The sequence below is a fragment of the Streptopelia decaocto genome, assembly GCF_964273445.1.
Source record: "Streptopelia decaocto genome assembly, chromosome: 1".
NCBI classification, from domain to species: domain Eukaryota; kingdom Metazoa; phylum Chordata; class Aves; order Columbiformes; family Columbidae; genus Streptopelia; species Streptopelia decaocto.
This window is the reverse complement of record NC_138663.1, coordinates 104004492-104076580: the sequence shown is the minus strand read 5'-3', so window position 1 is coordinate 104076580 and position 72089 is coordinate 104004492. Positions and strand designations below refer to the sequence as shown.

Here is a 72089-nt window from a genome sequence, read left to right as displayed (position 1 = left end):
CTTGTAGAAATAATAAAGCACTAAAGAGTAAGTATTCATAACTTTTGGCCCAATAACTGATGTATGTAAGACTCCATTTGAAAGCTTGATTTTGCAAGGCATTAAAAAAAGAAGACAAAATAAGATGTTGTATAACTTCTAGTACAGAGATTGGCTTTTGTAAGTCTGTAAAAGACACTTCAGTTGGTCATTTCTTAAGGAAAAAAAAAAAAAGTAAAAGAGCCATAGCAGATGTCATTCAAAAGACTGGTGAACATTGAGGCTTCAGAATTCTCCAAACTGTTTTCTTAGGATCTTGTAATCTCTGTGCTGAATTTCCCACATGCAATACACCCCTTTTCTCTGTATTTTACTGTAGAATAATCAGTAGAGAAAAAAAAAAGTGCATCTCTATTTCCACGTTTTTGTTATTTTTCATGAACAGTAGAAATCAGGTTGACTCTTCCAGCTTCTGTTTATAAATTTTACACAAAGAAAGCAAGCTATGCCTGACTAGAGGTGAGTGCTGATTTCCAATGCAATCAGCAAATATCACTGGACACCTCATACCAATCAAGAAGCTAGCTCACATCTTGCCTCTGCTGGGCCACTTAAACATATTAACGCCCCAAATCCTTCCTCCCCAGTCCCAGGAAATCAAGCATGAGATGGCAGTGTGGAGTTTAGTATGTGCAACTTTAGGGTGTTGCCTGGTATAGATTTAAAACAAGAAGCAGAAATACACACCAAGGCAAGGCATAAAACAGAACCAAACAGAATTTAAAAAATGAAGGGAAAATATTTTTTTGTCCATTTCATTTGTTACTTACCAAAAAGAACAAACTCTTTGGTGAAACGAAAAGTATCCCTTACTCCAGTATCAAAAATTCCATGGCATATATTAAATGTGACATGGAGTAGTTGTGATTTACAGGTAGGGCAGTGGCAGAAAGAATATGAATCAAAGCATATAGCAGAGTTGTTCATATGAAACACAACTTCATACACCCTCCAGTGAATTATTTCACTTGCCTGCTGTCTCCTATCCACCTTCACTGTCATGTCCCCACGTGGGCTTCTGTTTGTCCCTTTAAACACAGTAATTTCAGACATCTTGTCACTTGTTGACGCAGCCATTCTGTGCTTGGCTCTATTGTGAGACATGTTGTTCACAGTAAGGTTGTGGGAACAACCTTGGGGGAAGACATTCATGCCTGGGAGCTGGAGCATGGTCACTCTGAGAGGGGGCAGCTCAGGGACACATCCCACCCTCACATGAGTCCACAGGTGGATGGGATGTTGATCAGGACCATGCCTATGTGTTCAGAACATGCCTCTATAGTGGTGCATCTTCAGCAGCATAGTTAGTGCCATTAACATCAAACTATGCAGGCTCTTCTGCCTGGTGGCCTGGCTGCCTAGATGAAAAGTTAATGCTGTGTCTGTTTCCTTCTGCACTGTGTGTCCACATTTCCCACTAACAAAGAAAGGTAAAGCTTATTTTTGAACAGTTTCAGCTTGTATCAATCACAGTTAACTGTGCCTCTGTGATTAATTCAGACACATGCATGTAATTATTGTCTTGGCAGGTCCAATTCACTGCACAGTAACTTATGGCCTGAGTTTCACAAAGCCCAAGCCATACGTTGAAGTCAGCAAGCACTGCAATCGCTCACCATTTGCAGAGTGAGGCAGTTAATGCTGCCTGGCTTCCAAACACCTTTACCATTGCTGAGAACACTTCCTCTGTCATCTGCCTTCACATATTGTTCATAACAAGTGTTAGGAAGATGAGCACATTGAATAAATTAGTAATCAGATACATATGTAAAAAGCATAGTATCATTTTCAGTGATACAATAATAAATCGGTGTTACACTTTTCTGGCCATTGCATGAATGGTTACTGCTCCTATTTAGGGCCTTGCATTGACCATTACATCTGTAGCACTAACAAATAATATAAAGTCCCAGTGTAAGAGAAAGGCTCATCATGAGTTCTCTGAGTGGTTTACAGGCTGTAGAGGTGGTTTGGTACTCAGGTGCCTGCACAGCTCAGCCTCAGAACCAGCCCACATGCACTCTTCTAGTGTCGGTGTCACCTTGAAGTTGCGACATGTTTTTCCAGGTACATCAGTAGTGACTTTCCAGCGTTTCCTTTGATTTCCCAGTTAGAAGGTCTGTGTCCAGCTCCCTTTATCCAGCTTCTGGGTCATGTTAGACTTTGCTCCCCAGAGCCATGGACCTAAGGAGCCACTGCCCATCGGTGTCTTGCACTTCATTCTTCAGGCTGACCTGTTTGTTCACACTTTTTTGCCGAAGCATTTTTCCATAGAATTTGCTTCTCATCTGAAAGATCAACAAACCTGTCAAAGACCCTGGTTTTCCAGGCACAGGCCGCTCTTTGACTGGAATGCCTGTCTTTTCTCCTGCCTTGATGTATAACTTGCATTTCACTACATCCAAATGCACTTTTCTCAAGGTGGAATTTACTGAATGATGAACATGCTCTATTTCTCCAATTCTTAGTCTTTGTTGACCTCCCCACTTGTCATGCCTATAATTTACCAGCAGTGACTGCATATCTGCTTGCAGATCACTGATGAGGATGCTGAGTACCTGGGACACATCCATGAGGAAAATATATCCTCATCCTGCGACCTCCCTGCTGACAGAAGCTTTAAGTCTGTCCATGAGCTAATCATATTTCTCTCCGGCTTGTGCTTTTTTCTCTTCTATAATTTTACATGTTTAATCAGACTATTGTGAGTTACTAAAGCAAATGCCTTTACAAAGTGTAAGTCTATTATATCAGTGCAGTTATCTTTAGTCATTAAATCTGTCCCCTTATTGAGGAATGAAATCATATTTGTTTGACAAAATTTTTGTTATCCAGAAAATTGTGCTGAGCAACACTAATTATATTTCTATAAATTAATTATTTTAAAACAAATCCTTACTTTAGCTTTTCTGGTATTTTAACTGCAATTTATGTCAGGTTGGGCTATGAAAAAATGCTCTACAGATGGAGAAAGTAGGAGGCTGTCCTCTCCTGTGCTTTGTTAAGCACCTAGTTCTGCACAGTGCTGCCCATGGTGGTCCCAATCCATTTATTAACTGAAGAATTTTTGAAAACGAGCTTAGTAATAATATAAAAAATACTTCACCCAAAGTAGGCAAAGATAGACAAAAGAATAACTTTTTCACCTTTCTTCAGAGGAATTACAGAGCACTGAACAGATAAAATATTGGATATATTATATTTGAAAGTTGAAAAAAATTCCATAACTGAATTATTAATGAATAGTATTTATTTCTATTTGCTTATTTTGTTAGTTAGTTGTATTATTATAGAACAGTTTCCTGGAAGAAACCCAGGTCTTTTCTCCCAAGTAGCAAGTGATAGGACAAGAGGACATGGCCTCAAATTGCATCAGAGGAGGTTTAGATTGGTTATTAGGCAAAAATTCTTCATGGAAAGGGTTGTGAGGCATTGGAACAAACTGCTCAGGGAAGTGGTGGAGTTACCATCCCTGGAGCTGTTTGAAAGGTGTTTAGACGAGGTGCTTAGGGACATGGTTTAGTGCTAGAGTTAAGTTATGATTGGACTCTATGGGATCCTCAGGGTCTCTCCCAGCCAAAACGATTCTATGATATCCACAAAAATCCTTTTTTTTTTTTCCCTCCTTTTTTTTTGGATGGAGCCATCTCTTTTCTTCTGGTCAATAGTAGTGACTTTCACAATAAACATAAAAAGAAGAGGATGTGGAGAGTTACATATCAATGAGCTTAAGAAATTATTTGAATCAAATAATGAAGTATTTAGAAAGTACCTGAAAGATAGAGTTAAGGACCAGTGAGGATTTGTAAGGAACACATTGTATAAAAACAAACTGATTTTCCTCTGCAGCAGAAAAGCACATGTGGAAGTAATCTGTAGAACTTCACTTTGGGAACTCCTTTGATTTGATCTAACATGATATTCTTATAAACCAGTCTGGATGAAATCACTAGATGATGTATACAAAACAGGTTTTGTATCTATATTTAGAATGAGTTCATTGGCAAAATATAAAGAGGCAGCAAGGGCTCTTCCAGAGGTCTTTCTGCTCTGATTCTGTTCAGCGATTATATCAGTGATCCTACTCATACATTTGCAGATGATACAAAGCTGGGTTGGAAAACAAGTGTGGTATTCAAAGTTATCTTGGTAGGTTAGAGAAAGGACATGAAAAAATTCAACAAAGACAACTGGAAAGGAATGCTGTAAGAGATTAATGTTCAACTGCATAGGCACAGTATATTTAACAAGTAGTCACATTGCTCTTTCTTGAGAAGGATCTGTGCGACCATAATGGATCATTAGTAGAACACGACAATGTTGTATTCTTTTGAAGAAGGCAGACCTCATACCATAATATATAAAGAGGTGTGGAGTTGGTGAAACACTTAATGTGTCGGTAAAGTCTGAGCAGGAATACCTAGTCCAATTTCAAGAACTGTGGTTCAGTGAAGATGGAGGCCAACTGGGGAGTGTCAAAAGCAGAGCAATGTGAGTGCATCCATAATCTTGAACCCTTTCAACTTCTTAAATGGGCTGTGGGCAGATAGCTCCTTGGCCTACAACAAGTCAGCAGGTATGCCCTGCAGCCCTCCAGGAGAATGCTAGCTGACCAGGGCCAAATTGGGCCAGCGACTACGGAGTCTCCTACTCCAATAACAACAATAACAACAAGCAGGTATATATACTATTACAGTTTACTACAAACTTACCATTACTGAAGCAAGTTTACCAACAATGTAATAGCAGATATGCTTATGGCAGATTACTTATAATAGATATATGATACTGGTGTCAAATGAATTAGACAGATTTCAGAAGGGGCCAAACCATCCCGGAGGTAGGAGGACAAACCAAATTGGCCCCAAAAATGAGCCCAAAGGATGACTGATAAGACAATGGAGAGAGTCTCACTTCAAAGGTGATCCACATTGCAGAACCTGGAGTCAGTCAGCTGGGCCCTCAATGAGAGTCCAAGATCTTGTAGAAAGTTCATGTGGAGAATTCAGTCTTTTAAAGAAAGAAAAGTATGTGTAGTACACATTGTTCTCAGAGAGAGGGGCTCCATTTTGGATAAAAATTAAGCCCTTTTCATATCATAGAGACATAAGAGAGTGTGGACACTTCCACTTCAAGCAGCCAATAAATGCTGTAAATTTTGACTTTTCACATGAAACAGACAATAGATGATGATGATGTTTTCTGTTTTTTTCAGAGCATTTTTTAATTTTTCCAGACTTTTTTCCCCTTTTTGGATGACAAGTTGCTATTACAGTCCCTTGTTTTTGCACTTATCGGTGGTATCTCAGGATGTCCCTTGTTTCTAGGTACCACAGCTATGCTTCAAAGAGGCCAACTGCACTTTTCAAGGATGTTTCTGGTTCCCAGGCTCACAGCTTTTAGGCCGGCAGGATTTTTTTCTGTCAATATATTTCAGCAGCCATTTTCTTCCGTTCAAAAATTTCCGCCCTCTAACCAGGTTGACTTTGTGACTGCTCACATCACTTGGTCTAATACCTACCGCCCAGAAATACTCCCTGAGGTTGTTTGAATTATAAAAATAAACAAAACCTATGATTTTATAACCCTCATCCTGGTCTGAAATGCCTGGCAACACCATATGAGAGTTTTTTCTGTGCACATTGGTCAGACTCTTTGAAATAAATATCTTCAGTAATAGTTTTGGGACATAATTCTTAATGTTGTCTTTCCCCTCAGAAGAATCTCTGAATTTCGTTAAATTGTTCTGAAATCAGTAAGACTCTGAGTCTCACTGGTATAGAGAGCACACACATACTCACTTTGTGAAGAGGACTTAGATCATCTCTAGAGTCAACTGTTGTGGACAACTTGGGCCAAGGAGAATAAGACTTCGTATTGAAACATTTACTATGCATTCTGGATGCCGACAATAGGCCTTTGAGCCATATCTGAGTATACTGATTTCTTTGATATTTTCTTTTTCTGAGTGAATTGTCCTGTGTTGCACTGATTCAGTAGTTCAAAAGACAGCTCTTTTCATTGATTTGGAGTCTATCCTAGGAGAAGAGAGAGACCTCTAGCTTTTTGTAGGACAAAATGTTGTTTCAGGGAAACACATACAGTGAGGCTGCCCTTGTTGTTATGGACTCTGTCCTTCAGGATCCAGGTGAGAAAAGGCTAGTTCCCCATGAAGTGTCTGCTTTCAGAAAGCTCAGAGAGGGTGATCTAAGAGAGAGGGGGAATCCATTCCATTAATATGCCAAGCAGCTTTCAAATAATGATGGGACATGGAGATGCTATTTTGAGGAACACCTATATAGGTCTGTTCCTTGACCACCCCTCTTGTAAGAGAGAAGATTTTTAATCTGAATGAGGTAGTTGTTCTGCTGTCTCCCTTGTATGACACTTGGGTCTTGTCTTCTTCTGTTGCCCAGGAAAAGTACTTGGCTCTAGTTTTGCCCTTGTCCCACAGAGAAACAAACAGACCCTGAGAGGTGGATGGCACTTGCTCTTCTCAAGATAGCCTGAGCTTTGCATCTCTACTCCCTGGGATGGTTTAGAAGATCTGATCCAGGCCTCCAGGATCCCACAAGAGAGAGGCACCTCAGGAACACAATGGAGAAAAGTCACAGGACTTGCTGGGAGGGTTTGACCAATTCAGCAAGAGTCCCAGCTAATCCTGTCTCTTGTCTCTGATTTGGGCTGGTAAAAGAGGTTTAGCAAAGTGATACGAAAACAGTGTATGTGTGAAAGGACACTTCCTGAGCCAGAGATAATACCAAGACTCCTTAGCAGCCTTGGATGGGCTTTCTCCCCAATAACTTATTTAATCATTTTCTGAATCAATCTGAACTTCAGGCAACCACATGATTGTGTGATGATTAATCTATGGATTAATAATTCACTTTACAACCCCCACCACCATCTCCTTTAAAGTTTATAATGTGCTACTTGAGAATTAATTGGTTGACCTTTACATATTTTGTTGTGAGAAATAGGGAATGCGAGTTCCTACTCCTACATGCTATTCATGACTGTGTACACATGAATGTACAGAGGCTCCTCTCTGAGCCTTTTCTTTCAAACATGAAAACATTTTGAGCTCTTTAACCTTTCCTCATATAAAAGTTATTCCGTATCTTTGACTGCTCCTGCCTTTCTGCCTTTTCTACTTCTGTCCTCTTGGAGGAAGAAAGAATCAGTACAGCACATAACATTCACAATAAGGTCATGCTTTACATATGTACAGTGGCAGAGGATTATTATTATGTTTGTTCTCTGTTCCGTTCTTCAGTATTCTTAATGTTTTATTTACCTTTTTGATGGATCTTGAGCATGACGTTGAGATTTTAATGGAATTATCAACAGTAACTTGAAGATTCTTTTTTTCCCGTGTGCTGATAGCTAATTTAGAGGCCATCAGAGTTATGCATGCTTCAGAATGGTTTTATCCGTGTGCAGTTCTTTCTATTTATCAGCATCTCATCTGCCATTTTTTTGCCCAGTCACTTGGTATTGTCAGCCATCTGCAACTCTTCACAGTTGAATTCCATTTTATTGCCTTAAATAATAGAGTATCATCAGAAAATTTCATTACCTCATTTTTCCAGATGACAAATGAACATGTGGGCTAATGAATTCCAGCACTGATCTTTTCAAAGAGTCACATAGCACAAAGGCTGTCTGTTAACTTAGTGATTTAAGGACATGCAATGAGAAAAAAGAAATTTCTTAATAGATGAGCAGGAGATGGTCTCTCTGCCTTTCCTTGTGATATTTTTTTTTTTGCCATTAGTTGTTCTCTGGGGACTCAGATAGGAAAACATCTACAGAGGATATCACTGAATGTTTCTAAAGATTCTACCTTTTAATTCTTTGACTGTTGCATTGATGTTACTTATGCATAACAATCTTCTTTGTTTCAGGGTAAGACCTTGTTTACCACTCAATGGGTGCTGCTGCTCCTTCATGCCAGATAGTACTTATGTTTCTCATCATCTCAGAGATACATTTTTCATTTTCATCCGATACTTTCCACCTGCAATATCACAGAATAATAAGTCTCTAAGTCTTGCCTTCCATAGTATTTTCAAACAAGTGTTGAAAAATCTGTTCTATTTTCACGTTGTGTCTTTTGTTTGCTCTATCAGCTCCATAGCACAGATGAAAATTTCTCCATCCCCATCTCTGCCCTTTCTCCCGAATACAGTAAATGGCTGCATAACCAAGAACTTTTCAGAAAGGACCTGTTGATGGCCTCTTAAACAGCTAAATAACAGTCAGCAGCTTTTCCCCTTTCTTGAAGCCTGTTACATTGTATACAGCAGCTTTGTAATTAATCAGGGGGACTGGTATACTGTTAACCATATCTCAGTTTTAGTGTCTGCTTTGAGACATATACACATATGCAGTTCCTTTCTCTTCATCAGCATTTTAGGCCAGGCTTCAGTAATTACATTTTTTCCCAGGCAAGTTGCATGGTAGTATACAGTCCCAGTTGCAGCATCAAGAAGTGACAGGCTTCATTAGGCCTCTGAGACCCTTCCAGCACAGTGGGAGTACCTAGCCACAAGACCATTAATTTCTCAGTCTCCTTGGGGCAGCTGGAGGAAGATGATATTAATGGTTTTATTCCTCCTCTCTCTTCTTCCTGGTCTGTGGTATTTACAGATCAGGAGTGACTGTACATTTATGAAGATGCTTGCCTGTAGGAACTTCACCCACCCCATTAGATGGTTCAGGAAAAAGAGGTCACATTGGAGCCAGGAATCAGGGTACCAGAAACCACACAGTTCTGTACCCTGTCCCTGTATCACTGCTGTCCAGCTATTGCTGGTGCCTGGGCACACACAGGGGCGACCAGGATGCAACAGTGGGTTGCTTCCTTGTGTCAGGTGCACTTGTTTCCCCCCACCACCCACAGCCAAACCAGCAGCAGTTTGGTCCAGGCTCTAGAGGAGGGAAAGGTCTGAGCCACAGCCAGGCTAAGAACTCCTTCCAGGAGACCCACAGGGAAGCAGAATGACACACTGAACGCCAGTGACTTGGGGGCGCATGTAGTCTTGTGCAGACTTTTCCTACTATATGCAATTTGACTATGAGTCAACCACTTCGTTCTATAAATACAACAGCCTGGATGAGCCCACTTTGAGCTGTCCCTGCTAAATAAGTGAGCTGTATGGCAATGGCTTTACTACTCACAGGTTAGTGGATGAGCCCAACTCAAGTTCAATATTGATCGTTTAACTTAAGTAGAGGCACACTAAATGTAATGGATTGTTTAGAGATATAAGGTTGTATGATTTTTAGTGTACTCTTTGATTCATGTTACTTGGTAGACTAGATTTGCTAAAATTTTAAACTGTAAGGTCCTACTTGTATTTACCAAAAGTAACTGCAGACTACACTAAACCCCTGCAAGAGGAAGTCTAGGAAAAATGGGACTGACTGGGAAAACAACAATCCAAGGCTAACACAGAGACATCACGGACATCTGGAAAGCAGGCCCTATTTTTGCACTCCACTGAGAAGAAAGGATTTATCCAGACAAAATGGCACCTTCAAGGTTATGGACCAAAACCAATGTCTACAACTGAACAGAACAGAGGCCCAGGTGGAGACAGGGAAAAGGGGACCTCTGCGCAGGTACCCACCTTGAGCCAACCCTTCCGCTATTCTACTTCATATTTTTTTTTATTTTCTGAGAATCTTGTCTCCTGAAAGTCTGCTCTGCATATGGTCATAAGGCCTTGCCTGAAAGCTTGCCTTTGGAGCTCTAAGTACAGACTCTGGAGCAAACGGTTATCAGGGAAAGAGTAATCCTGACAGTTTGCACTGCGATGGATACAGCCTCACTTGAAAGTTTGTCTCAGGAGCTCCAAGACACAGCCCCTGGAGTGAACAGTTATCAGGGAGGGAAGACGCCTGAAAGTTTGCTTTGTGAATGTGTACAGGCACCTGGAAAGAAGGTAAGCAGCATTTGGCTTGGCATATTTCCCCCATGCAGTAAGTGACAGAGTGAACCTGCCATTGAACTCTTTTAAGTCATGCTTCTCTTTAAGAAATCTAAACATTGTTCTGCAGCAAGCAGAACCCTAAATTTCTCCCCTGCGACATCCCTTCTGGGGATAAAAAGGGAATGGCAGCCACTGGAGACAATGAGGATCACTGGGTGATCTCCAAGGTCTTCCTGCTACTGATGGAGCTCTGCCACGGACACTGTTCTGTGTTGAGCCTGTGCTGCTTCTAACTCTCTCTGTGAAACTTTGAGAATTCACTTTATCTGTCAATCGCCCTTATTTAGTCACCAAAATCTTCATATTGATCATGTGCATCGCTCAGGGAAGATGGAATAGGCATCTCTTTCCACAGAGCAGATGTACTTGGGCTCATGTCAGAAGCAAGGTATTAAACTGAGTGACAGCTGGGATGGAAAAGAAAGAGGAAGGCAGCTAAGTTAATGTTTGGTGTTTCCTCAGGATAAAAAAATCTGCTGAAGACACTCATAGTGGATGGATCTCTCTTCCTTGACAAACCAGAGCCAACATGAGGCTGCCAAAGGGATTTAGGGAGTGGACTGGTATTCCTCATGTTTGGTGTGGTGAGATAAGCCCTGTCTCTCAGTACACAGACATCTGCCTCTTTTCCAGTAGAGGAGTGGAATGGTGTTGTAAAGTGGAGTGGGATGAAGTGTGGATCAAACACAAACCCTTCGCTGAGTGAAGCTATCCAAGGAGTAAATCACAATGAGAGATTTACTGCTGGATACAGAAAGGAACAGTTCAGAAAGGGGTCTGGCAAAATTGCTGTATTTAGCCACCCAAGGCAGCACCGGCATTCACTTTATATCTGTCATAATTTAATTGGTTCAGACATCATCTATAAACAGCTGGAGTAATCAGCCAACCAAAGTGCTACATAGCAGCTTTATATATCTTTAATGTACACAAGACAACTGAGTATTATGCATATTTACAGTAAACTATGTACAACTATTGTATAAGTTGGATACAGATCACCAGATACTTAATACACATACACAATATTATTTCCTTGAAACCCTGACTGAAGAAGAAGAGAAGAAGAACAAATTCCCAGGGCAGCAAGAAGGAACAGCAGGTACATGCTGATGGTGCCTGTGGTCATGGCAGTCTGACACATTCTGCTCCATTTGAGGATTCGACTCTGGGAGCTCTGCCCATGTTTCCCAGGTGCAGCATTCATGCCCCTCCCTGGTAATGGAGATGTCAGAACAATTCAAGTCCCTTCTCAGCCAGCTCAGTGCAGTGGGAACTGCAGGGAAGAAGCCCTTTTCATTTACTGCCCATTCACCTCTCCTTCTGTCACAGCTCTCTAAGCATCTCGTTTCCTAAGTCGTTTGACCTGGTGAACCAGAGTAATGGAATTTTTGTGAAAGGTTCACTTAGCTCTGAGAACACTGCTTGCTGCACATCACTGTGTGAGGTAGTAAAATTTATTACTAGACTTTCAAACAATCAGGGCATGAACTACAGGTCACCAAGACACAGGAGTATTTTTTCATTAGCTGCAAAAGCCTTTGGATTCAATTGTCACAATCCTTTGAAGGGGGAGCAGCACGAATGGGGTGTACACAGCTACAGAAGCTGATGTCACACATTGCAACCTGGGTGTTTTTTTCTGGGAACAAGAGAGAGGTAATATTAGATGTTTGATAGGCTGTCCAAAAGGATATAATCCAAAATATATTATAAAAAGTAAACTAAAGAACATTTTTTATTCTTGCTTCTGGCTTCTACTGAAGCGGGGGAAGTTACACCTCTGGAGTTAAGAAAGCACTAGAGACCATTTTACATTATCTGTTCTATCTGGCCCAGCTAAAAAAACAATGATTTATTTAGGTCCACTTCACCCCCTCTTATTCCACAAACACAAGCATCCACTAGGGGGACAAATGCAATATATATATATTTTTGTCTTGGTAACATGTCACAAGAGTGGGAAGTTGAATCTACTTTTCCATCTGTTGCAGATCACTTTGATTGACAGGAAGATCTGACAGACAAAACTATAGCACAACAGATTTTTCTCTCACTTCTTCCTAGCACCTCCAGAGTTATTAATATGGCAAGTAATCAAGATAACAAGCAATAAACAACCCAAATATTTATCTTACAGTTCTACAAAGGATTCTAGCTCACTGCTGTTTTTCATGTCCTAGTTTCCTGCATATTATACTGGATAATACCCTAATTTCCTGGTGATAATAATAATAATTCACCATTAAAGTGCAGACTAAAAATTATATTTAAATAAGATTTCTACTATCTACAACACTAAAATAATCCTTCAGGAATGCAGAGAGGGTTGCATAATTACTGAAAAATCCAAAAGATTAACAAGTTTCAAAAGGCAATTTAGAAGTAGTAATAGAATTTGTGCCTAGAGAGATTCAAGAAAAGATTCTACAAAGACAGGAAGGACAGATGTAGAATATCTAATAAGCATTTTACTCAGGGCCCATGAGTCATAAGATACCCTGAAAGACTGGGGCATTTTGGAAGGTGGTACCAGAGCAGGTGTCATGATGAAATTTATTTCTCATCTTGGGCTCTCACAAAGTGTCTTAGAAGCATGCCTTCAAAGCATTAATTAATTAATGTAACGGGAATTTCAGGCTTTGTGATCTACTTCGAGAGATATAATAAGGCATCTCCTAACAAGGTTTAAAGAAGATTAGTTTATCATGGGAATCGAAATTTCCATGGCATAAGCAATAAATCATGATTTTATGCATGGTGCTATAAATCTTAAATACAAGCACGTCCCCACTGGAAAATGTCCTTGAATCCCTCAGCACGACTGGTGTTTAGTGTTTTCTGTACAAAAACTGCCATACAAGCAGGTTAGTAGAAGGAAACGTGGAGCGTGATTTTGCAATGCTCTCATACAGTAGAGCATTCGCCTACTCTGTCTCCATGGTTAAGTGTGATGTTGCTGATCCCAGGGTGAGCAGAGCAGGTACCTTGGACAAAGGGCTTGCACAGGGCTGGTGTCATGATGTCCACACTTGACTGCTGCTGCTTTTGCAGCTCCCCATGCATCAGCTGTAGGAAGACTAGAGGCATTGTAAGACAAAACAAATTACCACGGCTATATGAAAGTGTTCTAAAAATCCCAGCTTTCTGCAAAATACAATATTGGCATGAGATACCAGAAAAGGCTAGGGACACAGAGCTGTAAGAAGCTGGTGTCAGCTGATAGACCTGTATCCCATCAAGTGTGAATGCTGTTCACCTTTCCTTTAATCATTATCAGAGAGATGTATTTGCCAAAGCATTGTTGAAAAGAACTTTGGATCTACGATCCAAGTCTTCAGCCTTGATGACATCAACACCAAAGATTAAATTGGACTTCAGTGATACAAATGAGAGCTGCCACAGGGTGCCTCAAGATGGTCTGTTACCAATATTTGTGTCTAGAATATATGCTTTAAGTTGAGAACTTACTGTTAACAAACACTCATCACAGGAATGACTCATAATATAGGTACATGGCTCAAATAACTGTTAAAACTGCAGTCTGAGAACCGTTTGTTTGTTCGTTTGTTTTCACTTTTCTACATCCACACCACCATGACCAGCTTCCACTTCGGCCTTTTACCTTTTGGGGAGAAGTGTCCTGACAAGACCCTGTACAGCCAACTTAGAAAGTAAAAGGATTTGAGAGTGTCAAACACCAACAGACTTGCTGATGTGGAGTACTGGATCTCTGCCCTTCAAACACTGTCAGAGAAAAACAAGAGCAACGATCGGTAGACAAGGACCATTCAGGGACATCAGGGGAAGGCCCCCACTCACACGCCTCTCTTCAGTATTTAAGATAGAGTCATGTTTCTTCACTTTGAAAGGTGTTGAAGGCTATATTCAATCCAAAACAACACCCAAGTCCCTGTGTCTGTGTATAAGAAGAGTCTAATGGGTTCTTACGGTCCTTGAAGCTGACAGACCATCCATCCCCAAAACGAGTTAGGGGTGGTGCTGTGCTCTGCCATGCGTCCAGCTCATAATCATTGCAGCACCCAGGGAGAAGAAGAACTGTGTTTGTCATTGGGACTATGGTTTAAATTGATTGACAAGACTGGTAAGTGCTTAATCAAAAAGAATACTTTACAAAGGGGTTGTCAAGGTTTTCTACAACTTATCATTTAGAAGAATGAAAATTAACATTAGCTTTTTAATTTTTTCTTCATGTTGGTATAAAGCCAAACCCTTCCCTGATATCTGTGGAGATGCAGCTCTTGTGATAATGGCAGTTTTGAAAGCACAGAACCAGTATTTTTCTGGTATTTTTATTTTATTTATACTGCACCAATTTTAATCACAAAATTCACTTCAGTGAGAAGCAAAATCTAAAACAAAAGAATCATGTTTTTTTGTTTAGCCATGTGCCTTTTCCTTTTTTTGGAGATTTTGTTTAGAACCACCTTAACGACCTCCATATGCTGCCAACAGCTATGTCCAGATGAGAAACTGATCCTGCACACACAGAAGTCAGCATAACAATTATGCCCATTCAAATAATGTAATGAAAAAGATTAATTAAATGTTTAGCAGGAGTGAAATTGGTTTGACTCCCTCTTTTCACTGAACAGGGTTCAGCCAAGCTAGGTAAGGCACAACTCTAGCTCACTGCAGTGCCCATGATGGAGGTCATGGCAGGGGCTGGGATGTTCTCAGAAGTGTCTTGATATTTTGACTCTGAAAAGGAGAGTAGGGTAACCCTGTTTTTCTCACTAAAGGAAATGCTGGCCTGTGTGACCTGTCACTTCTGCAAACTTCAGACTTTGTCTTGGATTTCTCCATCCCTCCCCCCCTTTTTTTTTTTTTTTTTTTTCCAGCTGTCTCCCTGCCCATTTCCCCAGGCATAGCAACTTGATCTGCTTTTCCAGGGAACTACAGACTTGTCAGTCTAACCTCAGTGCTGGGCAAGGTCATGGAGCAGATGATTTTGAGTAACATCACATGGCACTTACAAGAGAACCATATGATCAGGCCCCATCAACATGTGTTTATGAAAGGCAGGTCCTGTTTGACCAACCTGATCTCCTTCTATGACAAGGTGACCCACCTAGTTGATGAGGGAAAGGCTGTGGATATTGTGTACTTAGACTTAAGTAAGGCCTTTGATACCATGTTCCACAGCATTCTCCTGGAGAAACTGGCAGCTCATGACTTGGATGGGTGTACTCTGTGATGGATAAAGAACTGGCTGGAGGGCTGGGCCCAGAGAGTTGTGATGAATGGAGTCAAATCCAGTTGGCGGCCAGTCACGAGTGGTGTTCCCCAGGGCTCAGTATTGGGGCCAGTTCTGTTTAATCTCTTTATCAATGATCTGGATGAGGGGATTGAGTGCACACTTAGTAAGTTTGCAGATGACAACAAATTGGTGGGAGTGTTGATCTGCTGAAGAGTAGGAAGGCCATACAGAGGGATCTGGACCAGCTGTATCGTTGAGCTGAGGCCACTTGTATGAAGTTTAACAAGGCCAAGTCCCGGTTCCTGCACTTGGGTCACAACAACCCCAGGCAGCGCTACAGGCTTGGGAAAGAGTGGCTGGAAAACTGCCTGGCAGAGAGGGATCTGGGGGTGTTGATTGACAGCAGGCTGCCCAGGTGGCTAAAAAGGCCAACAGCATCCTGGCTTGTATCAGGAATACCGTGGCCAGCAGGACTAGAGAAGTGATTGTGCCACTGTATTCAGTGCTGGTGAGGCCGCACCTTGAATCCTGTGTTCAGTTTTGGGCCTCTCACTACAGGAAAGACATTGAGGTGCTGGACAGAGTTCAGAGAAGGGCGATGAAGCTGGTGAGGCATCTGGAGCACAAGTCTGATGAGGAGCAGCTGATGGAACTGGGGCTGTTTAGCCTGGAGAAAAGGAGGCTGAGGGGAGACCTGATCGCTCTCTACAACTACCTGAAAGGAGGTTGTAGCATGAAGGGTGTTGTTTTGTTCTCCCAAGTAGCAAGTGATAGGACAAGAGGAAATGGCTTCAAGTTGTGCCAGGGGAGGTTTAGATTGGATATTAGGAAAAATTTATTCATGGAAAGGGTCACCAGGCATTGGAACAGGCTGCCCAGGGAAATGGTGGAGTCACCATCCTTGGAGGCATTTAAAAGGCCTTTAGATGAGGTTCTTGGGGACATGGTTTAGTGCTAGAGTTAGGTTAGGTTATAGTTGTACTCAATGATCCTGAGGGTCTGGTCTATTCTATTCTATTCTATTCTATTCTATTCTATTCTATTCTATTCTATTCTATTCTATTCTATTCTATTCTATTCTATTCTATTCTATTCTATTCTATTCCTAAAAACCACCCACCTTGCATTGCTTGAGAAGACTCTACTCATCCTTCTCCACAGTTTTTTTTAAGCCTTGTTTTCACATGGCATCTAGAAGACATCTGCTTACATGTCAGTGCTGCCAGAAAGAGATGACTGGGCCTGTTTTACAGGGACTTTCTGTCACCTCTGTGCTTGCACACCCCATGTGCTTTGATCCTCTGATCTTTCTTCCCAATCATTGATTGGTGGCTCTCCGGTTTTTATGCTCATGATCCATACCTGCTTATATGCATAGACATACAAGCAGCAAGGTCCTGCTACAGAAAGCAAAGAGAAGATAACACAACTAATAAGGGCAGAGTATAGGGTCTACAACAGTAGTGAGAGCTGTTTCATCTCCTGTTGTTTGCAGTAAAGAAATCTTGCTGTGTGAGCAGCAGTGGCACAGGTTTATGCAGGTGGACATATGATTTTATAGACCTGCTCTTGTGCTCACTCACACAGACCTGAAAAAGACTTAGGTGCTTTGGAAGGGTTCAGGATACTCTTTAAGACTGATCTACCTCTATAGCCTTGGACTCAGAGGCTTGTTAACCAGCTACTTTAAATGAGATTTTATTGAATGAATAGAAAGCTTTTCCTTTCGATAGGGAACATTTTATCTCCAACATTGGAAATGTTTCAGCTCAAACTTCTCAGCTGCTGACACAGCACTGTTTCTGTTGTAGCAATGTTTCTGTTGGTCCTTCCTGCGTAAATTAGTGTTCCTGGAAAAGTTTTGTGTGTCAGGCAGACTTTGGAGAACATCATTGCAGAAAGTTATCTTGGGCTGACAAGACAGCAGGACGAGCATATTTTTCTGTCAGCAAACATTTGCTTGTTACCCCCAACACCATACGCTATATTTCTTTTTTAAGTGCAAGATAATTTGCTGCTTTATTTTGAATTTTATAGTACTTTCTAAGATCTGTTTGCTTTTGTATGACTGCATAGTGACCTCTTATCAGATCTGTTCCCTTCTTACATGAAATCTGCAGTCCCAAGTTTACTGGAGTCTCTCACGTAGTTAAAAAAAATCAGAAACAGTTACTACTAACAAATTCAAACTGATAATAATGAAAATAATAATCTATCTATCTCAAATGCCAATATTCTCTGCTCCAGAAGGGCTAGCAGGCAATTAAGTTTATACAATACTTTGCAGGACTGTGCCTTTCATTAAAAGGGGGTGGGGAAAGCATAAGGATCAGTTCTAAAACATTTAATTAGACGGAATTGATTAAGTGGCCTGAAGGACTCTAGAGTAACTCCCAGTGAAAATATCCTTAGCCACATTTGACCAGATCTGAATGAGAGTGCAGCTAATCCTCCTAATACCAATATAATACGGGAAAAGAACCTTCATTAGCTCAATTGCCTGATAAGGGTCTCCTTTAAACCTGTGTTAGAAAATTTAATAAAGCCCAATAATCTGAGGAGTTACTAGGCAAAGATTTGAAGTATTTTCTTAATGAATATCTTAATAAACCCCTATTTTTGTGATAGGAAATGTCGCAGAAGCATATTTTCCCAGAAGAGAGTCTGCAAGATCTCCCATGCAAATGGAAATACGTGTGAAGTGGTAATAAATGTTAACATCCAACACTGTGCAACAGAAATTAAGATAAGCACAGAAAAGTGGGCAGAGACAGAAGTTCTACTCTGTAACATTTCTACTAGCTGCAAGTAATTTAAGGCAGCAGACACAATTTCTGTGATGTATTTTATGACAAAGCTGTTAAAGAATTGCTAATGCATGCTACCATACAAAGGTACAAAACTTTCCTAGGTTTATTAATAGCTGCTTTAGTATCTTTTTAGAGTATACAATCTGGCATTAATATCAAATTCCCCATTTAAATTTTAAAGCTATTCAGATAATTTCTCATACTCCAGATTTTTTTTTTTTTTAATTTCAGTAGGCATTCAGATTTAATTAAAAATTCCAGTCTTAAAAGCTATATAAACATACTCAATTATTTCTTTATTCTTTCATGTGCATAATTCATGAGATTGCTGATGTGCCAGTACAATTCGTACTAGCCTTGTTTGCCTGAGCAGAGAGAAACCAGAATGCAGACGTAGAATTCTCAGTCTCCAGGCACTTCAACACGTGCAGCGCTATAAGAAGTCTTGCAACACTTTCTCCATGCTTCAGGTTTTCCAAGGAGTACCAGAGACTTTCCAATTTGTGCACAATGTGCTACACTGAAAACAACAAAAAAATTGAATGGGAGAGTATTGGACTCCATACCTTTTCACGTCAAATTCACAGTGAAAGGTCTGAGTTTTGTGTGAAAATATCTACTCAAATGCAGTATTCTGCTTATTTCATGGTGTTTATTATTGTAATACACTGATCACTTGCACAAAAATGCAGTATCAGAAACGGTGTTATGTAATAATATATAGCAGAACTGTAACCAACAGGATGAAAAAAGAAATTCAAGCTTTAAATTGTGGATAGAACAAATGTGTTAAGAGAATTCCCTCAATAAACAGTCTTTTGTCAGTTACCTGTTTAAGCTTTAAATAACATTATTAATAGTAAGTCAAACATGAAGCAAATTGTGAGGAGCAATATAAATCTGAATTAAACAATACCAAGCAGAAGAAACCGAGGTATGAAAGACTCAAAAAAACCCCATCTGTTAGTTTGACTTTCTGCCCTCTGCAGCACTCTTACTCATGGTGTTGTTTGTAATGGGGATGGAAAATATTTTTAAAGCTTGGTGGAATGGATTGATGACCTCAAGTGCAATAACGCTCAACAAGAACACTGTCTCCTTCAAGCTGCAATTGGTTCTTGGAGAGACAAAACTGCTATGTCACAGATGTTCGAAGTAATGTGGATGTTAAAGCAAAGGCCACTCACAGTTTCTTTCTAGTGAGCCAGATGCAAACCTCACTGATGCCAATGTAGCACAGGAGAGCTTCCATAACATGCCCTTGTATTTTTCCTTTAATTAATCAAACTAATGCAGCTGAGTTTCACAGCCAATAATTGTTAGGCACATTCAATTATTCTAACACAATTGCTCTTTTGTTTTTATAGGAGACACCGACCGCAGCTTTTCATGGCTGTTTATTGCTGTGGCCTCCTCTGTCCCCTGCTCCATCTACAGCCCCTTCATGCTGCATCTGCATCTCTGTTGCTGCTGGTGGGAGAAATGGGACTACCAAAAATTTATAAAAACCTCTGTCAAGTCCTTAGGGTCTGTACATCTGCTGTCAGTCCAGTGTTGATCACGAGAGCAAAATGAATCTGGGGTGAGGATACTCACCAGGAAACGAGAAATCCTGTTTTTTTGTATGTAGTGGTTTTTGTTTTGTTTTGTTTTGTGTTTTTTTGCTTGTTTGTTTGTTTTTGTTTTGTGTGTTGGTTTGGTTGTTTGTTTTTTTTTTTTTTGGTCTAATGCTTGAAAATTGACAAAAAAGCAAGTGAATAAAAACGCTTATGAAATGAGATTTTTTTTCTAACTGGAAAGCAACAAAAGCCTTCTTATTTTGTCTATCATGCTTTATTAGCGTTAGCTTTGTGTATTTCAGCATTTAACTTTTGACAGACTGCTCAGTTTGAGTCTATATTTCTATAGAGGCGATTTATGAGCATTTTTAAAAGCATGGTATATAAAATGAGAAAATATATCCAACGGCAAAGAAAAAACATCAAATTAGAATGCATTCTTTCACTTTTTGACTTTTTTTTTTTTTTCCTCCTATATTTCCTTCTAAATGTTATTTCAAGGGAGTGGTAACATTTAACATTTATGCAGATTTTCATTTGATGAGGGAATTAGTTTTCAGTGCTTTTCATACCAGACTACACAGCCTCTGGAAAAGAAAAAGAACTGCATGTTTCAAGTAAAATAAACTGCCTTGCCTTTGTACACAGCATTCGAAGGCATTTGCATTCTATACAGATGGCTGAACGCATACATACATTACTTTACAAAGCAATAAATAATATTCATAGAAGATACTAAATTTACATACATTATATGAAATATGTACAGCCTTGTAGTTCATAACAAAGCTTTTTGCACACATGCACTTGGAAACTGATATGAAGCAGATTGTGTCTTCAGCTGTCTTCAGAGTGCACTGCTGGTAAAGCCAGTCTATGACATGTAACTAACTGCTTTTCTCTGTCATAATTTTTATAAAAAACAAATACTGTGTGGTCTTGTTAAGATATTTTTAAAGTGCACGTCATAGTAATGGATCGCCAAGCTTCCTGAATCAAGTCCTGACTGTTCTAGACTGCCAGCAACTGGGCCTGAGTGTACATTCAGAACAATCAGAAATGTACAATGATTTTTCTTCCAGGAGCAACCAACAGAACTGGAAATGCCCATCTGGAGTTCAGTGCTCACCTGCCATTCATAGGGCTCTGCTTCTTGGAAGCGAATGAGTTCCTCTTGAAGACTCGTAACCACTGAGTGAGGGAAGTGTTTTTAAAGTTTTTTTCAACGTAGACTCAATCTCTCAGATTGTAGAGCACAGCTTACCTATTCCCTGAAATGCAACACAACACTTACAGTAAGAAGTGCACCTATCTTGCCCAAAGACCACCACTTCTGGACATCAATCAGAGTAATCTCAAGGGATGACTGTGGTTATTGGGACTGTATTCACACCAAGTTCCCTCTGTCATGCCAGTAGGGAGATATACAGCCCAGGGAGTCAGCCAAGGCCTGAACCACCATCTGAAGAGGTCTCCTATGTGCCTCATTAAGATGACTTGGGAATAAAAGTCCCTTTCTCCTTGTTAAACCACCTTAACAGCCTGCCCAATGTGGCATCAGATGGTGGTGACAGGGCTGTAGGCAGCAGTTAATAAGAAAAGGAGAATGGGGCATCGTGTGTGACCTTCTGCTGGCCAGCATGGAGGCATGGCAGGACAATGAGGGGCCCTGGGATGAGACTTAGGAGAGGTGTGGTGGGACTTGGATGGACAGACATCAGCCATTTAAAAGTTAGGCATCTCACCTACACTTGTCATCTAGAATTGGTTTGAGTGCTGAGAGAAGGGGTACTGTGTTTTGTGCGAAGGGAGGTGTCCTAAACAGGAGGTATGATGTGCACTGGATGTGCCTGTTTGTCTCCATGGACAGTGGAGAAAAGATGGCAACTCGCTGAGGCTGGGTGCCTGGTTTTTGAGGGCAACAGGTAGGAGAGAGGCACGTAACCCCTGGGGACTGTGGTTAACTTTGTTGCTGACTTCTGGGGACAGTAGGCTGTCCACTTCTACATGCTTTGGCTTGGTATTAGGTGAGTCATAAAACACAGATGGAAACATCACTATTTTTTTGAAAAATGCGTTGAACTCTTTGGATGAGAAGACTTGTTCGAGAGGCAGGTGTTACAATCATTCTCTACCTCATGGTGCAGAGATTAGTGTCAAGCCCAGCTCCCACTAAAAAATAACTGCAGGGGCATAGGGAGATGGTGGTGTGAACAGCTGTAATACACTGTCTGACTCCAGAGCTGGAAGTGCTGACACAAATGCAACGTCCATCTACTACAAAGCAACATACTGAATGGACCTGAGGGACTGACTTGCCTTGAAAACACACTTACAAAGAGATGTTCAGCATAAGTCAGGCTTTTTACCATTCAGTATAATTAATTTTCATTAAGATAGATTAAATCTTTTATTTCAAAAGAATTCTATGTTCAATTCTCTTTAATTCATATCCACTTATGGTAAAATAATCAAACTAATCACAGAAATAATTTCAAGTAGCTATTTCGATAAACAGGCAATGAGGCACTTTCAAAATGAGTTTTGGATGTGATTTTAATATAAAATTAGATATAGCCTTCTTTGATAATCTTTGCATTAAGCAGAGTGCTATTCAGTCTCTGTCCTTAAAAGATTTTACAATTGCAGTGATCAATTATTATGAAGTGCAAGGTAGTCACATAAATACCCATCCATTCACCTAGCAATTATAGATTTTCCCATGGGGGATTCTTTCCAAAGGGGACTTTTTCATCCCTTTTGTGGCATGACCTGCATGGACACCTTATCTGGGTGAGGACTCATGGGTTAAGTGTGGATCCACATCCGGCTCCACCAGTTTCAAGGTGTTGAGCCCTGCAAGGTGGCCTTTGCAGTTAAACTTTGAGCTTCTGAGGGAAACTGTTACAGAGGACAAATAAGTTACAGGAGATCTGTAACATGGACCCAAGTTAACTGCACATGGGGTACCTGGAGTGTGATTTGGAGATGAGTAGCACCTCTCCATCCAGCTGAAGTCAGGATGAGTAGGGACAAAACCCTGCTGGGTCTTTTGGGAAGAGAGAGGCTGAGGACAAGGTGATCTTCTCAGAAGAGGTGTGTGGGCAGGCAGCTGGCGCGGGGCTGCTGGCTTTGGGGGAGCAGCCTGGCCGCGGCCTGCACGTGTGAGTTGGATAACCCACGGGCACAAGACATCATGTGCAAGGGAGGGCTGCAGCAAGAACAGCTCGTCCACCTCACCATCCACCACAGAGACCCAGTTGCAGGCTGGCTGGACTCTCTTGTGAGGGGTGTCTGTAGCTACCCAAGATGGAATTCATTTTATAGCCCAATGACAACTTTTCTGTCCCTAAAATTTCAACTTACAGAAGATCCAAATCAACTATCTCTTTACATGCACCTTTTTTTCAGGTTTAAAATTTAGTATATCATGTGTAAAGATGGTGTCATAAAAATAAAACAAAAAAAAATGGAGTAAGAATAGCACAAATATTTAAGTAAAGGCAGAGAAAACTTTCAGTTTTAAATAATGCCATCTAAATATTTCCTCACCTCCTTGTACTGCTGCTCTATTCCTCTTGGAAAGGGCAATATAATAAATCTCTAATGATTTATTGTGAATGATACAGGTCTATCACCTGCCGTGATTTCCCAGGACAGAGAGGATGAACTACCCTGTTATCATCATGGTGCCTAGCACTAATGATGAGCCATGCAGTTAACATTCAGGGGATTGCTTGCCGCTCAGATAAGCAGCACTGAGCTTCCCTTTAAAGAAGGCTGAAAGACAGGTTTTTTCCCAACTGAATACACACAGATGGTTTTCTGCGGTAAAAGAAATTGTATTTTGTCAGAATAATGAGGAAGCAGGTATATTATTTCCGCCAAACCATGCATAAAACTGTAATCTTTCAGTTTTTTAACATTCATTCCATATAAATCAAGCTAAATGGGAGAATCGGGATTACATGTATCAATAGCAAATTTCCTGGTGTTTTTTGTTAGGTAAACAGAAGCTCTTCGACTTTTTTTTTTTTTTTTTTTGTTAAAACAAAGAAAAATTCATTATCTTATATTTTTTTTTTCCCAATAAAATAAATGTTTGTGTTCAACAAATATTTCCATAAATAAATATTTGTGTTCAACAATACAACCCTTCCTGTCCACCAGGAGGCTTTTTTTTCTTGGTTACAACTATTGTTGCCATGCAGCAGAATCATGCATCTTTGTTTTTTCATACTTGAACACTTCCTACAAGGCAATATTTGGAAACACTGCAACACAAATGTTCCTTGTAGGCAGTGCTGAGGAACTTCTAATCCTTTACCTCGTGTCAGTATTAGGAAATTTCTATGCTTTTTGATACTTTGTAGTAATTTTCCAAACTTATAAGAAATCATTTTAGAGCCAAACTGCGCTGAATAATTCTAAACTAAAGCAAGAACAGCTGAAAGCTGTGGTTTACTCAGCATCATCTCCCAGCACATTCAATGGGAGCAAAGGGAAATCAGGAATCTCAGGAAATTCAAATACATAATGAAGAACACTGTTTCATCTTATTTAGATTCTCCTGAGAAACCATGGACATAATTCAATATGTCCCTATTAAATATTAGTTTTATATTTCACACCGATTCATATAATGGCAGCTACATATTTTTAATAACCCTCTGACCTGTAGTACTTCTGACCAGGGGTGAGAGCATGGCTGCACTGTGTTAAATAGCAATACTCCCCTGGTGTGAAACATACAGCATCCTGACCCAGAGACCATTTTTCCCCCACCCACACCCTGCAGCTGGTTGAACATGACACAACTGCCACGTGTCAGATGGAAGGACAGAGAGACCAAACCCAAAAGGCTATTTGGCTCCAGGAGAATTTCACATGTTTCCAGTTTTGGGGGTGTCTGGATCACAACCAGAGAATTCCTCAGCCTCCCAGGAGCCAGGGATGCAGCGTGCAGCTCTGTAGCTGCCTGCCCAAGCAGAGGTTTTATCTTGGGCACTTTGAAAATATGTCAAACACACAAAATGCTTCAGACTATACTCCAGGTTGAAAGAATCAGTGTGGCAGGTGTGCCAGCAAACACGGAGACAGATCTAGATAAGGGATTAGGCTGTTGCAGCAGTGTGAAGTACATGGTGTTTTTGAAACCAAGGTAATGAGACAAGGAGTGGGAACAAAAAAACAAAACAAAACAAAAACCCAACAAACCGAAACCAACAAAAACAACAAAAACAATTACAGCTACAAGTATTTCAATTATGTGCTGGGAAATTTCAGAAAACTTTCTCGAATAGTCCTTTCATGACGTCAACTGCTGTATTGACATTTTTCATTATTTTAATACAAGGATGAAATAGAAATCATTCCAACCTCAGATTTGCAATTTCTATAGTATTAAAAAATTACTGTAGTTTTGTGAAATACATGCCAAAATACTTTTTTTGCAAGGAACCATTTTCAATGGATTTTTTTTTTTTTTTTTCACAGAACCACCTAATTTTCTTAGAGATATTAGATGGGGGAACAGGAGTCTAAATAAAATGAAGAGCGTTACTGAAAATTTACATCTCATCTGAAAAGGCTTGGGTTAAATTGCTAAAAATTAAAATAAGTTGTAAGTATCTTAGATTCTGATGCAGGGATTACATTTTGCATGGAACTCTCCTAAATTTTTGCCTGTCACCTCTGAAGAGAAAACAATACTAAGCAAATTAAGCAATGGTGAAGCTGTGACACATGTGGACACCTGCAGCTGCAGTTCTGGAAAGCACTTTCCAGATCAGAGCCAAAACCATCTTTTTTTTCCTCCAAGGAGTCACTAGCTCTGTAGGAAGAAAAGGGTAACATCAATAGCAGTTACTTAATTCCATGGTGCTGAATTTTCATAACTTTCTCGTGTTCAAAACAACATGTTTATCAGCGAGGTGGGGTGTGTATTCAGCTTAACCCTGAGGAAGCTATAGCGATGCTCTTTTCCCCATAGTTGTGATCTTCTCACATCACAGCTGTGCTCTCTATTTCAGAAACAAAAATTCAGAAACTGTTGGAGCCTCTTGTTCGTTACCAAACAGGAGGACACATCATGTAGCACAGATGGTGTGGCTGCTGTTGAAGTATGTAATTCCTGCTTGCCTTTGATTAAATTCTTTCAAGGCTGAAGAAAATATTCAGTAAAAATTACTCAGGCCAGATAAAATTTTCTCCTTTTGGAATGAGAAAGTAGCTCAAAACTCGACAAAACTTTACGAAATGGCTGCAGACTGGGCTTCTGGTACTGTGTGTAGCTTCATGTTAAAGCTCAGGGGAAGGGCCATCCTGCTGAAACTTTCGGGAAATGAGGACCTCACATAGCCCAGTAAATTTAAATTTACATCATAGCTACCCAGTCAGCTAAGCAAGGGAATTGCCTCAGCTGTAAAATAACCCCATCACATCAGTGTTTAGGCTGATTGGGGTATGGGGGCACTCATGCCTGCAGGAGGGGGTGACACAGGTGGTGGTGCCCACAGATGGTGGGTGGATAGGGCAAGACAGCCCTTATCATCCCATCAGCATGGTGGTGTGGTCACAAGCTGAGCTCATGTACCTGTGTGTTGAACCTCATACAGAGATACCTCTCCCAAAGGCAAAATCAGAGTTTTCAGAGCTCTGCCTTTGGCATCACAGCCCTTTTGTGGACCCTGGAGACAATAGCTCCCACCAGCATCCCTGGACAGCTGCAGATGCAGGGCTGAGTTTTTCTACACTGCACGCAAGACTTCATCTATGTTCACAGAGCAAGTGCAACACAAAGTTTTACTAGTTTTCATTTTTCTTTTGCTGTGGTAAGGAAAAGAATTATCATCAGAGAGGCTGAGGGCCTTTAAAAACTCAATATTCTGCTACATTGATTGCTTTATGGCCTCATTTTGCAGCAGCTTCCTTTATCAGGTGTGCAGCTTCATTGCCTGTCCTATAGCCCACACACTTCAAGAGTTTTTATCTGTGGGACACTGTGCTCCTGTTCCTGAATAGCTGATACCTGGCACAGGAACTGCTCTGGAGTGAACATTACAGAAGACCTGCTTCTCCAGTCTGTTGTCCCATTTTAGCACTCTGTCTCCACAGATTTCTGTGAAGATAGAAGGGAAAAAACTGTGGGTTGTAAATCTAGGGTGTTTTACAAAGCACTACTGCATAAAAATAGCTGTGCTTAATTTTCTGTTAATTACCTGCCCTTAACCAAAACCATCTAAAGTTTTGTGCTGCACTGTAGGTGTTAAACTTTTGCTGTATCACACCTTGAAGACAGGAAGGGCAAACCAGTAAGGAAAATGCTCTGCTGTCTCCTCTACAACATGGCAAAAGCTCACACATTTGAAAACTGTAAACATATTCCAACTCACATTTATTCATGTTACTGCTTTCACATTGATGTGGCACAAGATACTGCTCATTTCAGATGGGGCTACTGACTTAGCCCAGTAAACTCTTGATATCTTTTATACCATGAATTAATACTGTACTCAGAACAATAATAAATACTTTTAAAGTCCGTAAATGACCTACACTGAACTCTTTTGTAAAAGTATTTACCTTATTTAAATGTATTTATTTTTGTGTCAAAATATATTACACCACAAACTGCTGGATGCAACTGTTCTGACAAATTTTGTGCACCCAGTATGGAATTTGTCACTGCTGTAATTCTGCCCAAGTTCAGATTTGAGCAGAAAGTGACAAAAAATCTGCAGAGCCAAACTAGATTTGATCTTAAGATGCTCACTTTGCTCTCAATAAAAGCAGCAGGTTTTGAAGCAACACAGTGCTTCCCGGGGAGTTCCTGTGCGCTGGTGCTCAATGATTTGCTGCTTTGGCAATGTCTCGGTCCAGGATGAGATGTTGGATGTTTCAGCTTCAGCCCAGGATGAAATGTTGGATGCTTTAAGCTCCTCTGAGTTCTCTGAGCACATCAGACTTCCTTGCACACATGTGTGCGTGTGTGTGTGTGTGCTACTCACCATCCCCATGGAGCAAAACCAAGCAGCCACACTAGGTATGTGATGTGGTTGTCCCTGACTGTGCCCTTTAGACGTAGCCTTCGTGGCAGACATGGTTGCCATTGATAAGGCTGAAGGTGGCCAGGGAATGGTTGGTGCTCTTGAGGGAGGTCATTCGTGTGGTGCTCCTGGCCATGCTCTGGGACCGGATGAGGAGGCGAGCTCTGCAGCAGAACAGCTGGTTGTTGAACTGTTTCCGAAAGCTCTTGCTGAGCAAGTAGAGAGCAAATGGGTTGACACACGAGTTAGTGAATGCCAGGATCCGAGCGCAGATGCTGGCAATGAAATGCAGCACTGAGGTGTCCACCTCTGAATAGTGGTAGGATCGGTATAAATAGATGATGTGAGTGGGGAGCCAGCAGAAGGCAAAGAGGCACACAAAGACCAGTACTGTCCTGGCCAGACGCTTACGTGATTCAATCTGTAAGAAGAAAGAGAAATGTAGATTAGCAGCTATTCCTAGTTCACATCAGTAGCTGTTTTTCCCAGTACTGCAGCTTTGGGGCAAGTGCATGGCAGTTGTACAGACAGAGCAGGGCAACCTGACCCAGAGGTTTACATAAACAGGGTCAAGAACCCTCCTTGTCTTTCCTCAGCCCCCTTCCCCTAAAAACAAGTAATTCTGAAAATTTATTACACAAGGAAGTAGTCGTTCCTTTCCTGTTTAGGTATAAAGCTCCAATGGTTTGTCACTTTGTAAAATCCAAGCTCAGGCAAAAAAAGTGCAGACACCTACATTAGTTATCCCCATATAATACACACGTTCTTATGTAATTTATATATATTAACTTATTACTCTTCCTGTTGTTATTATTATTAATTATGGGGTAGGGGCCTGGCATATTTCACAGAACCTAGAGGCAGGACTTTCTGCCTTGGGGCCATATGGTATATGTACACAAAAGTGCTGCCAACAGCTCATGGCCCTTAGAGACCAACTGCACTCAGAGGCCAAAAGAGCTGAAGAAACCAAGAGAGGAAAATCTGTACTTGGAGAAAGATGGAGGCAGAGGCAAGCTGGACCCTTCAGCTGAAAGAACTGGGGACACGAGGAGAAGGCAGATGTAGGTGGTGAACAGATGGATGACCACCTCTCAGCATAATTTGAGCTTTGTCAGGGAAAGGTGCTTTTACAGTGTCAGCTAGCACACAGCATAACCTTCATGCAGACTAGCCACACTTTTGTTTTACTTAAGTATACAGGCTTGGAGTCCACCCAAAAGTATTGCTCAACTGAGGGGAGCTGAGGTAAACTGTACCTTGTCTTTTGTCCACCAGCACTGCACACTAAGATAACAATGACACTGAAAAACACATCTTTCTTCCTAATGAAGACAAGAGTCCTGACAAAGGTTACCCGAAAGGAGAGGACAGACAGAGTTGCCCAGAAAGATGTGCTGAAATACACTGCTCCCTGGAAGAGGTTGCGCAGATAGATGTTTGTAGGCACAGAAAGTGTAACCACTAAATTTTCAGGGTTTCATAATATTCTCTTCTCTGGTAATCCCTGCACATTTTCGCAGTCACCCCTAGCGAATTTGTTGCAGTTTGCTCCCTGTATTTGAGGAAGACCTGAATGGCCTGAAACTGCCCTTAGCCCCAGCCCTCTGCCCTGTTCCTGCCCTGGTGCAGCTGTGGTGCCCCTCCTGGGACACTTCCCCATCCTCACTCCCCTTCCAAGCTGCACAGGCACATCAGAAACTCAACAGCTCACACAGGCTGATCTTTCCTCAGGGCAGCTGCAAGCAGAAAGTAGGCAGGAGAGACCTCACAAGACCGTTTTGACTTTATTTTGTGCCCCGTTAATGGCACCGACCAAAAATCAGCCATTGAGCTTGGGAAGGATTGACATGTACCAGATGATAATGTCTCCAGAGAGCAGGCTAAAAATTAAATCTTTTGAGGAAGGGTTCTCCTTGGCTAAACCATATATTCTTTTTAAATGTATCCTTAATTCGATATAGGGCTGTTGAGACCACATCTGCACTATGAAGAAAGGAAGCAACGCAATAAAGAAATCGATACCAGTTATCTCAGATGGAGACCTATAGCTCCTGAATGCACTGCAGGACGGGAATGATGGACCGAGGGTGCTAGACTGCAGCCTGGCCTTTTGCTTTCTTTAGAGTTCTCTCCCCAAAACCAAAGGGGGAAATGGCTTCTTTTACTACTTGTTTTATTGTTACTAATCTAAACAGTCACCAAATCAGCAGAAAAATGGCCTGCAGGGGAGAAAGATTTACACACATTCAGAAGTGGAAAAGGATAAGGATTTCATGGATCACACATCATTTAAGAGGCAGACAACACAGCTTTCCAGGCCTGCTGTTTCACTTTAGCAGCTGAATTGCACACACACACACACACAATCATGAGATGATTGCATTAGGTCAGCCCAAGGTGGAGATGTCAGTTGGGTGCAATTATGTGGACCTTTGTTCAGCTGAAGAATGGTTTGTGTCAGTTTAGCTTAGGTTGAAGCACAGCTCAGTTGAAAGAAAGAGGTAAGGTAAATAAAGTAAATAAGTCAAGGTAAATAAGTTTTTTTAAGAAATTAGTTACTTTGCTGTTACTTTCTTACTTGGACAACCTAAGTCTCAGATGTACTCAAATTTGAGCACTCACCTGAAACACCCAGTTGTTCATGCAGGATTTGGATTTCCCCCCTGAAGAGGACTCTTTCTTTCTTTTCTGCAAAGATCACACCAACCACAAGGCACACAGCTTCAGTGCGTCTGTGAGGACCCCACACTGTCTTGCTCCTTCCTCCCTCTTGGGCACTCTGCACCTGCTACTGTCCTCCTCTGGTCTCCAGTCCTCAGGTCTCTCTCTAAACTGTACTGGTTTCTCAACATGGCACAGCACCAGTAGGTGAAAGCTGGAGTCGTGGTGAGCACAGGAGGCATTGCCACTCTCCAGGCGTAGCTGTGTACCTCCCTGACTGAGTAGTTCTCCTGGCCCTGAGGTTCCCTTGCAGAAGGAACTTCCTCCACCTCCAGTCTTCTGCTGCTGGGTCCCATTTAGAATCATAGAATCATTTTGGCTGGAATCAGGATCATTGAGTCCAACCATCAACCCAGCACTGTCACTATAACATATCTCTAAGAACATAATCTACATGTCTTTTAAACACCTCCAGGGATGATGACTCAATCTCTTTCCTGGGCAGCCTGTTCCAACACCTGACAACCCTATCTATGAAGAAATGTTTCCTAATATCCAATCTGAACCTCCTCTAGCACAACTTGAGACCATTTCCTCTTGTCCAATCGCTTGTTACCTGAGGGAAGAGACCAACCCCTCCCAGAGAGGGATAAGGTCTCCCCTTGACCTCCTTTTCTTTGTTTTTTCAGTCCAGAGGAGTGAATTACAGAGCCAGAATTTCTGACTGTGTGAAGAGGGACTGCTTCATGGAGCAAGATTTCATCCAAGGTCCTCTCTCTGACAAAGTAACTTTGATGAATTTTGCTTTCCTACTGTGTGAGCCCTCAGCTTCAGTCTCCAAACACCATCCCCAGCTCTGCCTGTTTCCCTGAATACCAGTCAATACCTTCTCAGGCTTTGGCATGGGTCTCCTGCTGTGTTTGCCATGGTAAACACCCTGCCAAACCCTTTGAACTTAGAAACTGGATAAGATGCTTTGCCCGTTAAGAGCTGTGACATGGTTTGTGCCAACCATTCTTTTAGTCCACCTGATCTATTAACATTAGCACAACAGATGCAGTCTGTCCCAGTGCAAATTTCCCTGTATGCACATTCTTTACTCCCAGATTCATGGGGAATGTAGATTTTTGAAGAAAGTTAAATCTCTACCTGTTTTCTCACATGCACATTTCCTTCCACAGGGATGTTGTATGCACTCCGGATCAAATTCTTAGCAATGAAATAATAATATACTGAAATGACAGATAGAGGAATGATATAAAAGATCAAAAATGATGCCATTGAGTGAATTTTAGGATGCAGCCCATCAGAATGTGGGTAAGGAGCACAGCTGACAAAGGTTCTGTTAGTCCCTTTTTCATGGAAAGGGTGCAGATCTGAAAACACTGCTTCAGGTATAGCAAGCAACATGGATACAATCCATATTATAGCAGCTCTCACACAAATCTTCATCAGTGCATGGGATGCTTGGATCTCCATTGGCCTTACTATAGCTTTATACCTAAAAAAAAAAAAAAAGAAAAGAAAAAATTATTTATTGACCTCAAATCTCAGGCATTACATTCTTCCTTGTCCCTTCCATTTATAAAAAAAACAAAGAAACAAAAAAAATCCTTCTTTATTCAAGAACCTGAATTTTTTTCTGGTGTTTTAAATTTCAATGTTTTCAACAGATTTCTCATTTTAAGCCAGAGACACCTGTCATGGGTCAATTCAGTTTCATGTGTATCGATTCTGAGTTCGTTAAATTTGTAATCAACCCAACAACGCACGGTGCTGCTTAACATTAATATGTATGTGTACAAATAACATTGAAAGGAAATGCAATCATAAACTTCTCTTCAAAAACATACAGCAGTTTACACCTATTCAAAGAACAGTGTTGAAAGAAACTGGACAGAGGTTTTGCCACACATTTTATTTTGAGCTGTGAGTACGCTGGCATCCTGCAAACTGAATACTATATTTTCTTAAGCTGCAAAGAGTATGTTGCCCATTTTAGTTGCTGTTTGGTGGTGTAGCTGGCAATTAAGAGTTGTTCATAACTTAATGGACCCAGGCTAAGTAGCCAGAGCTGCTAAGTGACCTTCCTGAAGAAAAAAAATATTCTTACTTACTATGCTAGATATGTAGATGACGTTTTTGTTTTTTAATTTGCAATTTCATTTTTCACTATTTCAGGCTTTCAGAAAATCAGACTTTAGAATCCAAGAAAATGAAAGAAGCAAACTTATTCGAACCTGATGTGTGTCATGAAAGGACCTGAAAACAGAAGAGCTTCTTGTTTGCTGGAGCCCTGCTCTGGCAGGAATATACACTCCAACTAAATCATGATTCACCTATATATTAAAGGAACATGGCAGAAGGAAAAAAAATATAATTAGAAAGAAATATCTACAGGTTTCACAAGTTATTATTTAGGGTCATTATTATAACAATTTTGATCTGTTGGTTGTTTTTTCCAGGATCTCCCTCACACTGCCTACAGTCCATTTGGTACCTGTCAGCTCTCTGGGAATTGATGGGTGCCTCAATCCTAGGCTGTCCCAGCCCACTTTTGGCATGGCAGGGTACGTCCCCCATTCCCATGGGGCTGCTCCAGAGTCCCTTTCTAATCTCCTACCAGGATCCTTCAGCCAGACAAATTGGGCACTGGGGTGGGAGCAGAGGTAACAAGAATACTGAACTGCCAGAAACCAGGGGGTGTGAAGCGGGGTCCATCTGCCTGGCAGCCCAAACCAGGGACACTTCGTGTACCTGATTGATTCCCTACATACTGTAGACCACAGCATTCTAAAGCTCAGCATTTCAGAGAATACTTTGTCAGTCCTGCACTGTTTTAACCAGGTAATTGCCTTATTTGCAGGATAATCACATATTAGACTTCTAGTTGTAAGCAATACCCTGTTCACCATACCTACCCTTTCCTTCCATGCATATACATATCTATATACACAGATGTATACACATGTGTATGTGTGTGTATATCTGTGTGTGTCTTTCATATACATACACATTCATGTGCATATATTTTATACATATGCATGTATATACAGGTATACATAAGTACATACATACTTACATTTGCCTTTATTTGTATTTATCTGGACACCTCATTCATGTATTTATGTATCTCATAATTTGCAGGTGTTTCTTTTTACAATCCCACAGGTGTTTTGTGTGGCTGATCTTTCCTTTAATGAACTGCAAACCCCTTGCCCATTAGTCTTCTGTTTAACCAGTTATACTCCAAGCTCTCCAACTCCCTTTTATTCCAGCTATACAGCTACAGCAGCCAGGCACAGGATTTTTCTGGCTTGCCTAACACCTCCTTAACTTGCACTCTGAAGCTGGGGATTAAGTGGTGTCACACTGCAATGCACAGTCTTCCAGTGCAAGATCATCATCTCAGGTGAAGAAAATCATAGTATGTAAACAATGATGGTGTTATGACTACTGCAGTAATAAAAGGGAAGAGCTCAGCAGATTACTGAAACAATGTAGCTGAAATAGCTCAATGTATAGTCTGATTCACCAGTTATAGATTATTGACAGAGATACTAGCTAACTGAGCATCTTCAGTAAGCCCTAATGAAGATAAATGCATAAATGCAAAAGGAAATTAATTGCATATCACTTAGTTAATTCAAATGTATTTCTGCAGGGGTTTATTGTATGCTTATCAATATGATATGTTAGCATAATATTTTCTGATATAATATAGCAAGCTAAGAGAATATTTTCCAATATTCATTTCCAGTAATATGAATTATTTGAAGAATACAGAGAGAGATTCTGTTTTGTTTTTATTAACAGAGTAGGGAGAGTCAGAAAATGAATCCATTTCAAGTTATTAGTACATTTTAATTAGATATGGCATTTCTAAACAATATAATTTTGAAACAACATAATTAGAAATTGCTAGGAATGTTGGCATTGATTGATAGGCATTTAGTTTATTTTTAAAGCCTCCTACAGCAGACATAAAAGAAGATCTGAGACTTGTTTTGCTTGTAAGAGGCTCAGTGTAGACTCAAAACATAAGGCCGAAAGCACCAAAAGAGATAACAGAAAAAAAAACCCACAACCCAAAGCGAGAAAATAGGTTTTGAAAATATAAATTCTCATGCTCTGCATGCAAGATCAGTTGCAATCAGCTTCACAGCAGCTAACCCAGTCTTGAACATTTCCGGTTTTCTAAGGTAGGCCACCCCTTGGGATATGAGTGACATTCAGTCCATGTCATTTGCTTCTCCAGTAAACATCTTTAAACTCTTTCAACATCTGTTTATGTTATAGCACCTCATTTTGTATCCTGTGAAAAGCACAGTCTGAGGGTAAATAGCTGAGGTGGGAAAAGCCACCTGAAAGCCAGCTGAAGCTGGATGAATTGAATCCAATTCTCCATGTCTACATTAGGCCATGGAGGTGCCGTGCACCTCATCTACTACAGCCTCCCAAGCACAGGACACCTGCCTAGGCAGCTGCTGTGGTCAGTGGAGAGAAACAGGCAACACTGGGGATGATTTCTGCAGGCCAGAAATAGGTGCCTGAGAGGAGTGAGGAGGTAAGTCCTCTGGAGCTGCTCCTCTGTCTGTTTTCTGTAGACAGACCCTGGGCAATGAGGCGACTTGTTTCATAGCTAATTTTAGATGGCTAAACTTAGGCATGAGCCTGAGGTACATAACTTTCCCATACTTAATATCCAGCACTTGAAAAATCTGTTCCACTTTGAAGAGGACATTGATGAATAATGCCTATATAGCTCAGTGGAGGCCTGGACCTACCTAGGTGGCCAGCTGAGTGAGCCCTCATGCAAAAGTCTTACAACACTGTTATTTCCCACTCATGCAGTACCATGGGCTTTGAGAGTATATGTCACATCACACCCACAGCATGTCTGCAGTAGATCCAGACATGGCCCTAGACCTCTGCTTGCTCTCACATTCAGTCTTTCTAATTATTGTTTTATGTTGCGCTTTTTTTTTCCAGCTAAATTCCTTTCCCAACCTGCTTTTAAAGAAATTTTTGAAAAATATTCAAACCCAGAGGTATGATTCATGCCCTACAACAAAAGCCAAAACTTAAAAAGAAAACTCTGCTTTTTGAAGATTCTGTTGAATGAAAAATGATACAGTTGAGAACTACCTTCAGCTCTAGTTGCTCTCCAGTTGTCAAACGGCAGAGATGAAAATGACTGGGTTGCTGATCTGATAGGAAACATGAAAGAGACGCTGACCTTTACTATTGCTCAGTCTTTGAACTTAGTTTGTTCCCACTGTGCTTGGAAAGCACCAACCTGCCTTGTGCATAGCAGTTGCCAATGACCTTCTGGCCAGGATGGATTCCACTGATCTCTGTGTCCCACAGTCTCATTCAAAGAAGCACACAGAAAGAAATTACACATGGAGCAGTATCTTAAATGCAATTAATGCAATTAATATAATCATAGTTCATGAGTCACTGTGAAGATTCACCCCACAGGACAATTCTCCCCTCCACCAGCCACGGTGACTCCAGTGCTGTCCTTCTTCTCCAGGCCAGTCTCCAGGCCTCCAAGAGGAGTCTGGTGAGAGGGTGGCTTCAACCCAGAATGACAGAATTCAATAACATAGAATGTGTGATCGCTTCTTAACCTAATCCCCAAAATTAATTTGGGATTGGTAGGAGCCCACAGAATGCACATGTCTTCATTGAATTCTGTAATATGTCTAACAAATGTCTCTTAAGGTCTCCATTGTGCTCGTGCAATAATTGTTTCTCACAACTGAAACTACTGAAATGACCATAAACTGCTAAAATGTGACACGCACATGGTAAATGCTGTGGAAAATGCTTTTCCCACTGTGTTTAATATGCCAGGGAAACTGGAAAATTGTGTCATTATCCTTGTGTTAAGAACAAACTAACGACATCACCACCTAATGTACTCTGAAACTTTGACTATACAAACACTAGTTAATATTGTACACATAGCCCCAAAGCCACAACTTCGACTATAAACACAGAAGTAGCTTTATCATGAAAAAGACAGTTACAGATATACTCTCCAAAGACACAGATCAAAATAAAGCCCCAAATAGATGTCAGAGTTTCCTACATGCAGCTTCTCTCCTGGTGCGAAGTATTTTAGCTTTGTGCTCCCCAGCTGAGCCACGAAAATACACACCAGCTGAAGTATAAACAGGCTTTGCATTCAAAGCCATATTGCCTATACGTTCCTAAGCATAGAGGTATGAAGGGTTGCAATTTTATTGTCATAGTGGGGGAGAAAGGACCTTACCCCTAAGACAGTAGCTTCAGTGCATCTCTCATGTGTTTTCCTGTCACCTTCATCCACTTACTTATGCCTGCTACAACAGTCACAAAAATTAAATTTAAACAACTAAAGAGGTCTTTTCCAGCCCAGTTGATTCTGTGATTCTGTGGTTCTGTAAAGCATGTGAGGAAAATAAAATGTTTCCCTTGGATTTTAAATTAATTTATCTGCATATGTCTCACTGTCTGTTTGTTTTGTTTGGTTTGGTTGGTTGTGGTGGTTGTTGTTGTTGTTTTAGGGAGGTAACTTTACACAGTGTGGAGAAGTTGATGTTGTAAACAGTCTGAGCTTGCTTTCCTTTTTTATGTTTGCTTTGTGTTAATGCCTTTCCCCCATCCCTCATATCAGCAGTTAAAGCTAGTATACATTGCCAATACAACAGCCATCATTGTATATATTGTAGGTTTGGGCTGCAAAAAAAGAGACAGGCTTTTTTAAGCTTGGAGATACCACCTTCTGCAGTATCTTTACAAGAGGTACGACAATAGATCTTAATTTCAGCCAAAATCATTAGTGTCCTCTGTAAGAGTAGCACCTTGTGGCCAGTAGCTGAGGGTCTTATAGTACAATGTACCAGTGTGTGGCTGCAGGTGCTGCCAGTGGCAATGGGACAGAAACATCCCTCCCCCACGGCAGTGAAGGTGACTGATCACAAAGGTAGGTGCCTGCCCGAGATGATCCTAGTGACTGAATATGACATCAAGAATTGTACATCAGCTATGTTCCAGCCACTACATCCCTCTCGTCTATTGAATCTGACTTAAAAAGAGGCATTAAGTTGCTTTCATAACCCTTTCTTCCTTACTTTTTCAGCAGTAGGTGTGTAGAAAGAGAAAAAGGCTGAAGGAGGCTCTGCCACAGAGTGCTGCCCTGTTTTGTCACAGTCCTTCCAAGCATGCCTATCTTTCTGCAGCTGAATCTCATGCTTGCAAGAAATATAAGAGGAGACAATAATCCTCCCCATCCTTCCTACAGGGAAATGGGACACTGCCCCTCCAAAATGAATTTACAGAAGTACTTAAGTTTCAAGGAAAGTTTCCTCCAAATAGTATCACCCATTAATATGTCGTACACTGTTTACATAAAAAGATCCCGGGCCTCAATCCTGAATTTGTATAACAGTTTAAAAAAACATGTACTAAAACCTGTTCAAACAAAATTTCAGAAGGCTTGTCTGCCCCTTCTTCATTACAAGCTCCACTGTTTAGATTGCATCAGGCTGGTGGAAAGATTTATCATATTACCTCTTTCTGCTTTTTTATCTGAAGTTAGAAATCCATTTACAAACTTTCAAATCTGTTTAAACTGAGCTCTATTTTGAGATGTTGAGCTAATGTGAACCTGAAATTTCAATAAAAATCAGGGATTAGTTGGAATGGACTGATGTTTTACAAAAATAGTAATGTAAATTGCTGTGAAGTGAAGAAAGTGACTTCTTTCCGGCTCTAGAAAATGAACTCCTGAAATTGCCACCCCTTCCTATTGTCATGGTGAAAGAACTGCTTCTCAGTCACCACGTCCCCATATTTCTTCTGTTCCCACCTGCAACCGAAGATGGAGAAAAGGTGTGCAATTTACAGCTCCTCTGATCCCCATTTGTCTGTTCCAGTTTGTAAGCTTGATGTGTGCACATTGATCTGGACTTGGCCCATGAACAGTCTGAACAAAAAAATCTTCTCATTAAGATTTTGTAATTATGTTCTACTGGTATCACATTATTGTTTTGCTCCCATAACATGAAGGATGTGCTCAATTACCATGCAAAAAAGCCTCAAGCAACAGAGAAAAAGTTGATGTGACACAAAGACTGCATAAATGAAGTATGTGGAGACTTGTTGAGTGTGAAGCCCCACTTGGAAAGCAAAGAAAAATTCTTACTAAATATCTGAGGAAATACAATGCCTCAAACTTTCTTTGTTGTTTCCACTACACATGTTATGAATATTTATAGCTCTCAAGACAAAAAATTCAATAAATCCCAAAAATTGCTAGACTGTCTAACACATCAAGACACTCCAACAATCTATTCTGGGTCTATCTGCTTTCTGCATACTTAGTTAAGATTATCATTATTATGCATGATTCTTGGATGAACATCTGTTATTAAAATCTTTACTTTAATAAATTGCATATGGGCATAAAGACTTCTCTAATGGCCTAGTTTTAAACACATTGTCAGGTACTGCCTACTTTCTTTTTTCAATTAATTAACATTTAAATGGAAAGAAAAAGCATGCATTGATGGAAGTGACACAGTTCTCATTTTTTGAAATGTGTGTTCAAATTTCAGTCTGTATACCTGCATACTACTACATCATCTTGTAACCTGGATGAACAGGAATTTCAGCCCAGGAGTGACTAAGGTCAAAACTGAGACAAAATGTTTTAGAGGTGGTTGAACTGCACTACACATTGGGGAAGGAGAGCTTAAACAGTAACCATTTGATAGTGACTATGCTGCTCCAAATCATGACCAGCCAGAGTATAAACTATTTCAGAAATTAACTATGCGTATGGAAAACAATGGATGTAGAGGCTACTGCAGGAAATACTGTGCTTCCCATGGGCAATGCTTTCCTTACAAAAAAGACCCACTTTGCACCCAGGGTATTTACTTCCTGTAGAGGAACTTCAGCCAAGTCTCTGAATGAAATAAGAAAGATGGGGACAGATTCTTTAGTAGGGCCTATTGTGATAGGACAAGGGGCAATGGTTTTAAAGTAAAAAAGGGAAGATTCAGGCCAGACATGAGGAAGAAATTTTTTACAATGAGGGTGCTGAAACACTGGCCCAGGCTGCCCAGAGAGGTGGTAGATGCCCCATCCCTGGAGACATTCCAGGCCAGGCTGGACAGCATTCTATGATTTCAATGAGGCCAGCCTCACAGCTTGTCACAGTCCTTGCAATTGGATGTGACACCTGCTCTCTGCAGGAGGGGTGGGACCCGTTCATTTAAAAATATCCTTCGACTTCAAAGCCAATGAGTTCCCCCCCCAGCCAATGTCCCAGTTCCTCAGCACCAACTAACCTCTGTGCGTGTTTCTACATCCTTAGTGCCCAGACCAGACAGAAGCAGATGCCCCTGCTCACACTCATATCTTGGTGGAGTAGCTTGCTGGTGCCAGGTTTGCAATGCAATGTACATCCAGAGCTGAGTTGGGAGGGATGGTGTTGGCACCTGCACTACCAGGCATGGGAAAGAGCAAGCCCTGGTGATGCTTTCCATCCAAGGCTTTGCTGTCTCGGCTCAGATCCCCAGGATTGTCAACTGGCATGGGACTGTGGGCTCGGTGTGCCTGCAGATTGAATTCTTACCATGCCAACTAAAGCTGGGGCATCAGACATGGACCCTTCATCTCACTAGAGAATCAGCCTTATTTCTCCTGAAAGCACAACCTTCAGTGCATAAAACCAGCATTGATGGGTAACCCAAATCCATGGTGTAATTGTTCGATATGTCACAGAACCTGCTATGGAAATTTATTGGAGTTTCTAAAAATGGCAGTTTCTCAACCCAAAAAGTGTTGCCTGTGATATGCAAGGAATCAACATTGTACCACGTTCTGACAGGGAAAGAAAAGTTCATCACTGACCTAAAAATTAGCAGTTCCTTAAGCAATAGCAGCTGTGGTGTGTTTATCTTAGTTTCGTGGAAAGCGAATTAAAAGATTTTTTTATATATATAAATATATATATGTGGAACTTTAGAGAAAGGTTTTCTAAACACAGCTATCAGATAACTGACTGGGAACAGAAATCTAAAGGGGACAATGCTAACAAAACATTAGGAGCTGACCCCTGGCCTTCTCCTTTGTCTCCCCACCTTGACCTGAAACAACTATGCAGGGCAAAAAGCTGCCCTGAATAAAAGAAAATGAGGAGTCATGCTGAAATCTCAAAGAAGTAATTACAGAAAAAAAAAAAAATCAATGTACAACAGATGGGAAAAAAAGCAAAAGTAAATGGCAGCAAATATCGGAGTCTAAAAATGTCGGTGACTGATAAGGAAAGGTGGAGGAGCCAAGAAAATATCAAAGGTCACTGTGTAACAGACAAACATGAATTTTTAAACACATCAGGAACAAAAAAAATCAGTATGCCAGGCATACACGTAAATGGTGGAGACATGAACAATGATGAGACAAGGCAAAAAGCAATGACTAGGTATTTGCCTTTAAGACCAAATATGGAGGAAGTATCCATACCATGTGTGCAGTTCTATAGACGTAGGAGAAAACTCATCAGCCGTATTAGAGAAGATGTGAGCTAACATCTGCTAACACAAAACACTTTCACAGCAGCAGACCTGAGTAATTTACACGTAAGAATGTTAAAGGAACCAGCTGGGGAACAATGGTGTTTTTTTAGATATCTCGAAAAACTGGAGAAACTCTTAAGTGGCTCCAAAGTTGTGAAGTTCAGAAAGGTGGAAGCTGTGACTGAGAAAACTGCAATTACTTGGCTTGCCCAGGGCCAGCTGTAGATAGAACAATTGAGAGGTTTATCCTACTCACAGATGATAATTAGTATAAGTCTGTCTTGTTTAATGCACGGCAGATTTAGGGGTTTTTTATGTGTGTTTTTTTGTTTGTTTGTTTGGGTTTTTTTGGTTTTTTTGTTTGTTTGAGCTTGTGTTTTGTTGGGTTTTTTTTTTTCACAACAGTGTAGGTGAAGTAAAAAGGGTGTGGGTCATGCTGGTGTGCAAGGGAGGTACAACCTGCATGGGCACATTGGCGTGGGTGACCATGCATGTAGATGTGTGTGTGACAGGGCACACACGGTCCTTCCTCTCCTAGCCATGCTCATGCAATCCCAGCTTCTCTCCCATGGGACAGGGGTTAAAATTAGCAGTCCTGACTGAGCAGGTGGGGACCTCAAGCCCTATGGCCTCCCCAGCAGGTTCTCAAACATGCTGGTAAAAAGGTAGCAGTGTGTGAAGCCATTTCCAGCCTAGGTTCTGGGAACCTGCTCTAGCTGCAAAGCTATTTATTGTGTATATCAGCTGCCTTGAGCAGGCTATAAAACCTTTGCTGGGAAAGTTTGCAGATGACACAGGGGCCGACCAGACTGTAAAAATGTTGTAGAGTCATTGAGATAAACGACCACAGTCTAACAGAAGCCATTTTAACTCAACCAGGTGTAAAATAGTTTATCTAGCACTCAAGTGAGCAGATTATGCCAAAATATTGTGGATCTTTCAAGGAAAGGGGAGACAAAGAAAAGGCATTGGAGCATCTCTTTGGCATCTGACAAAATGAAATATCCTGTGCCATTCTCAACATGCCATGGTTTTAGTGTAATCAGTACCTGAGCTAGATTGTATAAAACTAAATCAGTTATATGATGCTTAAGTCCCTTTTGTGGCTTCAAAAAACGTGAGAGACCATCACCTCCATATGAACTTGCATCTGCATGTTGAGGCTGAATGATGTAATGTTATCCCTGACTGCTCTATCATAGAATCACAGCGTGGTTTGGTTTGGACAGAATCTTTAAAGATCACCTAGTCCAACCTCCCTGCTGCGGACAGGGACATCTTTCACTAGATCAGGCTGCTCAGAGCCCTGTCCAGCCTTGCCATGAACATTCCAAGGATGGAGCATCCACAGCATCTCTGGGCAACCTCTTCCAGTGTCTCACTACCCTCATCATAAAAGGTTTAGGTCCAGCCTAAACCTACCTTCTTTCAGCTTAAAACTGTTGTGCTTTGTCGTGTCGTTACAGGCCTTCATAAAAAGTCTCTTTCTTAAAAGCACACTTTATATACTGAAAGTCTGCAATAAGGTCTCCCTGCAGCCTTCTCTTCTCCAGGCTGAAATACTTCAATTCTCTCAGACTTTCAGTTGTGCTCTTAGTTAGATAATTATGCAGTGGTTAGAGGTCAGAAAATTTTCAATTTTAAATATGACATAATTTCTAAGCAGTGAGGATAACAGGATGCCAGAGACACATCAGGGGAACAGAGTAATATGTGCACCCTTGGTCTGAATACTCAGAAAATTGCCTAGTGTCACTGAAAAGATCTGTTTTAATCCAAATTATGAGATATTCATCAATCTTTGTAGACAAATGTGGGCAAGAAATGCTGCTGGAATGGATGGCTAGTGCAGTTGTGCTAGTCCAGCATCTGCATCTTTGTTTCTCCCAGGTAATTCAACCATCCATGTCTAAATCTCATGTTTCAGGGCTCTCTGCAGGTGTGAAGAAACATTTTTTCCTCTCAGGCTGTTGTGGTAGTTTTCTCTCCCACCTTCCCATGATGCTGCAGAGACCGGCCGTCTCTGCTGGAAGGTAGACAAGGGCAGGATGGCCAGAGCTCTGACAACATCTCTCTCCTTGATGTTTCACAGTCTTCTGCACTCTGGTTAAACTAGTCGCTAGCCTGGCATCAGGAGGGGAGTTTCCTGCAAGGAACTCCAGCTTTCTGCCTTTCCCTACAGTTTAGCAATTGGCTTGCCACCTTTTGGTGCCTCAGCAACATGAGATGCCCAGGCACCCTCCTTAGTTTCTACCCGAGGGTACAGGGTGGTCTTCTGGATGCTGAAATCCTCTGCTCCACCTGAGGTCATATGCAGTAAGTGTGTGTGTGTGGGGAACACACAAATCAAAGAGCCTCTAGCAAGTAGGATCTCAGACAGGGTCTCACAGCCCCTGGTGTCTTACCTGGTATGGGGTGAGGTGTGCACGTGGGTGCAGAACTGGTGAGAAACAAGGCAAGGGGACTTGGCAGGGCTAGCACTGGAGTATTTTTTCAAAATAAAAGGAAAACAGGTTATTGCAAGGGCTATCTGTGAGCAAAGCAACTACTGGATGTTTCACTATGTATACAAGGCAGACTAGGTCTGCTTCTGCTTTTTCAGCTCAAGTCCCATCTACTCTTTTTGGCTAGGCTGTTGTCTGTATCTGGGCACCAAGTACTAACACCTGAGGTGATGTGACCACTGTAGGCTTGCTGCAGCGATGCTGGTGTCCCAACTCACCGCATTCAGTCTGACACACAGCTGGCAAATTCTTCGTGGCCAGTCGTTCTCCTTATTAACGGCGCATACACCTCCTTGTACCATGAGACCATGACAACTGATTGGGGTTTTTAGGTTTTACTGAAATGTAAACAATAGGTAATCCGACTTCTCTTCCTTTTGATTGCTTAAATATTGACAGTTTCCAGCACATTAGCACTAACTCTAACCTCGGATTTGCGCAGCACTCCCACTGATATAGATGGGAGCTCTAATGTTCCTGGTTATAGAAACGCATCTATTGTGTTTTGGCCATCTGCTCTGGCTAATCAAGATACTCAGAAAGTTTGCGCTGTTTGATCTGTTTCTCTTGGTGCAGACGGATGCAGAGCTGAGGAAATGGGAGCAAAAACCAAGGGTGTTAAGAGTGTTGACACTGTATTGACATGGTGGCCAGCAACGCAGGATCCGAGACTGTACATCAACTTAGATACGTGTATCTCTCGCTGCACCTACCCCGTGCCGTCAGCACAGGAACAGCAGGAGCACAGACACCCTGCCAGCGTCAAGGGTCAAGGAGGGGCCGCCCGGTGCTTCAGCAGGAAGGATGGCTTTGAGATGGGGTCAGAAACCCCTCTGTTTTTCCTCCCTGGACTGATGTTCTGGCTGAGATGGCATTGGCAGATCCAAAATGTACTTGTGGGAGTACCATTCTGCTGACTTGCATCATTTAGATTAGGGAATGTTATGCTAGTTCAGAGTGGCTTTCTCTGCCATGCTCGCAAAAACCTTCCTGGGGCTGCACAATGAATTACAGGACAAGTAAATTACCCCAAAATAGTGCATTAGTGGGCTAAAAGGATTTAATGAATGAAGACATTATACTACCCAGAATAAATTCGTAACTGTGGACCTGCCACTTTACAACTGATGGTATTAAAAAAAAAAGGTATCACTCTGTAAATCATCTCAGTGGAAACCTAGTTTGACTCTCCATAGCTTTATTTTAGGGTTAATCATCTAGTGAAGACATAATCCAGTGACTGTAAAATAAAAGAACTGATATGCAAATATTGCTCCTCCTTTGGTATTTTGCATAATGATATCAGAGGCCAGAGACATCCAAATCACAGAAAAGATGAGTCTACTAAAAAATGATTTTTGCATATTTAAAAATTTGCATATCTAAAAATTCTAGATATGTTTCTTTCCACTACTGTTCCTTTGGGAGAGAGAGTTGTCTGAAGTTTTTTTATTTCTTAGATAAATAAACTTTCATATGAGTTCAGAGGAACACTGAAAGTTGGAGGTTTGACCTGCTCCAAGGTACCAAATGCAGCTGGAAGCTCTGCAGCATCCCTGCATCCAGTCACTGAGCTCAATGTTTCCAATGCTCTCATTTCAGGTCTCAGATCTCCCACACAACTGCAGTTCCTGCTGTCTGCAGCTGGTCTTACCAAGGTAAGCCACCTAACCTCACCTGTAATGTCACCCCATGTGTCTCACTATGCCATCACTCCCACCACAGGCCAGCAGGCAGCTCTGGCTGGCAGCAATTGCTGCAGTTTTCCAGCACTAAAATCCAGATAATCCAAGGTGCTTAAAGTAAAGATGCTGCCTGCAAACTCAAACCACGCTTTACACTTGTTCTGCTGTGTGCTTGTAAAAACAGCATTGTTTCAGGAAGGTTTCACTTCATGAGCACCAGGACATTTCGATTTTTTCCTCTCTCAGCAAAACAGCAGGGAAGTATGATCAGTGCTTGACAGTTTGGGTAATTCAGATGCAAATGTATAAACTTTGTCACTCATGGGAGAAACAGTCAATTAAATAAAGACATCTCCCATGACAAGGGCAATTAAGTGGGTTGCTTTTTGTCTTACTGTGCAAAGATGTTGCTTAATTTCCTGGCATTTGCTGAGCCAGCCTTGGCTTTTCTGACTGGGCTGGCGGCCCAGGTGTGACCACTCTCACAGGCGCCTCTATACGCCGTCCCCTTGCACTGAGGCGGAGGGCAAGCAGACAAACTCTCTTTTTGTGGGGACAAAAGGGGTAGTTGAAGATGTCTGCTGCCTCAGTAGAGCAGTGGGGCAGACAGATGTCTTTCCCCTGCCAACCTCATTTACAGCCCTTCTAAAACACACAAACATGCATGCACACGCATTGGCTGCATGTTTTCTTGCTCTTGTATACTCAGCCCTGGCACCTTATCACTCATGGAGGGTGGCTGTAAGCACACCATAGGCCTTAACCCTCTCCTGGCTGCTCTGCAAATTTGCCAGGCTTGCGGGGAAAAAAGGTCTCGCTGACAGCTCCCACTGCTCCTGCGAACACAGCAAGATAGATCATAGAATCATAGAACAGTTTGGGTTGGAAAGGACCTGCAAAGGCCATCTAGTCCAACCCCCTGCAGTGGGCAGGGACATTCTTCAACTAGATCAGGTTGCTCAGAGCCCCGTCGAGCCTGGCCTGGAATGTCTCCAGGGATGGGGCATCTACCACCTCTCTGGGCAACCTGGGCCAGTGTTTCACCACCCTCCTTGTAAAAATTTTAATCCTTGTGTCTAGCCTAAATCTCCCCTGCTTTAGTTTAAAACCATTACCCCTTGTCCTATCACAACAGGCCCTGCTAAAAAGTCTGTCCCCATCTTTCTTATAGGCCCCTTTTAAGTATTAACAGCTCCCTGCAGCCAGTGGGGTAGTCCTACAGAAAATCCATTTCAAATATTGTTAATGCTTTTTAGCCCTTTCTCACACTCTCTCTCAAATAATTTAACTTTATCCTGATGATTCCTCAAGATTGTACACAAAGGGACCTTTTGGTGATACCTTGCCTAACCAAACTTATGTCTGCGTCCCTATAGATGTAAAGCACTTTGCGGGCTGGGAGGCTCCCACTGCAGGAAAAGCTGAGATCAGCAGTTTGTCCCAAAGTTTCTACTTGAGAAAAGTTTACATATGAGCAGTCAGTCCTCTGGATGTCCACCATTTTCTTGTGGTGGGTCAAATCACCAAGCAGCTTTGGGTGTTCTGTGGTGGAGTTTTGTGCCTAGTTGAGCATTCCATTCACCAGCAGGTGATAGATCCAGTATTATTAACCCTGCCTAACACCTGGGAAAGTCGAAATTGGAGGTATAAAAATGTACCCTAGTAAGGTACACTCTTAAACTCATGATGTGGGCTGTGCAAAAATCTATTAAAACTGTGACATTCCTTTTCAGAAGCTGATCCAAAGCAACTGAGATGATTTGTACAATTATTGTAACATGTAGCATATGTATCTCACTGCTCTCTCATGTATTATATCTACCTATCACACCTACCCACTGCATTTCACCTTGTGTTTTGATGGTCACCTCTTTAGAAATGAACCTGTAGCATCACATTGTAAATGCTTTTCTTTACACAGCAGATTTCTGATCCCAGAGATGCCAGGTACCTCTAAGCATCACCAAAATATCTTCAGTAATGCTGTCAGTCATTCACACTTGCTTTTGTTAATGCAAGAAAACTGGAACTGAGGTTTTTGTAGTATAGTTTTTTGTAGAAGATGAATTGTAGACAAAAGATCTGTGGTGCCCTGACAAGTCTCCCTTTCCCTGAAGACAGGGGCATACGATGTTGTTCACAGCACATGGTTTATGGTTTTCCTCTCCCATGGTCCATGGCTTTGATTCACAAGACAGGTACATTTACATTCCTCATGTGAGCATCTCAGGCAAGGTTCATGCTGCTGAACATTAGCCATTCACAAATATCGGTGTCTAATCCATGCTAAACAGCAAAGCTTCCTCTATAGCCCAGGAGGGAGATAGGTATCCTGACAAGATTTATGCTGTCTCCTCCAGAGGCATCTCTTTCCATGGACTAGGGGACCCCTTGCTGACTGTCCTGGAATGGCTCCTCACCTCAGAGAGCAAAAGCCAAGTGAGATGAGCCATGCCCGAGCAGTCTTACCTGCTAGATTCCTGAGTCCTTGTGTTACCCTGCTCTCACCACCATGCCCCTGTCTTCTGCAGGTGTTTCCCTGCAGGGTTGAGCTGCTGCTCATCCTTCATGCAATACCACATTTGACCTCAGAAATTCTTGTCTGTGAAACCACCCCTGGTGCTAGGCTCAGTATCTTCTGTCTTGTCCAGTCACTTCAGGCAAAAAACACTATTGATGCACTGCTCAGTAAAAGCATTTGTAATGTTTGCTTTATGTGGCACATGATTAGTTAGCATCAAATCTCTCTAACAGGATCTCTTTATGATGCATTTTTCTTTTCCTGGTACTCCTTAAAACAATTTACATTATAGCTTTGGAAAGATGAATTTCCTGGACAAATACTTATTATTTTCCTAACATTTTCCTCAGATCAGGCAGGAATGGTCCAGTCATCACATGAAACTCAGGAATGAAAGTATAGGTGGTCCTCTACTAGAGGATTTGTACACTTTCCTGTTTTTCCAAGTCCTTTAGAGCAAATTGCTTGAATAATTTTGTCTGCATGTAGGCCTATTTGTCATCTGCTATTGGGGTAGACAGGGCTATTTTTATACATACACCAACATGGAGGAGTTAATAAACATTAACCATTCTGTCTCTGAAACACTATTGGAGTCACCTGCTTTCATTGAGACAAGAGAGTGTATATGTATATGAACTACCTTGAAAACTGAATAAAAACAGTCTGATGTTTTAAAGTAGGAGGTTAGGAGAGACACAGTGGCATGCAAGAGACTACCTAAAGCAAACCTGGTTTCACTTCTTTGAGACCAAGATATAAAATCCCCAGGTCTTTTCTGAGCAAAGCAAAACTGAAATAATTTTTCTCATTGGAGATCTTGGTACTTATGATATTTTACAGCTTTAGGGTGGTGACAATGTATTCCTTAATCTCTTTCTGAAGCATCCAAATTAGAAACAAAATGTCCTGGCTTCTCTGATGTACATAGGGATTTCTATAAAAGCCAATCTTATAAATACTTAAAACTTTTCTGGAAAGGTAGGCTTCACCCTTCCAAATGACATTAAAATTAAAATGCCTTTTGAATTTAGATCTGAATGCTCTGAAACAGGTTTCCAAAGCCTTCCAGGAATCTAAAATAGAGCTGGCTTATTAGAAGCATATAATTTGTTGAAGTCAAACTTATTTTCATGTATTCTAAAATATCATAGATTTACTTTTTTTTTTTTTTTTTTACCTAACATTATTGGAAGACAAAGTTTCTGAACCAACAGCAGAGATTAGTTTTGATTGGATAAAGGGCAAATGGTTTAATCAAGGGAAATATACTGGCTATACCAAACTGAGATGCCTGGCTTCAAACATCCTAATTTGAATATTTGGAACATATTTAATGAATTATTGCCTCACATGTAATTAGCCTTTAGGAAGCAAGCCACTAGAAATAATTTACTCTAGCTGCACTTTAAAGTGCTGCTCCGGTGCCTTCAAACTTCATGAAATATGGGTCAATTGTCTTTTGCCAAATATGAGCATGCTATCTTTTAACAGTCTCATTAATAGTATTTTTTATCTCTGATCTTTAGCGTGATCTGCTCTTGTTTTTCTTTTAATTAAACTAGACTGTTAGCTAAACTGCACATACATTTAGTTTAGCCTAGAAAAAGTATCCTGTGTTCAGTCTGCATCCTCCTCGTGTGCTCATAACCACTAGAAATTAACTGAAGTTGTTATTTTTCCCTCATTAGGTTAAAAACATACTTGTTACCTAAAAATATGCATTCATGATCATGCATTTTTATGGAGTTGTAATTATGCAGACTTCTTTTCGAGGCTACAGCAGTCAGCTTACCTGTCAGCTGAGAGAGCAGTGAGAGTAAAGACTGATACCCCTACAGAAGTGAGCTGTATGAAGGGGATAAGTTTGCATCCAGTTCTGCCGAACAGCCACTCGTCAGCAAGGTACCTGCTGGCATCCACGGGCACGCAAGTCACTAGAAGCAGCAGGTCTCCCAGAGCCAAACTGGAGATGAACAAATTAGGGACATTTCTCATGGATTTCACAGTACAGAAGATCTTAATCAAAGTGATGTTGCCAATAAGGCCTATCAAAATGATGATCCCGTAGATGGTGGGGATGGCATAGAGGAACGCTGGGTAGAACCACTCGTCACCAAGGAGGGAGAAGTTTGCACTTTGGTTGACAGAGAAGTTGTAGAGAATGAAGTTATCTGTTTCTAGGTCTAGCAGAAAGCACTCTCCAGATGCCATTGTCCTATTTTGCTCTTCTCAGAAGACAACTTTCTGCTTTGAAAACCCTCAAATAAGATTTCTTGCTTTAATTTTGCTGCTACTTTCTGGCTTTAAACAGTCAGAAGAGTTTAAAAGTCATATCACTTTATGACACATCTTGACAATAAACAAACCAAAAAGCAACTGCAGCTTGTTTAACAGTACTGTTTCCATAAGGTGAAAGGAGAACATATTTTAGCATAGTTTGAATACTAAAACTTGCCTTTTCCTCATTGACTTGTCTTGCTGTTAGGCATTCCTGAGGTCTGGAAGGCCATTTATCAAATTCAACGATGAGTAAGTGGGAAGCATTTTCAAAATCGAGGCTTGTTAAATTCCCAGCTTCAGGTTTGCTGAGCAGAACCAAGTCCAAAACAAAGATATTACAAAAAGCAAGAACTTTTGGTAGTTGCTGTCAGGCTGCATTGCCGATCTCTCCCGGCTTTCAGCACCTGCACTCGTCAGCTGGATTTAAAGTGAGGAAAAACCAGGATTCCGCTGACGGCTTAGATCCTATAGGCAGGCTCTTCTGGACGTCAATTCTTCCCCTGCTTCCCATGATGAGAGCAGCCTCGCTGAAATGACGGCGGTAATTCCGGCGGAGCCGCCAGCGAACGCCGGCGAATGCCAGCCACCTGCTGGCCGCTCTCATCACTGCCGGGGTGGAAGCAGGGAAAACCTACCAAAATCAACGTTAACTCTTTAGATTTTAAATAAATAGATAATAATTAAAAAAAAATCTGCTTATTTATAGATCGTGAGATCAGGTTCACCACCTCGCAAAAAAAAAAGAAAAAGAAAAAAAGTAGTTTATTTCACACTGCAAATAATGTGAGTAGAAAAGCAATCACACCTTCTTAAATAAGGGCACACATACTTTGTTTGCACTCCAGCATTCAGTTGTCCCAATGAAAGAGAATAATGATGTGACGCTCAATTCATCTCCCAGGGAAAATGAACTGGATAAAGCCAATTAAGATAAAATCAACATTATAGTTAGGGTAGGCAAATGAGTATTAACGCTATGCACCTGCAGTTAATCAGGGAAGCCTGAACTCTGTTAATTTTTTTGTAATGCTTTAATTTGAAGATAACAATAACAGGGGACAAAGTTTACCATTCTATTTCTATTTATGAGTTACACATCATACTAGCATCTACAGGTAATGCATGTCTAGATACAACAGAGAGAATCTTGCTTGACTTATAACAGTCTGAAAATAGTCTTTCTTAGACCGTAATTACGATATAACTACTACTGATGCCTTACTTTTTATAATAGATTTGCTACATATGATTATATATAAGGACTTTCTGGATTGTGGATAAATATAGTTAATTTGGAAACCAACCTGCAGAATTAAATGCAGCTGTAATTTTTATTTCCCATTGCAACTGCTCATTTTTGCAGGAAAAAGAATGTTTTACTGGCTGTTAGAATTACTTGAAAGTAAGGAGGGAGGCAAATCAAACCAGACATTAAAGTGTGATCGCTTGTCTCTAGATAGAGGAAATATTTCAGGACATGATCTGGAAAATCCCCAGGCACTTATCTATTGTGTACCAGGGTGGGAGTCTGAGCGGGAGACTTCAGTAACTGTTTTTCTGCCTCATTCTTGTGACCTGGGTTAGTGTTTTCAGCTGCTTTGCTGCTGTTCACTCTAAGTCAACAAAGGACTTATGTGTACCCTTAACTTTAAGTAGGGCTCCTTACCTTTTTTTTCTTTCTTTTTTTTTCAAGCCAAACACATGAGAGAGTGTTGTGCTGAGAGCTCGAGGGAACAGAGGAAAAGCCAAATTTTCTGGTATGCTTTTCAGACAAAAGCCTACTTTTAAGAATAGACCTGTGTTTGCCACTGTTAAAAGCAGAGGAAGCAGAGAGCTCCTGCGCACACCCTGGTCGGGACTCGCAGACGAAAGCACTTTGGTGGGTCAGGGCCAACTCTGGGCAAGGCTGCCAGGTTGGGTAGGGGCCAGCTGGAGGCAGCACCATGTTCAGCACAGCGGGACACGCCAAAGGCATGGAGAGGCACCGTGGAGCTACTGCAGCAGCCCAGCTGCACCTCGTGGTGAGACACCTCTCCCAGAACTTCCCCCAGGATGTTTGGGAGTCCAGTCATAGGGGCTGCATGACAAAGGGACACACACTTCCCCTTCTTTGCTTTCCAGGCTTTGCAGTAAAGCAGAAAGGACATTGCTGGAAGTTAAAGGAAGAATTGGGAGCAGCCACTCAGTATAATCCTGATGGACCCCTGTGCCCAGCAGCCTGGTCCGCAGGCCAGAGTGAACCACTCTGAGCAGGGTGGACCTGAGACCTCCCATAGTCCCTTCCCATTCAAATGACTTAGTGACTCTATAATATGTAAACCCACCAGTCAGAGGCATAACAGCTCTAGCTCTCATCATCTCATCATTCTTCCAGATGGACAACAAAATGGTGTGTTTGCCAAAACCCTTCTAATAGAACCACTAAATCATTATTTGTTGTGGTATAAACTGTTCTACACTGAAATCTCTCATACTGTTACATAGCAAACTATGTGAGGTGAGCAAAGAGAGGCAAGGGAAGTAATGATGGAACCACTTATGTTCCAGCTGACGGTGGTATTGATCACTCTTCTCATCTTTTGAGGGGAAAGATCATCCAGTCCAATCCCCCTGCCAGAGCAGGAACACCTAGATGAGGTTACACAGGAAGGCATCCAGGCAGGTCTTGAATGCCTCCAGAGTAGGTCACCATGTCCCAGGTGTCTCCATCAGTGACAGAAGGGGTTCTCATGACCTCGGGAATGATTCACTTCACCTTCATCTTTGCAATACTCATATTTTGTTCCAGGAAGCACTTCAAGTCTACAGCTATGGCTTTCTAATTTTTGGTTTTGACAAAACCAGGCTTCAGGTTTTAGGACAACCTCTTTTGGCCACAGTCAAGGAGAAACTGAAAAGGCAAATGAAAGAAGGGAAAACCAAACCAAACCAAAAAAAAGGAAAAAAAAACCAACCAGACAAACAAAAAAAACCCCACAAAACCAAACAGAACCTGTGAAGCTGGAAATTTAGTTTAGATTTTAAAAACATCCATTTTTTTATGTCAGACATAGTAGACTGTTTCAGGGCACATGACTACTATCAACATGAAGGACACAGGTTTTGTTCACAATTGCCAAACCTGCAGATGTTCCCCTGAAATAACTTAGAAATGTTGAGGATGTTTCCCAGAGATGTTTTTGTCTCATCATAAATTACATATAAGAAGTTTTGTTTATTATAAATGGTGCACCTTTTTCATCATGTCACTTATCTTCCTGGATCAGGCAAAAAGTCTGGGTATTTGTATGAGCATAGACACCTCTGCTGTAATGTTCATTTCAAGCTCTCAAACCTCTCTGCAAAGGAAGGTAAGCATCAATACCCATATTTTACCAGTGGAGTAACTTTCATGCACACACACACACACACACACACACACACACAAAGAAGTGACTGGCACAGTTGCTCAACAGGCTGTTGGCAGAGTTGTGAATAGAATAATGCAGGTCTCCTGAGCCTGGTCCTGCATTATAATGATTTTGTGTTGGACAGTCAGAGATTCCACAAATACTTTCAATAGATGCTTTTTTTTCAGCCCTCAACCTTTATCCAACCTCTAAATGACAGCTGCAAAGGGACAATCTTCTTACTCCCTCATTGTGCTCAATGAAGGAGATTTGTAAAAGAGCTTGATGGGTAAAATTTTCAAAAGCAGTTAAACCTATTTGAAAGGTAATGAAATTTAGGCTTCTACATTGCTCATGAGCTCACCACCCAGAAATGGAGCCAGACTACTGAACAAATGCAATCTGCATTGAGGAAAGTACATGAAGACCTGTTTTTCAAAGGCGCTTGGAGAGCTGCAGCTGCCAGGGTGACAGCTACGGGCAGATTTTCAAAGAGCCCAGACACCCAGTGTACTGAGAGCTTTTGAAAGACACTGATCATTTATTCTTCATGCCTAAATGGACTTCTTTTAAAAAATCTAGTGTAACAGGGGTTTTCTGAGCCCCTGTGAAGTCCCACAAGAGATGATCTGGTGATGGGAGCCATAGGATGCTGCTGTGGCCACCTGCAGACCCTGAGGCTGGCCAAGGCTGGCACAGCCATTGCCTCAGAGGGTGGGAACATGCCAGATGCCCCAAGGTGGGCAGCCCATGCGCTGCCCTCCACAGCAAGCACCTCTGGCACCCAGGGGACAGAGGGGCAACGGAGATCATACCCTGGAGAACATGGCTCTTTGCCAAAAGTATCACATTTGTTATCTTGCCACAATATGACTTTTCTTTGTAGTGGCCTCTCACACATCTCCTCGGGGAGGAGATGGATGAACTCGCATCCACAGTCAAGTGTCAGGAAAGAAGTCCCCATGCTCAGGGCTCTGCTGTTTCCTAATAACTGGAATAACAGGGCTAGGAGCCAGTGAACCAGGGATTACTCGCTGCTGAGCCTGTGGAGTGCAACATTCACTGATTTACCAAATATTCTCCTTCTGCAAACTGTTCATATCCCAGAGGGAACAAAATAGTGGAAAGCATCCTGCCTATGACCTCTTCAAGCAAATTTTTCAATTTTATTGCTGTCACCCCTACATAATCACATCATTCTCTGTGTCTTAGTTCACTGCTCTGTTTCAGTCACCAAAATTAACAATAACTATTCACAAAAGAGTAATTTTCTAACTCAGTCCATTCCAGGGACCTGATTTACAGCAGAACTTTACAGACAGTTAATTACATTATTTTTTTTTTTTTTTTCCAAACAGTGATCTGGGCTCATACCTGCATGACTGGAGGTCAGAGAGGCTGCGGAGGGAACTGAATATAATTCATAGTCTAAAAGTCCCCTGAGTGGATGCTATGTCTTGGTTTCTTTGATGTGTAAAAATGGAAATGAAGCATTGTTAAGTTTTGTCCTTCATCGCACAGCCTTGCTGATGCACAGCCTGTACTGCAAATGAAGATGCAGGCCATACAATGTGAAGCACTCCCACTGTGCCTTTGAAAATAGCTTATTCACCCAGAATTAGACAACTCCTTCAGTTTGTTATTGAACTTCACAAATCCCCTACTCACTCCCAGCATCTCATCGTGACACACAGTCATCAAAAACTGACACAGCTGGAAGGGATGTCTGAACTACATAACACCTAGGATGTGTGCTCACAGAGAAGGAATTATTTGAAGGAAAGACCATGCAGATATTTATTTACAGGAATTTCCTGTGAGGCTTGAGGAGTAACACAGCCAAAAGCAAAACGGCATCTGAAAGCACAGCAAGAGACTAAAGTTGCATGATGGGCCAGTAGGAGCCAGGAACCAGCCTGTGCCTGGCAAACGAGGGATGAGAAGGAGCTTGAGCATGAAAAAAGCTTCCTGTATGAGATGCTCTTAAGAAGGGGGCAGCTGGAAAAAGTGCACAGAGTGCTGGTGTGAGCCAATTGCAAGGAAAAGGACCTTGGCAGCAGCCCTCTGCACAGACTGGAGAAGTAACACTGCATTGTTTTGAGAGCAGAGAATACTATAGCAGGCAAGACATGAGATAGTGGGCATTTGGGCAAGAAATCTTACCTATAAAAGGGATGGGAAAAGCTACATCCCACATACTTTATACAGAACCCCCTTCCCTTTCGAGACAGATAGACCTGAGGATGCGGAAAGAACAAGCAGAAAGCGGGCTTGAGTGATAAGCAAACAAGAAAAGTTCTGCCACCTTCGTGCAGGGAAAACATTAACATCTCTTTTAACCACCCTGACCTCTTGCTGGTAACTGATAATTCCCAAGGAAACATTGCAGGACAAGATTCCCATCCTGATAGATGGAGACAGAGTTACAGAGATTTGAAAGTCATCTGCATGAACAGAAGACACAAGTTCATGGATGGAGACAGCACAGAGGAGCAAAGAATAATACAAAGGAAAGCGCAACCCGATATCCAACAAACAGATGAGAGGAGATGAAAATAAGTCACTAAAGATCTTCAGAAGGCAAAAAAGTGGGCAGAAGAACAGAGGTCAGATGAGGAAAGCAGGTGAAGCCAAGATTTTTGGGTTGAGTTTATAATCAAATACATCATCCTAATTAACTACATTGCCAAGGAAGGTGAGGCTAATGGCACAGTTTAGGCTAGATTAAGCTAAAAAGAAAGAATTACAGACCTTTGTGCAAGAAATTTCAGGGCAGTGGAAGGGGAGAAAACCAGATTAAATGTCTGAGCTGGAGCTGAAAAGAAAGATACTCTTCTTCCGTGCAAGTCTGTTTTCCAGGGTGAGAGAAAAACAACAATAAACCAACAAAACAACAACAATCCCAACAAAAAGCAACAAAACCAATCCACACAAAACAAACAAACAAACAACGCCCCCCCCCAAAAAAAAAAAAAAAAAGAAAAAAAAAAGAAAGAAACCAAAACACCTTGGTGCAAGGAGAAGGAGGTTTGGGACAGCAGCATTAGAAAGGGTGATGGAAGTGCACATTAGGGGAAAGGGACCTGGGGGTCCTGGTGGACAACAGGATGGCCATGAGTCAGCACTGTGCCCTTGTGGCCAGGAAGGCCAATGGCATCCTGGGGTGTATTAGAAGGGGGGTGGTTAGTAGATCGAGGGAGGTCCTCCTTCCCCTCTACTCTGCCCTGGTGAGACCACACCTGGAATATTCTGTCCAGTTCTGGGCCCCTCAGTTCAAGAAGGACAGGGAACTGCTGGAGAGGGTCCAGCGTAGGGCAACAAAGATGATTAAGGGAGTGGAGCATCTCCCTTATGAAGAAAGGCTGAGGGAGCTGGGTCTCTTTAGTTTGGAGGAGATTGAGGGGTGACCTTATTAATGTTTATAAATATATAAAGGGTGAGTGCCATGAGGATGGAGCCAGGCTCTTCTCGGTGGCAAACAATGATAGGACAAGGGGTAATGGGATCAAGTTGGAACACAAGAGGTTCCACTTAAATTTGAGAAGAAACTTCTTCTCAGTGAGGGTAACAGAGCACAGGAACAGGCTGCCCAGGGAGGTTGTGGAGTCTCCTTCTCTGGAGACATTCAAAACCCACCTGGACATGTTCCTGTGTGACCTCACCTAGGCGTTCCTGCTCCAGCCGGGGATTGGACTAGATGATCTTTTGAGGTCCCTTCCAATCCCAAACATACTGTGATACTGTGTGATATCCCATACTTATCCTCAGTACCACAGTTCTTCACAGAGAATGCTTCACAGCCAGACACTTTGGTCCAAAGTTCCTGAAAGGAGTACCTCTGGTCTTGGCTCTCAGCAGAGCTGGCACTTCCCTGCAGCTGCTAGTCCCTAGCAGGGATGTGTAAGTATTTCCCTGGAGAGACAGCTGAAGAGAACACAGCATGGGATAGCATATGTGCTGCAAAATACCATGCCGTCTGTAACAGCAACCTCGACGCTACAAACCCATCCTACTAACACATTTTTTTCAGGACCTACTGCCAGAAAGCTGGGAACTCTGCTGGCACCATTCAGGATTACTTCAGTACAAATTTAAAAGACTTGGTAGGTGAAATCCTGGCAGAATCAGCCTGAGTGTTTAATCAAATATTAACTCTGGCAGGGCTGGACGGGAATGCCAAAGGCAATAACATCATGCTAAGACCTCAAATTGTGAGCCCCAGCCCCCAGCTGTATGACTTCACAGGCATCTATAGGTGCTGATTTAAGAAGACTAAATTTTCCCTCCTGGAGCCTGGCATACAGAAGCAGCTCTCAGGACCTGCCAGCCCTTGTAACTCTTTCCCTGGGCTGAGCGGAGCTGATGGTTTGACCACTGTTTTTGCTCCCTTCCCTGCTACACCCCAGTGCCCTCCTGTGGGCTCCTGGGGTTGGAACATTGTCTTTTTTCTTCCAGTGCTGTCACTGACAAGCAGCTGGTGCAATAAATTATTGAATATATGCTATTCTTTCCCTTTTATAAGGAAAGATGTACCAAAGATGTATTTCTTTTTTCTTCAACTTAGTTGTCATGGGAGAGGACAATTCCCCATCTAACAGGAAAATAGACAAAACCAGCAATATTGTTATTGTTAATAATAACAGAAACTGTACTCTGGGAGATAAGAACAAATGAAACAACACAGCATTGAAGGTATATTTTAAGAAAAAATCCAGTAAAACTTGTTATCAACAAGGCTGTTTAAACTCTTATTCTAAACAAGTGATTCCAAAGGTACCTGGCAAAAATCACCAAGAAATGTACTGGAAAAACATAGCAATATAATATTATCATTTGCTATCTTTGTATTGTACTTGAGGGATGTTTCAGAAAGAAAATCAGGTACTATAGAGGCATTCAATAATGATAACTCTGAACAAATTGTTTTTCTCTATATCTAGTATCTGATTTGCTTTCTGTCATCTTCTCTCACATAAGAAAGAGAGCAGTTCTCAGATAAAAGCAATGATTTACGTCCTCAGTTAAAACTGAGGAAGGCTGCAGTTGTGACAAGAGGGAGCAGACACGGCTGAGCCTCTGATGATGCTCTGGATTAAGCCCCTGGTGAATCCCATCATCAGCCTTGCACCCCTCAGCCTAGACCTGCATCCTTGCAGTGTGTCACAGCAGTTTTCCACGGGGGAAAATACTGCACCCAAACCTTTACAGAAACATTGAGAGTAGGAATTTTGCTCGAGAAAGTCCTTTGTGATTTGTTCAGATTGATGAGATGGGAGCCCATGCAGAAGCTACTCAGTGGGGCGCAACGAAGTTCATCTCTCCCTGGGACTGGCAGGTGGGAGGTTGCCTTTCCCTGGCAGAGGCTGAGACACCCTGGCCATCCTTTCTTCCTCTCCCTGGGTGACGCTGAGTGTGGTTGCTAGAGAACAAGGCTGAGGTAGGCTTCTGGCTGAGCCCAGCTCCATGGAGCAGGGCCAGGGCCAGCTGAAGCTGCTGGGGTCCCTCTCAGTACATCTGTGTGTAGGCTAGCACATACCCTTGCTAGAAGTGGAGGATGTGGAGGTGGATCCCCCTGCTCCTTGGCTTGGTTCCTTGCTGGGTATGAATGTTCTCATCAAGGAAAAGGCCCTAAGAACAGGGCCAGGTGTTAATCGTGGGCAGTTCTCCCAATCAGGAGAGCAACCCTAATATCATCTGATCACAGGTAGCAAGAGCTGGAGGAGACTGCAAGAGTGGGTAACTAGACACTGCCCCTGTTTTGCAGCAGTGTGTCATCAGGAGAGATAAGACAACAAGGAACAGGTAGCAAACCATAAAAACCAAAACCAAAACCAAAACAAACCAACCACAAAACAAAAGTAAAATCTTTAGTAATGTCACAAAACCATGTAAGGAGGATGGAGAGCCAGATGCAAAGGTGATTGGAAAGCATCCTGTATGAGCATTTAAAAACAAGTCCATCCTCTACGAATGGGACAAAGAATGGCTAAGAGGATGTCACTGTGCCCTTGGGAGGATGAAATGGAAAAATGAGTTGCAAACACAACAAACCACTCCACCGCACTGAGTTGTGCTGATGCGTGATGGATGTGGAGGATCCTCCTACAGCAGTTAGTAGAAGAGATAAAAGTTTGACAGAGCTTCCTCTTTTGCCTCAGTTTAATTTAATGTCAGATTAATTTGGTGGGCTGTGGTCCCTTATCCCCACCATACATTTGCAGGATTCATTTTAGTGTCTTTGCGTGTCAGCAGAGTATCTGTTTGACTGGCTCCATCCTTATTCCTTAACTCCAGCTGAATTTAAGATATGATCATGTCTGAGGAGCAAGAGAAGAATGGAGTTTTCTGGAAAGCAAAACCACCTACCAGTGTAGTCTATATGAACTTGGCAGTGCTGGGTTTTGTGCCAAGAAATGGGTTTGCTCTGTCGAAGCACAGCAGAAGAAAAGGTGTTGCAAATGTCACACAGACATCCAAAAAGTGTGGAGAGAGATCTAGAGTGCTGCAGGACAAACACCTTGCTTCTGGTGTCTGAATAAGACAATATATTAAAAATAAAATCAGTAGCTATGTGGAAAAATACACTTTGTTGGGGGAAAATGAACACAGCATTCATAGAGGGAAGTCACAGTTCACAAACGTAACACTGTTTAAGTTAGGTGTAAGTGAGGTTGTAAATAAGGGTAATCAGACAATATGTGAGTGCTTGGGCTCTCTGAAAACTTTCAGAAACTTATGATTTAATAACAGTTACTAAATAGGAAACAAAGAGTGGGAACAAGTCACTCTTTGCCAAGGAGAAAGGTAACCAGGGGCACTCTGTGCAGCCCAAAGTATTCAGAAGTGATCTGAAGAAGGGAGTGAGCTATGAGGCACCAAAGTCTGTTGGTGGTCCTGAGTTTCTCAAGGCAGTAATGAGGGAAGCTGTTTGCTAAGATTGGCAGAAAATTTTTTGTTTGGGTTGAGGAGATGGACAATAAATGACAAGAAACATAATGTGATACCCATGGGAATAAATGTCTAGCTAATCATGCCCACATTGAATAGGATCTAAACACCGTTTCCATTTTCTCTGAAAATGTCAGCTCAGTGCACATAGACCTAAAGGTAAACAGAGAGGAAGGATCAATGAAGGAATAAGGAAGGAATGAGTAATTCATTTTAATGCCTGGGCTTCCTGTCCCTTACAAGCTGTAACAATAATTGCATGAAAGAAAGGGAACTGCTCTGCGTGGCATGAAATGCCTTAATCTGCATTTGCCAGCAGTTATCACATGGTAGTGTCTGAGGCTCCTGGGACATCTTTATTTGTGAAACAGCAGAAAACTGGACAATGTTGAAGCATAGGTTGGCAATCTTCAGTTTTTAGTGTTTTCGAGTGTAAGTACTTAGATCGTTTTATGATAAGAAACTAGTTATGTGCTACCAAAAACCTGGACACTACCGTCCATACCTCCAGAAGTCATCCGCACGCTGAGCAGAAAGGCATATAACCACCATTGGCCCAGATCCACGAAAACATTTAGGAGTTTAAGTCAAAATGTGATCATTGGGAGTTAAATACCTAAGTGCTTTGTGAATCCAGTAATCTGCAGCTGAATTCTTATTCATTGTCTATAGATCAACGGAACTGATACAACACAGATTAAATTTTAAATAATGAACTTTGGATGTTCTTGATTTTCTTTTACTAATTAACATATTGACATATCCAGGGTTTATGTGCTCTGATGGACACTCATATTTCACCTATAAAGACAAGATACAAACCCTGGGCTTTGCCAATCTGCTAACCAATACATCACTGTCAAGAGTATCCCAATATCATCAGAATCCAAGCTGAGATGAAGTTGATGACCTATCAGTACTCATTCTTGGGCTCAGAGCAGAGAGTTGGTTTTCGATGTAATCACCATCTCAGTGACATCTGAAAGAGCTCCACAGTTCTACTCATCAGTGAAGTTCACATCTGGTGCTAAAGGTGCCATAAACTTAAGTCAGAATATTAGAAAAAAAAATTACAAGTCAGTTTCTGCCATCATCATTATTAGATCATCTAATTAGCTAGACAAAAAGGCAATGAAATGGAACAACAGTTTCAGACACATATGGATTTCTGTGATAGCAACCATGCTTTTAGATTCATATTCAGTACCCCTGAAGAAAATCCCAGATTCCCATAATAAACTGGGATAGCTCAGTCTTTTTTCCAACCCAAATGAAGACAATTGACAAAGCACTCAAAACATTTCATTTCAGTGTTCTCCAGTAAATTTAAATTAATTGGTTTCAATGCAGCTGAATAAGCCATTGCATTTCCCATTTTGTGACATTACTGTGTGACAGTTTTATTTAGGGAGCCAACTGTCATAACTCTCTCTTTTAAGCCAAATCTTACTGCACTCTCTATTACATGCCACATCACTGATTTCACAAGAAAAAACACATTTGCACTCTGGAAAATACAACTGGATCCATAAAAGGGAATAGGGCCATAAATTACAGCCTTATGCAGGAGTGTACTGATACGGTATGTAATTTAATGATTTTTTAAAAAATTGATTCTGAATGAGATGTTTCTAATCTGTTCAGGAAAATGGAGGATTCCAGTTTGAGCCAACCTGAACCTAAAGACATAATTTGGAGATTCCTGATGAGAAAATTGATTTTTTATTTTCAGTCAGAAAGTCATTTTTAGAAAAACTACAAGAGCCCCTGTAGTGTGCCATGTATATCATGCTGTCCTTGTCCCTGCTGTAGACTGCACAGTCATTGTTCTGATCTCGAAGGGGAAGAAGATTCAGACTCAAATAAATAAAGCTAAGACATTATCCCTCAAAAACAACAACAACGACAACAACAACAATCTAAACTGACTAAAGCAAAAGGAATTAATAGACTGCTGGATTGCTTTGTTCTTATTTAAATGTAGTTTGCAGCAAACTACTGTTTTATCAGTTTATGAAGAATTGAAGGAAACATATCAAAATTATATAGGTGAGTGTATCTGACAGAAAAGCTGTGAAAGAAATTTGCAGCTAAACATCTGCTGGTTTCAGGGGGCTCCATTAATGAATGAAGATCTCAAGGTCACAAGAAATTACAGGGACTTGGGACTTTCTTCAATTTAAAACTCTGAGAAGTGGAGGGGTTGAAAAACACAACAAAGCAAAAACTTGGAGGTTACAACCACATCAACAACAATTCAAAGACTTAGATACCTCTACTGAATCAGGCTCTAAATCTAAGAAAGTGTTCAGCAGTCACAGCATGACCATGAGCTGCCGGCAGGCTGGTGGGTGAAATGATCTTACCTCAGCCATCTGTGCATGCTCTCTCTGATGTAAAGCCCAATTCAGTAGCTCCCTGAGAGAGGGTTTTGAGGACAGCAGAGGCTTGAATAACTCCCCTCTCCTCTTTGCCAGCAAGAACATTTCCTCCATGGAAAGGGCTGTCAGGCATTGGAACAGGCTGCCCACAGAAGTGGTTGAATCACCATCCCTGGATGTGTTTAACAAACACGTAGATGAGATTCTTAGGAACATGGTTTAGTGCTAGAGTTAAATTATGGTTGCATTCAATGATCTGGAGGTTCTGTTCCAATCAAAATGATTCTATGATTCTATTATTCCATCATCACACCGAGAAGGAAGAGAAAGGACAAGGAAAACACAGCAGGGCCATGAGGCATCACACACTGGTGTGGGGCTGGGAGCAAGCACCTGAGGACTGGGACTGAGTGGGACCTCCTCACACCAGGACCCCTGCTAGAGCCATCCCCATGTGAAACTGCACCCTTGCTTTGGCTCAGTGGTTTTAACTGAGGGACAGATTCTGTTGGAGGGCAAGGTGAACCAGGCAAGGAGATGTTGTGTTCAGAGGAGCACTTCATATAAACAACTTCTGAAAATATGCAAGCTGGCAGATACTCAGAATGGTCTTGTGATATCTCTGAGCACATAGTGTATGATGAGCTAATGAAAGAAAAAAGAGGAAAATCAATCATTTGCAACAAGCAATTAGAGTAGCTACAATGAAGACAGAAGTAAAGTGAAGGCTTTGAAATAGAATTACAAGGCTGAAATAACTGAGCTTTTATTCTCAGAATAGATATTGCATCAGGAGCAAACCTGAAAGTGTGAAATTGGCCACGTTTTGTCTTATTTGGAGCACAGCTTTGCTTGCAATGAGACACAGAGACAATTCTGATATCCCACTGGTTTTCTAATGGCAAAAATTCCCAGAACGCAGTGGTTTACTGTCCTGATTTAACACAAAAATGCCCATAGCAATGTTCACCAAATCAATTTTGCATTTTTAGCAGCTACAGACAGAGGCGAGTTTGTGAGGCAGAACTATGCACACACTTGGAAAAGTCAGCCCTGAATCAGGATGAGAAAGCTCAGCACCTTCATGAACAAGAAAGGCACAGTGTTCAACTCCCACTCTGTTTACAGAGATTTCATTCAAAAACATGTTCCTATACTTCACTGGGAAATCAGACTGCAAAAGATTTGTACAGAATGTGCCAATGGATATGATTTACTAAGACCTCCATTCAGTTATGTCATTCCACTGAAATATAGCTCTTCTTTGGCCACAGCTTCCTGTACTGAATCTTATCCATATGAAATAAGAGAGATGGGAGATCCCTGGAGTTTACAGCCCTAACACTCACTGTGAGTGCTATTGCGAAAAAATATTTCTGAAAGATGTTTAGATCCCCAGCTAAAATGAAATCAAAGTCAGTGTAAGACACTATCTGTATTCATGTATGTATTGAGAGCTTTCAAGTCTCCTTTCTGAGTTTTGTTGAGGCAGTGTCCCATCTTATTTAACTGAATAAACAAATTATTAGTTTTCTGGGCAGACAGACAAAAGAGTGGGAAATAAATGACTTTGAATCATTTCCTCAGCTTAGCACGGTACTTTAGCTAACATCCTATTCATAGAAATCACAAATGAGTGGCTTCTAATAAAATACAAGAAGTGTTGTTTTTCTGCATTTTATGGAAGTAATCCTATTATTTGTCAGACTGCAATAGTAGAAGATATAGGAATTAAAGTACAAAGTGAGTATATCACCCTGGAAGTTCAGCGAAATTTTGAATAAAGGAAAAGACAAAAGCACCTAATGAATGCTTTGAGGATCCACTACCAAAAAGTTATTTTATGCAATCATTCAACTGGAGCTGTAGTTGTGACACCTTTATCCTTTTGCTTTGATCCTTTTTCTTGGGACACATGCACGTAGGACATTTTTTTATTTTGGAGTGATTTTTGTCCACCATGCAATCTGTTTATTAGCCGACTTCTAGTTTGCCAGGGTTTTTAATTTGCATATGATATGCTGTGCTAGAAAATCCAAAAGAACTGTTAATAGCTGTCAGTAAATTTAGTCTCACAGAGATTACTTCCAGATGAATTAAACAGATTTGATCAGCATATGCTTCTTTATGCTCAGTAGATGTGTGCCACCTCTAGAAGAGCTTCACCTTTCAGCAGCCATAGGGTAGGAGCTACAACATTAATAATCACACAACACAGGGCTCCCAGGTGATATGGAATATGCACATTTTCACTTAAATTTCAAATATAAAGTAAACGTCTTAAGTAATTTATGATCATTGTTAGTTTCCCTGGTAGCTGTATTCCCTCTCAAACTATCCCTGACCCTTAGGTTGAAAGCTGGGATGGAAGAAAGGGCAAGAAAGTTCCCCATCATGAGCAGGTGCTGTACCATCACATGCACGGTATAGTCCAAAAAGTCACACGTGAGTAGATTGAACAATAAAGATACAAAGTATGTTTATACAGCCAAAAAGCAGCTTTCCAGTTCATTCCTATATCTTGGGGTCACTGGTTGTCCATACTGCATGAAACATAACCCCAAGGCTGAACCAATTATTTTCCTCCCAAACCACAACAAGAGTTAAAAAACCCTCAAAAGTCAGTGAGTGAGCAGGCTTCAACCAGTTTGCCTCCTTTAACCCAACAGCGTCATCCAACACTGTTTTTGTGGGTCTGATACCCTTCTGTATTCTACAAGTGTTCTTATGCCACCACACCATTCTGGTGGACTGCAAACAGACCTTCATATGTTTCATACACCACGAACTGATAAAACGCATGACAAAGTGTGTTACTGTTGGGCTGTGAGATGGGATCCAGAAGAAGCCTATATCAAGCACCTATATCGGCTGTGGGTACACCAGCTGACCTGTTCAGGGCAGGCTTGAGCAGCGAGGGGGAGACCTTGTGAACCCTGGCAGACAGAAACCACTTGCCATAGGAGTATTTAACAGTAGAGAAAAACCTAGAAAAGCAAAAAAAAAAAAAAAGATCTTGCACACTCATGAGCAGCACATTATCAACTGTAAATACTTGTCCCAAAATGTCTGCGTATGTCTTTCATTCAGATTAAATCAGCAGAAGTTCTTGACTGACACATACTCGAGTACCAGTATTGGATCTAGCTGATATGCAGCTAGAGCTAAGTTATTCACATTTTTTTCAGACAAAGAAATTAAAACCTTACACAATATGAACATTTTGTGGACTACGTGAAGAACATCTGGGTCCTCAGCTTCCACCTTGTAAATCTGACAGGAAAGACAAGAACTTCAGTAGGTATTGATTTTGCAAAGGTATTGTCAAGAAAAGTAAAGAATAACCACCTTCAGAAAAATGGCTGTTCTGGTGTGGTATTTGGCACACAGAAGGAAGCCATCAGAGGAGCTTGGATTATCAACACCTGTAACACATCACTTATGCTGCCACACTGCAAATCCTTTCTAGGAACCTGAGCAATGACTGAGAACAAGAGCATCCTTCACTCACCTTCTGTGAGGTTAAACTTTCAGTCTAATCCGGTAAGATATTCTGGGCCTGTGAAAAAAATATAGATATCATACTAATGTAAAAAATGCTAGAGGAATCATAGAATCATCTCCATTGGAACAGACCCTCAGGATCATCGAGTCCAACCATAACCTAACACTAAACCATGTCTCCCTAAGAACCTCATCTAAACACCTTTCAAACACCTCCAGGGATGGTGACTCCGCCACTTCCATGGGCAGCCTGTTCCAATGCCTGACAACCTGTTCCGCGAAGAAGACCTTCACTGGTGCAACTTGAGGCCATCTTCTCTTGTCCTATCATTTGCTACTTGGGAGAAGAGACCAACACCCTCCATGCTAGAACCTCTTTTCAGGTAGTTGCAGAGAGTGATCAGGTCTCCCCTCAGCCTCCTTTTCTCCAGGCTAAACAGCACCAGTTCCCTCAGCTGCTCCTCATCAGACTTGTGCCCCAGACCCCTCACCAGCTTCGTTGCTCTTCTCTGAACTCTCTCCAGCACCTCAATGTATTTCCTGTAGTGAGGGGCCCAAAACCAAATACAGGATTCAAGGTGCAGATTCAAGGTGTGGCCACAGCAGGGCCGAGTACAGGCAGATAATCAGTTCTCTAGTCCTGCTGGCCACACTATTCCTGATACAAGCCAGGATGCTGTTGGCCTTTTTGGCTACCTGGGCACACTGCTGGTTCATGTTCAGAAGGTTGTCAATCAACATTCCCAGGTTCTTTTCCTCCAGGCAGCTTTACAGCCACTCTTCCCCAAGCCTGTAGCGCTGCCTGGGGTTGTTGTGACCCAAGTGCAGGACCTGGCATTTGGCTTTGCTAAACCTCATACAATTCACCTCAGCCCAACAATCCAGGTGGTCCAGATCCCTCTGTATGGCCTTCCTACTCTCCAGCAGATCAACACTCCCACCCAATTTGTTGCCATCTGCAAATTTACTAAGGGTGCATTCAATCCCTTCATCCAGATCATTGATAAAGAGATTAAACAGAACTGGCCCCAATACTGAGCCCTGGGGAACACCACTCGTGACTGGCCACCAACTGGATTTGGCTCCACTCATCACAACTCCATCAAAATAGTAGAAATAATTAAATGCTTTGCCCTTCAAATCTAAAAATCATTCAGTCCCTTAGATGAAAAAAAAAAATAGTAGTACTGAGAAGACATTACAGCAGTAATAGTTCATGCTGCTGTCTGTAATATATAATGCAAATCGACCATTTCAAGCGTGTTAAATGTGATGCAGGTAAAATGAGACCATTTCCACAGCAGTATCTAAAACAATTTTCTGACAGACCCAACACAACCCAGCTGTAAAGCTTCAGCCACATCTGAAAATTCAGTACAGACTTCATGGTTCTTTTTCAAACTCTCAGTCGTCAAATGCAAGATTTTTCATTAATGCTAGTAGGCAGAACTGCGAACACTCTCTGCCATGAAAACCTTGCCTAAACTGGAGATTAAAAAGTATCAAGTTACTTGTACACAGAAAGGTACCCTACATTTCCCATCTGAATAGCTCTAACTTGAGACTAAAGAACCAGAAAGGCTAGAAAACGTTATTGTGAAATCTCTGTAAGGGAGCTGATAGATGAAAATACCTTTTTTTGACAGTGTTCTCTGTGTGTAAAGGTAATTTGAAATGCTCTTTTTATCTGGGCTAACACAGCAAGTGAAGGCACTTTGCCTCACTGCCCAAGCTGTTCTTTCACTCAGAATGGTTATTAACAGTGCTCATTCAGTGTTTCATGAGGATAAAGTAACCCACAATAAAAAGCTATGAGCAAAAGTCTTCCACTCTGAGAAATCACGTGTCAACTTGCCTGTGGAGTTCAAAGACTTAGAATTGCAGGAAATGTACTTGGAGTTTCAGTATACATCTGTCAGTGTTTTCCAACCTGTAAACTTTAGTCTTGAACACGTAATTTCAGCATGTTAGGTTAATAAACCTTCAGGATTCCTCATGGATGTGGTCCACCTGACCGACCCTGAGAATAGATGTGGGTCCCAGGGATAGCTGTGGGACCCCTAAATGCCACCAAGCCCTGCAGTGATGGAGGCACGGGACTTCCAGAGAGACTTTCTCATCTGTAACCTCCAGCTCTCCACCTTCTTCTCCAGGAAGTGATTAGCAGCTGTCGCTAAATTTTGGAAACAAGCATGGCTGGTGAGAACCTGGACCTACAGAAACCAACACTAAAATGCACACTGACTTCAGCACAGTCAGGATTTCACTCCAATGGCCTTGAGTGAAAAGCTCTGTGCAATGACAGAAAATAAAGATGCTTCTGTAACTTCTTTTGTTCATGCACAGCTCACTGATGAGTGAACCAGCAGGAAGATGTGGAAGGTAAGTACATGTCAGTAGGGCAGGGCTTCCACTTCACTCACCAGACCAGCGCACAGGGCACCCACACAGTGCCATGGGTGGCCATCCTTATGTTTCTCACCATGGCTTTTCATCTTCTTCTCATTCTTGAACCTTGCACGCTTTTTGGCTCTGCACCTTCCCCAAATGCAGTGGCCATTGCTCCAACCAGCCCATCAATAATAATGTCCCTCTTCTTATCCTTTCTGTAGCTGGCTCAAAGAGTCATTAACATTTTCACTGGAGTTGGCCCAAATGGCCCTAATCAAGAGGAATTGGCATGCTGGCAAACTCTCTTCAGATACCTGTCAGGGATGAAATACTACCACTTTTTCTGTAATATATATCGGGATTTGAAAAACTATCCCTCTCCTCTTCTTCCCCAAGTTTATTATTTATTAGAAATAGAGGAAAGAATTTCAGATTATTAGATTGATGCCACAGGCGCTGCTCCTGCAGCATGGGGACAGATGCAGGATATGATGTGTGTAATTATTTTTATTGTTTTTTATCTAAAATGGGTTGATGCTTCCTTTTAGGTTCAGGCATTCACAGCTTATAAATAAAGAGGTAAACATCTGTTTGCTAATGGGTTATGCCCTGAAAGTTAAGTAACTTATCTTACAAATGCAATGCTTAGCAGACAAAGGAGAAGAAATGTTTAATTCTGGATTGGCTGATATTTACTAACATTTTACAGAAATACTAGCCTCAGCCAGATAAGCAACACCTTATCAGTATAATCATCAAGCAATTTAATGGTCGTTGAAATAAAGCCCTGTGAAGTGTTTGGCGATATCTCTTTCACCAAAGAAAGAAACATCCGGTGAAGATGGACGGAGACACAGCTGACAGCTAACCCATCTCCCTGCAAGACAATTATCAAGCTTAGGTGTGTTAGCTTTGACAGAAATGCTTGCTCAGAGTAGTGATGCATACTGTTTGAGGAATTCAAAGAAAGAAATAGGAGTGCAGTGCTGTTATACAGTGAATAAGATTAAGTCATAAATAAAGCTCTTAACCACTCTGGCAATAAAGATTCTTCTCCTGGGAAAAAAAAAAAAAACGGAAAAAAGAAAAAAGAAAAAAAAAGAAAAAGTGCAACTACATTAACACAATCCATGCTCTGTCAAGGCTCTTATGTTGTTGTACTGCATCATGAGCCTCTTTGCCAGGTTTTGTGCCCTGTGACGTCCTCTCTCTCCGTGTTTTAGTGACTCTATTTCAGCTCATTGGGCACTTCTGCTTCCATTTACAAGCGCAGTCGTAGTCTCTTTAGACAGGTTTTAAAGTGTATAGGTCTGAATGATGTGAGACAGTATTTGGGTTGACATGTGAAATGAGAACTATGCCTCTTAATAGCTATTTATTTCTCCTTGGAAATGCTGAATTGCCTTGTGTCCATGCTGACAATGATTTGCGTTTATGAAGACTTATAACTGAGTCACAGATACTAAGAAATAATCTCAAGATCCCACAGCAAGTGTGTGACAGGAACGTGTTCAGGAGTAAAGAGAATTGGACTGGGAACAATAAGACCTTTAATGCTGACATTATAATACCTTGACATTTTATTGCTCTTTCTGCTATGGCTGCCACTGCACCTGGGACCCTGCTACACCATCTGTACTGATGTTCGTCAATACCATATTCCACAGGTGAGATCAGTGAGTCAACTTGTGATGTAGGATGCTGTTCCCTGTAAGTGGTGGTATTGTGGTCACAAATGCATTTAAACTATTTAAATAACACTTAAGTGACAAGTGTGGAGACTATAGCACCATACAAGGATGATGAGTGAGATCGTATGTGTGAAGGCAAATATTTTTCTGTGTTTATAAAAGTAAAACATTTATCAAGGGATCTCAAATCATGAATTGTGCAACTTCCATTTGTATCGGATGTGTAATTCCTCTTTCCTCACCTTTACAGAGCAGCATTTTTCACAGGACAATCTATAAAATGAACAAGCTGGGTGGTTTTGGGAGGAATCTTTCCTTTTACATTAACCAAACATGCTAAGCATCACAGCCAGCTCCATAGTACATTAGAAACGTGTGAATTGAGATTAGTCAAAAATTATCTGGTATTGATTTTACATGTACTATCAACTGACTAACTCTCAGTTAACAGAAACTCTTGATGCTGTGAAAGGTAGAGTCTTCAGCTTAATGTTGTTTTTTACAAAGGTAAACAGTAAAACATTATCTGCGGTAATTTTCACAAAAATATTCTCATTCATTTTTTACCACTCTCAAAAAAATACATTAATAGCTTTCTTCCATAGGTAGTTTGGCAGAAATTAGTCTGCATTCATCTGAGGAAACTTAATCCCCACATTTTCAGGAAAGTAGATAGAACATCAAGTTTGAAAATAGGAATGCTTAGATCTAGCTTTCACTCATTTCTTGGTGGCTGTTACCAGAACATGGTCAAGGCGATTCCCTTGTCATGTGGGATATTATGATTTCTCATTTAGATCAGTGAGATTCAGGAGCACCCAGCATCTTGCAGAACAAAGCAAAAAAGCCTCCCCTTTAAAAGCCTGTACTGAATAGTATCCATGGGCAAATCAAAAGATGATCATCTTTTTTGATCCCTCCCCCCAAAAAAAAGCAGGCAACCAACTCCACCTCAGCTGTAAGGTGAGCAGCCCTGCAGACTGGCTCTGCTCAGAGGGAAGGACAACTTGCAGGCCATGCAGAACCCATGGGGACATCCACATGGAAGTCACAAAGAGTTAATAACATCTTGTTCTTGCAGCTGCAGTATGGTAACATGACAGAGGAGTCAGCACCAGGAGCAGTAACAAGACGGGTGTTGGGGTAACAGCTTTCAGAGAAAAGCAGCCACTTTGCAAGAGCAATGCACAGGCAAGAGGATCAGGTCGCCCAGAGAGGTGGTAGATGCCCCATCCCTGGAGACATTCCAGGCCAGGCTGGATGGGGCTCTGAGCAACCTGATCTAGTTGAAAATGTCCCTACTCATGGCAGGGGGTTGGACTACATGACCTTTGAATGTCCCTTCCAACCCAAACCGTTCTATGATTCTAGAAAGCCTGGGAACAAAAGTGCCCTTGCTCCCAGAAACAAAGCCATGTTACAACTTTAGGTTCATCAGCCTAAAGATGCCCAGCAGCAAGCACTCATTCCCGAGGGTCTGCTCTGAGTGCATAGGGGTGCAGTGAGCTGCCCATCCCACCCAGAGCTGGAAACTCACCTGCAGGGAACTCTTTCTCAAAACTCTGCTGGATCTTCTGTACCAGGTTTCTTCTGCCATGAACTCTGGGCAGCTGTGTTACACTGGTGTAACAGAGACTCTTCTGAGTTATCTACACTTTATATTCACTTCACTTGAGTGTAATTTGATTTGGGTCACAAAGTTGTGTTATGGTTGGAGTCTGATACAATCTCAAGCCTTGTACCTCTCTTACTGATTTAGCTCTCCTCCCCCCGAGGCCTCTGTGGCATTGTACTACAACTCCTTTAAGCTGCAAAAAGTGGGGAACAGCTGTCAAAAGAGAGGTCCTGCCTACCCCTTCACTGGGCCATGCATTTT

General features: G+C 41.5%; 1 protein-coding gene across 1 annotated transcript; it reads right to left on the bottom strand.

The window, feature by feature from the left end:
• Nucleotides 1-27703: 27703 nt before the first annotated feature.
• Nucleotides 27704-49840, bottom strand: GRPR (gastrin releasing peptide receptor; the record flags this gene model as incomplete). Its single annotated transcript, XM_082056717.1, has 3 exons — nt 27704-28096; nt 31489-31840; nt 49422-49840. 3 exons carry the CDS (start codon nt 49838-49840, stop codon nt 27704-27706), a joined length of 1164 nt encoding a protein of 387 aa, XP_081912843.1.
• Nucleotides 49841-72089: the final 22249 nt, after the last annotated feature.